The sequence below is a fragment of the Mobula hypostoma genome, unplaced genomic scaffold, assembly GCF_963921235.1.
Source record: "Mobula hypostoma unplaced genomic scaffold, sMobHyp1.1 scaffold_61, whole genome shotgun sequence".
In the NCBI taxonomy this organism is placed as follows: Eukaryota; Metazoa; Chordata; class Chondrichthyes; order Myliobatiformes; family Myliobatidae; genus Mobula; species Mobula hypostoma.
Genome location: NW_026948178.1, coordinates 539,938 through 612,026, shown reverse-complemented (window position 1 = coordinate 612,026; position 72,089 = coordinate 539,938). Strand labels below are relative to the sequence as shown.

Sequence of the window (72,089 nt, the reverse complement as noted above, 5' to 3'; positions counted from 1 at the left end):
AGATATAAACCCCGAGGGTATCAATTTTCACATTCATTGCTGCTTGGAGCAATATGGCACCATTCGCCATTCTGCGCACTGCGTGTTTCTGATTCAGTGTGAGAGAAATATATATTTTCTCTGACATCAGGAACGCTCCAAAAGACATTTAATCGTTAGTTTGTATTCAGCAATAAGGACAGCAGGATGTATATTACTAGATGAGGAACCATTCATTTTGAGAGAGAAGTCTGGGTCAGAACGTGCACTTGACAGATTGGGGATACGGACTTGTGGCCTCAGGATGCTGACCGTATTTGCTATTTCTCGTAGACCCTCACAACGTTCATTGCAGATCACGATGGTCATGTGCAGACCTGACCGTGCCTTCCCTCTGTGACTTACCCGCTTTGATAGGACTTTTACAACGTCCTTCATGAATTATATTCCAGTCAGAGTAAGATATGTTTTTGCAGAGGACAAAATCATGGATTCTGTGGAAACCGCAGATGTCTCCAGTGTAGAAGTTCTGCAGGTGCAGAGCAACGCAGAGACATTGGCGGAGGAACGCAGTGTTTCAGGTAACATGAATGTCAATTAATAAACAGTTGACGGTTTCGGCCGAGACCCTTCCACTGAACTGGAAAGATAGCAGAATAGCGGAAACAGTAGTGGACACGACGGTTTTCTAGCTGGAAGGTGATAAGTGGTCCTGGACAGTGGAGAAAGTTAAAAGGCTGAAGGGAGACTAGACCATGGCAGAAATAGAAAGAGGAGGGTCACCAGGGGAGATTGTTGGGCATGTGTGGAGAAAATATTTGATTGCAGAGTGGAGAATAGGTGGGAAGCGAACAAAATGCCGTTCGGAAAAGGTCTATGTTCATGTCATCAAATTTGGTTCTATTTTGAGGCGTTGTTCCTTGTTAAATGGAAATGAGAACCGGGATAGATCATCCTTGATCTGATTAAATGACCAATCACTGCCGAAGGGCCCGATGGACGCTACACATCACATGACTTTTGTTTCCTGTCTTCCCTTTGCAAAACAATAATTGAGATCATGAAGATAATACAAACATCCAACCTGTTCATTCCTTGGGAAATTTTCGTAGGTTCCCGATGCGTTCAGGGTGTTTATTTTCAAGGTGCCTGCGGGAACAAAACAGATATGTCACAGCAGTGAAGAGCATGAGGGGCCATTGTTAATACAGCAGATGCCAATCCGGCCACAAAAGAAAATGCCAGCGATAGCATCAATTACTTTCCTACAAACTCCAGAACCAGGTAATCCTTTGTATAGACGACCAATAATTCAGGTCAGATAGAAAAAGGAAAATATCATTCCGTCCCTCTCTGTCACAAGGAGGAGGCTGGGAATGGACCCAAGTCCAAGACACACTCACTGAAGTACTAGGGACAGGACAAGGATACAGGGTGAGGGTAAGGATACGGACAAGGAAACCGGGAACCCGGAACATGACTGGACAAGACAGCTAGGAGTCCGGGCTTGGACTCCGAACCAGAGACTGGACAGAGACCCAGTATCTGGGTCTTGCCTCTGGCTGGGACCGCAGAACCAGGCAAGGACGAGACTTGGCTGGCAGGCAGGACGAGGCTGGAGTCTTCAGGCTTGAGACCAGAGACTTGAGGCCAGGCTTGAGACTAGAGACTTGAGGTGAGGCTTGAGACCAGAGACTTGAGGCCAGGCTTGAGACTAGAGACTTGAGGCCAGGCTTGAGAGTAGAGATTTGAGGCCAGGCTTGAGACCAGAGACTTGAGGCCAGGCTTGAGACTAGAGACTTGAGGCCAGGCTTGAGACCAGAGACTTGAGGCGCGGCTTGAGACCAGAGACTTGAGGCCAGGCTTGAGACCAGAGACTTGAGGACAGGCTTGAGACTAGAGACTTGAGGCCAGGCTTGAGAGTAGAGACTTGAGGCCAGGCTTGAGACCAGAGACTTGAGGCGAGGCTTGAGACCAGAGACTTGAGGCGAGGCTTGAGACCAGAGACTTGAGGCGAGGCTTGAGAACAGAGACTTGAGGCGAGGCTTGAGACCAGAGACTTGAGGCGAGGCTTGAGACCAGAGACTTGAGGCGAGGCTTGAGACCAGAGACTAGAGGCCAGGCTTGAGAACAGAGACTTGAGGCCATGCTTGAGACTGAAGACTAGAGGCTTGAGGCGAGGCTTGAGACAGAGGCTTGAGGCTAGGCTTGAGACTGGAGACCAGAGACTTGAGGCCAGGCTTGAGACCAGAGACTTGAGGCGAGGCTTGAGACAGAGGCATGAGGCTTTGGGTCTTGAAGCCGTACTCCTGGGCAGGGCGCGGATCACCAGGGCAAGACGCTTACCTCCACCCGAAGGAGGCGTGGGACAGGAGGGGACAGAACCCACCGCAGGGTAACGACAATCTCGCTTGGCTTACCCGACGGAGGCAAAGGACAGGAAGGGAGCTAGGTTCAGGGTGGCTCCAAGACACGACTTCAGGCGAGACGAGGCGAGAGTTACCAGCAAGACAAGACAAGACTTCAGGCAGTGCAAGGCCAGACAAGAACTTCAAGCGAGGCGAGAGTTACCAGCATGACAAGGCAAGGCTTCAGGCGAGGAAACAGAAGGCAGGGGAAGGGATACAAGGAGTAAGGGCAAGAACAATCCAGCAGCCACGCCCTGGTCTCTGGAGGTATTTATGCAGCCAGCCCCAACGAGCATCAGCTGCCTCAATTAGTGCTCAACATGAACAGTAACAGGGTAGACAGGAAAACCTGGAGCAGGGGTCGGTGGACTGGACCGTGAACCGGAAAACAGACTTCACGGACTGGACCATGACAGCATACCGATTTAAAACAGGGAACACGTCCCGCAGCATCCAGCCAAACGATATTCGATAAGTATGGCCCGGCAGCGGGGTTATCAACCCCTAGAATAAGCCGCTGGGCGAAGCTAATGTTACACAGCATTATTCGTTCCTATTCCCTCGCATTTCCTCAAGCTTCTGTGCACTAGGAACTAGCATATTTAAATGAAATATTCGGATTTCCAGGTGCACAGCAGTAGAACAGTTGAAATGCAGTTCACTCACTCTTTCTTCCGGGATTGATGCTCGTGTCGCATTGGGATTGTGGTGGATCTCTGATCCTGAATAAACAGAAACATAAGTCAGAACATGAATTCGGCAGGAAGCGACTTTCTTGCACTGATACACCGAATAATATAATTCCTGTAAGTCCATTGGATACTCCCTAGTTCTTCCTTGAAACTGTACCGGTTATCAGATGCCCGATTCTAGCCCCACTCCAGCTCAAAAACAGTCACCATAACTGGTCCCACAGAGATAATGTTTTGGCCTTTCGCATCTCAGTTTTCCAGGAGAAAGTGACACATGTGTCACTGAACGAAAGCCGCTTTCAGACAAATTTTCAAATTTCAGGAAAACAACGTCGACGTGAAACCTTAATGCTTATTATGTCCACGGACTATCCCTGATCTGCGGAAAGTTTTCGGAATTGCTGATCAAATTTAGCGCCTTTTGGGAAATGAGATTTAAAAAATGCAAACATGTGGAGAACGAGCCGTTCCCTTTTTTTTTAATCACCTGACGAGACGCGAGGATTATACCCGAAGTTGAATGTTATCGACAGCGTAATATTCAGTCACATATGGCAAAGTTATTTCCCATGGTAGTGGGTTATAGGCCAAGAAGGCACGATTTCAGGATTGAAGGACGACCATTTAGAACAGAGGTGCGGAGAAATTACTTCATAGACTCTGGTACATCTGTGGACTTCGTTGCCACAAGCGGCTGTGAAGGCCAAGTCATTGGATGCATTTAAAGCAAAGATAGATAGTTTCTTCATTTTCCAGGGCATCAAAGGTTATGGGGAGAAGGCAGAGACGTGGAGAAGACAGGAAGAATTGTGGCAACCCATGACTGAATGGCGGAGCAGGTTGATGGGCTGAACGGCCTACTTCTGCTGCTACAACTCCTGGTCTTATGGTCTGATATCCGTTACCTCCCGCAGAAAGGTTATCAGTGCCAGGCGGGCATCTGCACCTATGCACCGTTCTTGTTCCATTCCTGAGACTAGCAGGTGTACCTTCACCAGATATTTATCCATGTCTCTGTGCACCTTGTGTAATTTGCTACATTCACCTGCCGCATCACAAATTCGCGAAAAGCTTCCCATATCCCACTTCTGAAAAAAAAAAATTCACCGCGACAATTAAAAGTAAAGTCGATATTCGGAGAAAACAGGCATTTACCCGCCAGTTTTCCTCGCGATCAACCATCCACTGACGCCGCCGATCAGGCCCACGCCAAGTAAAGCAAGAACAATGCCCACGATTGCGCCAGAGCCGGGGGTACAATTGTCGTCTGTTTTTGCTGATAACACACAAGGGAAATATATACATCTTACATTCCGAGAACACGTCTTTATCAGTGGCAAATTCATTTTTACAGCCATTTGACTGGGTCAGTTTTGAGTTGTATATTGTGTCACAAGGATTATTCCCGGAATGATGAGGTTAACATGCGAGGAACGTTTAATTGTTCTAGCTGCGCACTCGGTTAAATTTAGAAGGATGAGGGCGGGGGAGGGAAAATACCATTGGAACTTGCGTAATGTTGAAAGGTCTTGACAGAGTACATGTGTAAAGTATGTTTCATGCGGTGGGGGAGTCTCAGATATGCAGGCACAACTTCATGATAGAGGGACGTCAATTTAAAACAGAGATGCGCAGAAATATCTAATTTCTTCAGCCAGAAGTTGATGAATTTGTGAAATTTGTTACCACAGGAAGCTGTGGAGGCTAGTTCGTTGGGTATATTTACGGCAGATTCTGATAGATTCTTGAATAAACACGGCATCAAAGGTTACGGGGAGAATGCGGGGAAGTGGGTTAACGAGCGGGGAAAAGGATCAGCCATCTGTGAATGGCGAAGCGGACTCGATGGGCGAAATGGCCGAATTTCCGCTCCTATGACGTACCTCTTCTTGTCTGGAATAGGTCTCATCTATTAACACTTTTTGCCTCTGTCACAATTCAAGTCTGAATCTACGCAGCCACGTTTCTCTCCCCTCCTTGACTCCTGCCATTCAGAATGATCGCATTGCGGGGTACCTTGTCAAATACCTCACTGAAATCCAGATAAACCACTGTTCGGTCTTTATCGATACGTCTTCCCACCTCCGATATTGTCCTGTCACTGACAGTGTTCGCAAAACAAGAATAAAACTCGCCTGTTCTGGACTGGATTGGTGAATATGAATTAGTTGGTGCCTTTTGAATGGGGAAGTTATGTTGGATCACTCTCCAATATTCAACGTTCCTGGCATCGTTAAGGAAACCTTATCATTATGATGACACTTTTACTCTGACCCGACACTTATAAACTGGAGTGAAGGTACGGAGTGAGGAGTGAGGAGTTTCAGATTGGGGAAATGTTTGGATCTTTGACCATCGTGTTTTTGTAAACACTAGTGAGACACACATTCACTCACCTTGCGCGGTAACCTGGAGAGTCAGACTAAAGCTGCCCTTGGTTACACCGCTAGAAAACCCGACATCTGCAATAACCAACGTCAACCGAGCTCACTGACACAAGGGTGAGTTCCTGCCGATGATTGTTCACGTTGCACTTTGCATATATTCCCGAGGCGACTGACAGAGCAAAGCAAGTTAATGTCCGTTTTGACACAATTTTGGACACCCCGGTACAAATTCTGTCCTTCTCTGACCCATCTATAAAATGAGATCGCCCGTCGAGTATCGTAACATCTGATACAAATGAACGCGGTTGACTAACTGTGTACTTACAGTAAACTTGCACGTAGGTCTCTCCATCTCCACTGCTGAAAGAGTTGCTGGCGATGCACTTGTACGTCCCTGCGTCCTTTCTGCTAACACTGATTATGGTCAATTTCGTCTTGTCGGGAGATGTAAATATTCTGCCGTTTTCCCGGATGGGTTGGTTATCCTTGAACCATGTCCGTGTCTGGACAGTGCCCGACGCGACACAACTCAGTGCGATGGTCTGATTGGTCACCACAATAACTCCGGTCACTGGCTCTGTAAATACAATGGAAATAAAAATGGTTTTACGATTGGTTTTATCTGCACGTTCAGGATATTTGTGTGCCGCCAACCCAATATCGTCGCCATTCCCATCTCTTATCGCCATGTGTTTCGATATCTGGTCAGATGGCAGACCGAATGAAACTCCGGCAGAGTTTGAAGTTTTACTGTTGTTACTTAGGGGAACTAAGCAACTTGGCGAGAGTTTAATTATCCTCTGGAACAAATGGGAATAAGCTAGTCTCCCCGTATACTCTGTTTTCACAAATCTTATTAGACCTACAAGATTAGTCCTTTAATATTGTCGGCAACACTGAATCACGGCGGAAAGAATATAGCCGGGAGCTTGATGTCCAAGGATACACATTGTATCGAAAGGACAAGCAGGAAGACTAGCGGGTCCGCATTGCTCTGTTGGTAAAACATGAATTCCAATGATTAGAAAGAGGTGAAAGTGGGTCGGAATTGTATCAAACCGATGTGCACAGAGCTGTGGACCAGCAAGGGTAAAACGTCCCTGATGGGAGTTGCACAGAGACCGACAAACAGAGTAATGATGTGGCCTAAAATTACAATGTGTGATAGAAAATGCATGGCAAAAGGGCAATGTTAGAATAAGTCATGGGCATTTTAATATGAATATAGATTGGGAAAATGAAGTTGGTGCTGGATTCCAGCATGCGATCATGTAGAGTCCCTGCAAGCTGGTGTTTCAGGGCACCTCATGTATCATCTATTCTGGGTTTTGTGTTGAGCAATGAGTCAGAATTGTACAGAGACCTTAAGGGAAAATAAAACAAACAACGTCCGGACCTTGTTTATAATATGATCGAATTCACCCTGAAAATTGTGAAGGGGCAGCTGAAGTCATATGCATAAGCATTACAATGGAGCAAATTGAATTACAAACACACGAGAGGGGAGTTGGACAGAATTTTTTGGAAAGCAGTCGATTATTAAAGATGAGGTGTCAGGGTACTGGGAGGCACGTGATAAAATAGGCTGCAGTCAGCATGCTTCCCTCAGGGAGATATCTTGCCTGACAAATCTGTTGAAATCTATTGAAGAAATAACAGAGAGGATAGAGAAAGGATATCCGGTTCATGTTGTGTTCTGGAATTTTCAGAAGGCCATGACAAGGTGCTATACATGAGACTGTTTCACAGGCTACGAGTTAATGGTATTATTGGAAAGATTTAGCATGGATACGTTAGTGGTTGATTGGCGAAAGCCAAAGAGTCAGCCTTTTCTGGCTGTCTGCCAGTAACTCGTGCTGTTCCACGGTGGTCTATGTTGGGGCCGACTATTTTCCTGTTGCATGTCAATGATTTGGACGACGGAATTGATTGCACTCTTGTAAAGTTTGTAGGCGACATGAATACATGTAGATGGGGAATGTTGCTTTCAGGAATTAGAGAGGCCACATAAGTACTTAGACATATTAGGAGAATGGGCAAAGAAATGGCAGATGGAAATCAGTGCCGGTAAGTGACCGGTCATTCACTTTGGTTGAGAAATGAGAGTTGAATATTGCCTAAGTGGCGAGAAAATACAAAATATTGAAGTGCAATGGGACTTGGGAGTCCTGGTGCAAGATTCAGGAAAAGTTAATTTTCATGTTGATTTTGTGGTGAGAAAGGCAAATGCAATGTTAGCATTCATTTCATGTGGACGAGTTTAAAAAAGCAACGATGCAATATTTTAACATTTTAAGCACTAGTGAGACCTCACCTGCAGTATTATGAACAGATTTCTGTCACTTTTCTTAGGATGCATGTGTTGAAACTGACGGGACTTCAGAGGAATTTCACATTTTTGAGTGTATTATTGAATGGTTGTGATATGAAGAGCATTTGATGGCTTCGGGTCTGCATTCACTCGAATCCACAAGAATGAGGGGTCACTTCATACACAAATATCGAATGGTGAGAGGCCTTGTCTGAGTGTATGTGGAGAGGCTGTTTCCACGGCTTCCGACGCTCCGAGAATATGGTCTCAGACTAACCACCCTCCTAACTCCAAAGTCCCTCCAGAGCAGTTGCGTGTTTGTGAATCTTTTTTGCACATTTTGAGTTTCATGCAATTGCTCCCAAACCTGGTCGAAGATGAAAGATACAATGACCGTGCCGTGTGCGTCAAATCGCCTCAGCGAGGATCTTCTTAGGTGAAGCTCACAAGTGTTGCAAGTAACTATTATCGTTCCTCTTTGGAATGTATGTGGAAACCGTAGCAACCATCACCAAACCTGCCTGTGCACTCAAAGTACCTACACTCAATGTGAAGAAAATCTTACGACGAGCATCTCATTTGAACTTGCCCCTCTCGCTTTGACATCTCCGACTGGACATGTTGACCCTGGATAGAAAGTTAGTGGCTCTCCACTCCGTCTCAGAACGCCAGTATCATGTTGCCTATGCTCTCTGATTCAGGCAGCATCCTTGTCGGACTCTTCTGCGCCGTTTCTAATGTCTCCAAAATATTGAAACACTATCCAGTCACCAGCCCTCCTGGACCTCACCTCTGTCGATCGGGGACAGGGAAATATCTTCCATAGGACCCCGACTCTCTGAACAATCTTGTGTATGCCCCTTGAGATCGTGGGGGATTTATCCACTTTGTTGTTCTTCAGGAGTGCCAATACCTCCACTCCTAATTCCATTTTCGAGTTATCTCCCAGTTGTGATTGTCAACTAATCAAGGGCCATGTTTGATTTTAGCTTCCTCATAATTATATTTGCTTAATTTTATGTTCCTTGTTAACTTACTACTGTCTCGTAATCTAAAGAGCTCTGACGTTGAAATGCTGCTCCTTCTTTCGTTCATGTGACGGACGGAATTTTAAAGCTCATGGGATATAACTCCGGTCACTGAGAGAAACAAGGTATAAGAGTGAATGGGACTGGACGCATTCTCTTTCCTCTCCAGCCGCAGGTGGGCCGACAGATCACTGGCGAAAAGAGCAGAACTTTTTGAATTATCCACCACGGGCCGATAGGGAGATAGATAGATTGCTTGACTGATTAGTAGATAGAGGGATAAAGAGAGAGAGCGAGAGAGAGAGAGAGAGAGAGGGAGAGAGAGAGAGAGAGAGAGAGAGAGAGAGAGAGAGAGAGAGAGAGAGAGAGAGATTGATAGATGATGGGCGGATAGATCTAGTACGGCATTCCCCCTCGTCGGCCCGTCAAAATATTGTGACAGGAATCCGTCCTGGACACAATAATGTCACCCTTCACTCTTCTGGATTCTGGTGAATACAGACCCAGAGACATCAAAGGCTCAACACATGACAAGTCTTTTAATCCGGAATCATTTTCGTGAACCCGCTTTGAACCCTCTCCAATTTCAACACATCCTTTCTCGGATACGGGGCTAAAAACTGTTACAATACTCCAAGTGAGGCCTCTCCAGTGCTTATTAAACTTTCAATATTATATGCTTACTTTTATATTCTTGACCTTGTGAAAAGAATGCTATCATCGCATTCACCTGACTCACAACAGAGTCAACCCCTAAATTAGACTTTAGACAATCCGACAGAAAGGACTGCCTAGTCCCTTCGCACATCACTCTTTGTTGTTGCATGTTCTCCATTGAAAATATAATCAGTGTTTGACACATGGGCTAATGCAGCGACACTGGCAGTAAACATTCTGTTGATGTGCTGCTCACCGTAATCCTAACGTCAGAGCTAACTGTCTTGCTTTTCATTAACCACGAATAAGAAACATGCTCCTCTCTTGCCGTGCCCTCCAAACTAACAGTGTCATTGTGTTCTACCGGGTCAGCGTCATTTTTTGATGCAGTGTTGGGCCAGGATACGGCTTCAGTAAAAATACGACAGATCACGTATCACGTGTAACTAACTGTGCTGAAATGATGGCTCCAAGAATATATATTCTGCTTCAAGCAAATTACTACAGATGCACAGATCAGAGATAAAACTACAGAATGCTGTCAATATAGTTTCATAGACATGTGGGCGGCAGTGGGGAGGGGGACATCGTTAAACTTTCAGGTGGATGATTGAGAACTGATCATTTCCAGCTGACTTGAAAATATATTCCGTTTTAAAAAAAGTACAGTATAATACAGCAAAAAATGTTGCTTGATAGACTTAAACGCTGAACTGACATACGGCACAGACAAGTGCGAGCAACCTGCAAACAGAAACTTCGATACACAGCCACGCACAACACTGAGAACTGAGCAGTCCGAAAATAGCTCTGGCAGAGTTCACTGGAGTCCATGTTCTGCGATACCGTAATGATTATCTTGTATTCTTTCACCACATGAATAAAATGAAATTTACAGTCCGAGATCGCATGACTGTGTATAACTCTGTCTCACTTACCACTAACACGCAGAGTGATGGTCGCTGAGGATTGGGAGCCACTGACTGGAATCATATTCACACGGTATTCCCCGCTGTCCCGCACGTTCACCGATTTCAGCAGAAGCGACCCGTTAGTCGTGAATAACTCTGCCCGCGATGTGTAAACATTGTCAACAGACACGGTCTGATCGAGCCACCGGACGACTGATATCCCATTAATAGACCAGTCTCCACTTCTGCCCTTGGACGTCGGCCGCACTGAAAAAAGCGCATCACCCCCAACGGTGACATTTATCTGTCTGTGCTCAACGGTAATAGTAAACTGCTGGGACTCACCTAAGAACGAGAAAATCATATGAGGAAAAAGCGACCAACGCGGATAGTCGTGAGAACTGCACTTAACTCAGTCTGTACAGATACCAGGGATCCGTTCTTAGCTCAGTAATGCTCATCATTATAACGTCATCTTCATTCACCTAACTACCCGTCGTTCTGTTGATTATACGATCACTACTGGTTAGAGAGAGTGATCCTCACCCGCCGTTATGCAGAGACACAGAACGAGCGCTGCGAAGGGCAGTCCCGACATCCCGACAGAGAGCAGCGCCGATCTCTGTTACACTCGGAGACTGAGCCGCACTTCCGGGTTTGCGCGTCAGATAATTTGATGCTGACGTCACAAGCGGCAGCGCTGATTGGATCAGAGAATCTGGACTCTGCTCAGATCTGAATCAAACCTTGTGTGTTGTTCTACAAATATCTGCTGCTGTGTTGAATCCGATAATGATCTCAAAGTGAGTTTCTCTCACCCACCGACATAAACAGAAAGTGAGAGAGTAAAGGGAACGTCATCCACGCCACCCGGAGCGAGCAGCGCCTGTCTGTGTTACACTGGGAGAGGGAGACACATTTCCTCGTCACCACTGCAGATCTCGAGAGTCCTTATCTGAAAAACTGGAGCTGATTGGATCGCACAGCCAGAAGGCGGAGATTGAACGAACATAAAACGCTGTTGAAACAAGAGGTTATTCGGCCCTTAATATTCTTCTCTCCTCCTCTATCAGCTCACGTAGTATTTTTCACAAAACTATTTTCCTGCGAGATTCATAGACTGCTCAGGTGTTGTCGTAGCATTAATTTTTACCCACAAAGACAGCAAAACCAGGGAATTGATTGTAACTTCACGAAGGAGAATTCGGGAGAACACACTCCAGTTCTCATTGACGGGTCGGCGGTGGTAAGGGTGAGCAGCTCTAAGCTCCTTCTTAGAGGATCTCTGCTTGGCCTCTCATATTTTAGCATTCACTAAGAAAGGCTCGTCAGCGGTTGTATTCTATTAGGCCATTGAAATGATTTGGTATTGGTCCATAATTAAGGGCCATCACCGTCCCGTATATGGTCTTGCCTCATTACTTGAATTCGGGATATGCACCGCTCCCATTAGTTCGATTATGCTCTATCCCCATTGCTACTCTCCGGAATATGCTCTCGTCTCATTATTACTATCCGGGATATGCAGTTGTCTTATTACTAACAGCCGGGATATGCAGTTGTCCTATTACTAACATCCGGGATATGCAATTGTCTTATTACTAACACCCGGGAAATGCAGTTGTCTTATTACTAACATCCAGGATATGCAATTGTCTTATTACTAACACCCGGGATATGCAATTGTCTTATTACTAACAGCCGGGATATGCAGTTGTCATATTACTAACACCCGGGATATGCAGTTGTCTTGTTACTAACATCCGGGATATGCAATTGTCTTATTACTAACATCCGGGATATGCAGTTGTCTTATTACTAACATCCGGGATATGCAATTGTCCTATTACTAACATCCGGGATATGCAATTGTCTTATTACTAACACCCGGGAAATGCAGTTGTGTTATTACTAACATCCAGGATATGCAATTGTCTTATTACTAACACCCGGTATATGCAATTGTCTTATTACTAACAGCCGGGATATGCAGTTGTCATATTACTAACACCCGGGATATGCAGTTGTCTTGTTACTAACATCCGGGATATGCAATTGTCTTATTACTAACACCCGCGATATGCAATTGTCTTATTACTAACAGCCGGGATATGCAGTTGTCTTATTACTAACATCCGGGATATGCAATTGTCCTATTACTAACATCCGGGATATGCAATTGTCTTATTACTAACACCCGGGAAATGCAGTTGTCTTATTACTAACATCCGGGATATGCAATTGTCTTATTACTAACACCCGGGATATGCAATTGTCTTATTACTAACAGCCGGGATATGCAGTTGTCTTATTACTAACACCCGGGATATGCAATTGTCTCATTGCGACCATCCGGGATATGCAATTGTCTCATTGCGACCATCCGGGATATGCAATTGTCTTATTACTAACATCCGGGATATGCAATTGTCTTATTACTACTATCCGGGATATGCAATTGTCTTATTACTAACACTCGGGATATGCAATTGTCTTATTACTAACACCCGGGATATGCAGTTGTCTTATTACTAACATCCGGGATATGCAGTTGTCTTATTACTAACATCAGGGATATGCAGTTGTCTTATTACTAACATCCGGGATATGCAGTTGTCTTATTACTAACATCCGGGATATGCAGTTGTCTTATTACTAACATCCGGGATATGCAATTGTCTTATTACTAAACATCCGGGATATGCAGTTGTCTTATTACTAACATCCGGGATATGCAATTGTCTTATTACTAACACCCGGGATATGCAATTGTCTTATTACTAACAGCCGGGATATGCAGTTGTCTTATTACTAACATCCGGGATATGCAATTGTCTCATTGCGACCATCCGGGATATGCAATTGTCTCATTGCGACCATCCGGGATATGCAATTGTCTTATTACTAACACTCGGGATATGCAATTGTCTCATTACTAACATCCGGGATATGCAATTGTCTTATTACTAACATCCGGGATATGCTTTTGTCTTATTACTAACATCCGGGATATGCAGTTGTCTTATTACTAACATCCGGGATATGCAGTTGTCTTATTACTAACATCCGGGATATGCAGTTGTCTTATTACTAACATCCGGGATATGCAATTGTCTTATTACTAACAGCCGGGATATGCAGTTGTCTTATTACTAACATCCGGGATATGCAATTGTCTCATTGCGAACATCCGGGATATGCAATTGTCTCATTGGTACCATCCGGGATATGCAATTGTCTTATTACTAACACTCGGGATATGCAATTGTCTCATTACTAACATCCGGGATATGCAATTGTCTTATTACTAACATCCGGGATATGCAATTGTCTTATTACTAACATCCGGGATATGCAGTTGTCTTATTACTAACATCCGGGATATGCAGTTGTCTTATTACTAACATCAGGGATATGCAGTTGTCTTATTACTAACATCCGGGATATGCAGTTGTCTTATTACTAACATCCGGGATACGCAATTGTCTTATTACTAAACATCCGGGATATGCAGTTGTCTTATTACTAACATCCGGGATATGCAATTGTCTTATTACTAACACCCGGGATATGCAATTGTCTTATTACTAACAGCCGGGATATGCAGTTGTCTTATTACTAACATCCGGGATATGCAATTGTCTCATTGCGACCATCCGGGATATGCAATTGTCTCATTGCGACCATCCGGGATATGCAATTGTCTTATTACTAACACTCGGGATATGCAATTGTCTCATTACTAACATCCGGGATATGCAATTGTCTTATTACTAACATCCGGGATATGCTTTTGTCTTATTACTAACATCCGGGATATGCAGTTGTCTTATTACTAACATCCGGGATATGCAGTTGTCTTATTACTAACATCCGGGATATGCAGTTGTCTTATTACTAACATCCGGGATATGCAATTGTCTTATTACTAACATCCGGGATATGCAGTTGTCTTATTACTAACATCTGGGATATGCAGTTGTCTTATTACTAAACATCCGGGATATGCAGTTGTCTTATTACTAACACCCGGGATATGCAATTGTCTTATTACTAACATCCGGGATATGCAGTTGTCTTATTACTAACATCCGGGATATGCAGTTGTCTTATTACTAACATCCGGGATATGCAATTGTCTTATTACTAACATCCGGGATATGCAGTTGTCTTATTACTAACATCTGGGATATGCAGTTGTCTTATTACTAACACCCGGGATATGTTCTCCTCTCATTTTTACCTCCCTAATGATAGGACGTTGAAGTCCGACGGTCAACAATTTACATCCAGCTTCTCCAATCAGATTTCTGCACGGTCCAGGATCCCATCGAGACTACCTCACAATTCTTTTTAATTTTTGATTTGCTGATTTACATGTTTCTCTATTACTTAATTTATTTGTTCATTTGTTTGTTTACTCAACGAAAGAGTCAGTTATATTTTATCGATTTATTACCGATTTCTTCACTTACGGCGCATTACGCCGCCGGCGTTTCAGACAGCAATAAAGGTCCTCCGTCTCTGAATCGGCCACGCAGGTGTGGAAGGATTCTCCTTTGGTCGAACGGCCAGTGATGGAGTGAGTCACTTGTAGAGTCGTCCGGCTTTAGTGAAACAGGCTTTGGCGAGAACCTACTTGGACAAGCGCAGGCGAGTGTTCTGAGTAAGTAACCAAGGACGTTACAAGTAAGTTTGTTTGTTTGTTTGTTTGCTGTTCGATGAGCTTCACCTCATGCGGGAGAATGAGGAGATGACAGATAGGAGCTGCAGTGAGGTAGTCACTCCAAGGCTGACGGAGGCAATTCCACGCGTGAATGTCAGGAGACGCAGCCAGGGCAGAATTTGCCAGCGGCCGTACTCCCAATATTAAGTATAAGAAAAGATGAAGGAAAAAGAAGGGAAATAATAGGACAGTTAACTTTCGTAGTTGGGAGTGGCGGATTCTAATATTAAAGATGAGGGATACTTGGAGATTAATGATAAAATATGTCAAAGTCAGCATGGCTTTTGTACCGGAGACTCTGTCTGACAAATCTGTCAGAATTATTCGCGGAAGTTACAGGCAGGGCGGACAAAGCAGAGGCACCTGGATGACATTTACTTGGAATGTCAGAAGGCATTTGATAAGGTGCCACACACGAGGACTGCTTAACAAGACAGATTCGCATGGCATCTACAGAATTTTTCCTTTTTGTGGTCCCACAAGATTTTATTTTCCCTCCCGAATCTCATTGTTAGCTTATCGATTTGTTGTCACTGCAGTCTGACCTCTGTTTAGAGTTAAATATTAGCTTGAGGTTTCACTAAGACACACGGGGCGTCATTGAAGTTCAAAGGAAGCCCCTTTTAACCGGTATCCCTGCTAATGAATATCCAGCAGATTCGTTTGTAATCTGGACTTCATTAGCAAAGTTTCGCAAATTGTTTGGTTTTAGTTTATCGTCTCAAAGTAAACAGACCATAACCAGACTCCACACGATTAAGGAAAGGTTAGAAGGGCATGTGGAAGGGAAATGGGAGATTTCTTGTTCAGTCCGAGCTGCTGATTGAGGAGGAGCTGTATTCGAATTCAGTTTATTTTTATTTCCAGTACAAAACAATTATTTAGATGGACATACTAAAGACAATATATAGCGAATATTCCAGCTCCATTTTGTGACCTTGTAGCTTTATGGCTGATCTTATGGGCTGTGTGTTACTTATCACAAAGCACTTTAACCTGTATTTGTTTTAATGCTTACTTATAGGGAAAAGAAACTGACAGGGATTATGACACCAAAAATTCAGACAAAATATCTTCATAGTCAGTTTACCTATACAAATATTTTTTTTTTCGCTTAGAGAGAGGGGGAGGAAGAGAGTTAAGAGATTAGGGGTTAGAAACTTGAATATCGTGCCAAATATGGGATTAAGAAAGAGAGAGAGTGAGTGAGTGAGAGATAGATCGGGAGAGAGAGAGAGAGAGAGAGTGAGTGAGAGATAGATCGGGAGAGAGAGAGAGAGAGAGAGGGAGAGAGAGAGAGAGAGAGAGAGAGAGAGAGAGAGAGAGAGAGAGAGAGACAGAGAGAGAGAGTGAGTGAGAGAGAGAGAGAGAGAGAGAGAGAGAGAGAGAGAGAGGAGAGGTGGGGGTGGGTGGGAGAGGTATGTGGTTTTACATTGACGAGATCAAATCCCCGTGTGTACAGAACCCTTGTGTTCCCGATCGCCCAGTGATGACACCACTGGCAACGTCGGACATATACCGCCTGCGACTCGTCAGATGGAAGACGTTTCTATGATCCGCTGAAACCAAAATTGGGTTTTTGGACATCAGTTTAATGCTATGTTTGCCGTGAGCTAAACACCGCACATCACCAAAAACACACCACTACAGCAGACCCTGGAAGGCTTGTGAAGTTAGAGGGTGAAATGGATGCAGGAAAACACAGGGAGGTGTTGCTGCAGCGACACCCGCTGGTTGAGTGATGTCGCTGCAGCAGCCTTGCACTGAGTGTCAGGAAGACCAAAACGCTGACTGTGGACTTCAGAGAGGGTCGGATGAGGGAACACGGGCCAATTCTCACAGAGGGATCAGAAGTGGAGAAAGTGAGCAATTTCAAGTTCCTGTGCGTCAAGTTGTCTGAGCATCTGACCTCGGCCAAACACATTGGTGCAAATATATTTCATTAGGAGTTTAAGGGTATTTGGTTTGTCATATAAAACTCTGGAAAACAGATGAACCCTGGAGTACGCAAACATAGGAAATCTCCAAATGCTGGAATTTCAAGCAGCACACATAAACGTTCCTGTTCTCGGCCCGAAACGTCGACGGTACCTCTTCCTAGAGGTGCTGCCTGTACCCTGGGGTACGTTCGGACCAGCTGGGTGCCGAGGTAATGGCGGAAGGTTGGCAACTGTGGAGGATCAAAATAAGCTACAGAAAGTGTTAAAACTGCAAGTCTCCTCTCTCCACGCCACCGTTGATGTCCAAGTGAAGGGACGATACAGCTTGGCAGCGGTGTCGTCGCAGAGCAGTGTGTCGTTACGTGCTTTGCTCAAGGACACACACACGCTGAGGTTCGAACTAGCGGCCTTCAGATCACTAGACCGACGCCTTACCCACTTGTCCACGCGGAAACACAAAACTAACTTACAACGCTGAGGAAATAGAAGACTATTCGGCCCTCGATACTCTTCTGTCATGTTTTCCCAGCTCAGGTGGCATTTCCTTGAAAAGTACGCTCCTGTGAGACAGGTAGAACGGCTGAGTGTTGTCGCCGCACGTCAGATGCTAGATTCTATCAGGGGATTGAAGAGATTTGGTATTGGTATGTCAGCAAAGACTAGGAAGTGTACGGACCTGCACGGTGGAGATCATTCTGACTGTTTTCATCACCGTCTGGTGTGCAGGCTTCAATGCCTGCGACAAAAATAGCAGACAGTCACATCCATCACGGTACAAGCCTCACCATAATCCAGGACATCTTCACGCTTGGACAAATGCAGCTCGAAGTAAGGAATGAAGTGTCTCGTAAGATGATTTTTCCCCCTGTTATTACATAGAGAGTGTGCTGAGAATAGATGCGGAGCCAGTGTTATGTTCATTGTGTGATGGCTAGGGAAATTAAGATACGACCTCTATCCGCATAAGTACAACTGCACAATGTGAATCGGGTGCAGCTCCTGAGGGAGCATGTTCAAGAACAGGAGCTGCTGTTCCGTGAGCCTCGATTCACACGGGAGAATGAGGAGGAGACAGATAGAAGCTACAGGGAGGTAGTCCCCCCCGAGATGAAGGAGGCAGTATCATGGGTGACTGGTAGGAGAGGGAAACGGGATAGGGGCAGAGCAGCGCCCCCTGTGGCCGTCTGGATTAAACAGAGAACACAGGATCCCTTGTTTCCCTTCGGCCCAGCAATCTTGCCCTTAGGCCCTGTACTGTACTCTCGGATGAATGTACATTAGCCAAGAAGAGGATATGGAATAGTGATACCATCAGGCTGAGTGTTTCCGTGTTCTATCATCTGCCTATCCTTCCTCACAAACTCCCTGCAAGCTGCCGTTACTTGTGCGCCAGCCGTCCGATCCTCTGTCTCTTCTCTTGTCCCACTCCAAAAATGCAGTTTGAAATCCCCCCATTAGCATTACCCTCCAGAATATTCGATGCACATGGTAATCGTCATTTGGACGGTTTGGGATTGTCGCACCTGTTCCCAACAGATGGCGGCCAAGGAAGCATTTTCCCCATTCTCCCAGACTGAGAATCAGGGGAATTTCTCACGAAAAAGAAAGCCAAAAAAAAATGTGGTTCCTGCGTTCCCAAAGGTGAAATGAATGCGGGTGTAGCGAAATAAGCCGGATGCTTCGAGTCTAAAGACAACTGGGAGCATGGATTAGGTGGTCTGGAAAACACATAGAAAATATGGTGTTAATCTGATTTACGATTGAAACTTGTGACTGGAAATAAGAGCATCAACTACACTGGATTGCTACAGGTTTCATTCAATCGCATGAGAAAAATGTAAAACTGACTACCTGCAGTTTCTGGATAAAGCATTCATCAGCCTTGAAAGTTTCCATGTTTTATTGCGGTAAGCATTTAATCTCAGTGGATTTAATTCGGCATTTTTTTTTAACAGTGATCACAGTGATCAGCAAAAAGAACTAGCAAAAATATCCTTTCGTGTAAAAGTTAAAACAGATATCGACAAAGTGGTCTAAATTAACGGCAACGATGAACGCAAAATAACATACAGCATCAGCATTTACTTCCCCCACCCTTAATATAACACGGCAAATCATGACACACAAATTTGACAGCATCAGCAGTCACACAATTAGTTAAACGGAGGTCTGTTTTTGCAGATCTCTGTGCAGTCAAGTTGTTTCAGTTGATTGCAGTACAAATCCAGCTGTAACAGGAAGGTCCAACTGCTGTTAGTCAGGATCCAGGCAAAAACTACACCATGAATACAAAATAGCACTCCAAGCAACTGTGCGAGAAGGAAATTGAAAAACACATGTCAGGAGATGAATACAGAAAACTTCCAAGTCACTGAATACCCCTTGGGGTACAGTTAAGTCAATCATCAAGAAATGGAAAGAATATGTCACACTGTAAATCTGCCTAAAGCAGGCTATCCTCAAAAACTGAGTGACCGTGCAAGAAGGGGACCAGTGAGAGAGGCTACCCAGAGACACATGACAACTTTGGAGGTTGCAAGCTTCAGTATCTGATGGGAGAGAATGCTCAAACAACTGTGGCCGGGTGCTTCACCAGTTGAGCGTTATGTGAGAGCGGCACAGAGAAACCTGTTGCTCAAAAAAATAAATCTCGTATAAAGTTCGCCAGAAGGCATGTCGAAGATTGTAACGTCAGCTGGAAGAAGTTTTTGTGATCTGATGAAACAACAACGGGGCTTTTTGGCCATCAGACTAAATGCTATGTTTGCCGTGAGCGAAACACCGCACATCATCAAAAACACACTATCCCTACCGTGAAGCATGGTGGTGACCGCATCATGCTCGGGGGACGTTTCACTACAGCAGGCCCTGGAAGGCTTGTGAAGTTAGAGGGTAAAATGAATGCAGGAAAACACAGGGAGGTGTTGCTGCAGCGACACCTGCTGGTTGAGTGATGTCGCTGCAGCAGCCTTGCACTGAGTGTCAGGAAGACCAAAAAGCTGATTGTGGACTTCAGAGAGGGTCGGATGAGGGAACACGGGCCAATTCTCACAGAGGGATCAGAAGTGGAGAAAGTGAGCAGTTTCAAGTTCCTGTGCGTCAGGACGTCTGAGGATATGACCTGGTCCCAACACATTGATGCGGCAGTATTTCATGAGGAGTTTGAGGATATTTGGTTTGTCAACTAAAACACTTCACAACGTCTGCAGATGTACAGTGGAGAGCATTCGGACTGGCTGCAGGGCTATGGCGGGGCTGCTAGGGGGAAAGTTCGGAACTCCCGAGGATCGAAAGAAGCTGCAGAATGTTGTATAATCACCATGGATACTCGCCTCCTTTGTATTCAAGACACCTTCAAGGAGAAGTGCCGCAGAAAGGCGGCGTCTATCAAAAAGGAACCCCGCCACCCGGGACATCCCCTCCTCTCAATGTCATCACCGATCGGGAAGGAGGTACAGAAGCCTGAAGACACACGCTTAGGGATCCAGGAACAGATTTTCCCCTCTGCCGTTCCAATATAAATGGGCATTGGACCCATAAACCTTGCCTCACTTTTCCATATTATTTCCATTTTGCGCTATTTAATTTCAGTATTTAATATAACGCACATTGTATTGCAGTAATTAATTTCCTGATTTATTTATTTTCTATATCTTCATGCATTGCATTGTACTGCTTGCGCAAAGCTAACAGATTTCCCGACATGTGTCGGTGATATTAAACCTGATTCTCATTCAGTGCCACTCAGAGTGCGCTGAGATAGTGAAATGAGCTGACAGCACAAGCGGTCCATGCGAGCTCGGTTTCGACGCTGAAGCGTAGTTTCGGATATGGACCTGAACGGTCGGGAATCTGCAGCCGCAGGTCATTGGGAGCAGGCAGATGAATTTGTTTCTCCATGTGCCCGATGGCTGAAGACCCTGTTTCTTTGGTGTAAATCTCAAAGCAAAACAGGTGAGTTCCACCTGCAGTCTGCTTCTGAGATACCTGGAACCTCCTGCACACAGCAATGTGACGAAATCCTAAGGTTTATTCATTATGGACTGTGCCTTTAAAAAGAGAGAGAGGAGTGTACGGCTGATTCCGGGAGAGAGAGAGGCACCGAGCAGCTCGTGAGTCGCTATGGTGATGGAGGGGCGGAGCTATATGACGGACAGCTGATGTCCAGCATGTTTGGATATATATGGAAGGTCCGCTGGCTTTCTGGTAGACACACAGACACACAGTCGGAAAGGAGACTGGATGAGCTTTGACTGTATATATAGATTTTTTCTTTGAGTAAGTGTGTATATATGTGTATGTATATATATATATATATATATATATATATGTGTGTGTGTGTATTTATGTATACACCTCTGTCACCTGTCAGCTCCCATCGCACCCTCCTCTTTATATAAATATCTCCCTCTTTATCATTCAGAAAATGACAGGCCATGATAGTGGCGAATTCTTTGATAATTTTTCGAACACCATTTTGACTTTCTGCCCACAGCAACTGCCCATCAAATCCTCTCACCTGGATCACTTATCACCCACAAGATCATGCACCAGCTGACTTTGTTAACTATCTTACTGCCCTCGTGTTGTTCAGTATCGCTACAGGGTCTCGACACGACCCGTGACACTTCACTATCCTCCACAGAAACTGGCTCACCCCTGCTCTCTCAGCATGTTTGTGAATTGATACAAACGTCAAGAATTTTCACACTCTCTCTCCTGTCCTTTCCATTAATACATTTTGTACGTGACCTGCTGTGTTCTTAATTTCTCAGCTGCATAATCGATTTCCTCAATAATAGACCGCTGCAAATTCCCCAATCTGGATTTTAAGCTGACCTCGCCTCAGTTCTACGTTTCTCCTTCTTCCGCTTTCATGAAATGGCGAAGTATCCTTCACCGCGCTCTGTAGTAACTTCGCTAAAACATAAGGAATTCGAGAAGAGGAGAGCCAAAGGTTCAACACACTCCATCGCCATAACCTGTAAAGCCTCTTGTTGCATATGGTCTGTTCCAAGAGTCGTGCTTATAAACATATGTCAATTCCCTTTAGACTCTGCTTTGTCTCCGCACCTGTTCTCCCACAAAGTTCCGCCTTCCCACAAGTACAAAAAACAACATTCTCCAACTGCCTCAGCTATTAGCTTTCTTCCTCAATTTACTTCTGTGCGCTCTTTTGCAAAGAACCGAATTTTAACCCTTGACAATCTCTTCTGAATATTCGCAATTGCAAAGCTGGCTTTTGTTGAAGGCAAGCACACATTATACAGATTGGGAATCCTTAGAACTTCAGCTGTAGTGAGATTTTTTTTTTCAGTGCGGTGTCTCTCAAACTGGAACATGGAAACTCTCGAAGTAAACAAGTTCTGGTTCACGCCTCCAATTCCCATTAGCGGTGCCGAAAATATGACAATTACGTTATCAGTTATCACAAAGTGCAGTCGGGTCCGTCTGTTCCTGACGACCACCAACTCTAAGTCTGAGGTGGCAGTCAGATCGGGCGAGATCTACTGAAATAGGTGGTCGGGCTCCATCTGGCGATTGGCCGACCTAAGCTCATGTTTGAAATGTAAGTGCTTTCAATTCAGCAGATTGTCAGATACACTTTACAGATTAAAGTTGGTGTCTAAATAAATTGAAACTCGTAAAAACGTGTTTTTGTGATCAGTTTACAAAGGAGCATTTGTGAGCTGCAGTGAGGATTGGCCAATAGTGACGTCACCACAGTGAACCACGTGGGAACTTGCGGGGACCTGATTGGACAAGAGCACAGATGTACAGATCCTGATTTCACTGCAGACAGGGTTCACGGCCCTCAATATAGGGAGTCAGTCAGAAAGAAAGAATAAATTCTTTACACTGTCTTTTACCATTTTCTTCTCTTTTAATTCCCGACCAAGAGATAGAGGATTTGAAATTTGAAGATACTTAGGACAGATAGTTTGAAATTATGATGTAGTGGCCATTACAGAGATTTGGCTGGTAGCAGGGTAGGAATGGATTCTCAATATTACTGGAGTTTATTTGCTTTAAAAGGGATAGAGGTGGGTAAAGAGGGGTGGAAGTGTAGCATTACCGGTCAGGGATACTATTACAGCTACATAAAGTTTGGGGAATGGAGCAGGAATCTCTTTTGAGTCAGTATAGGTTGAAGTCAGGAAAGGAAGGAACAGGTACTCTATTAGAGGTATTCTATAGGCCCCCTGGTAGCAGCAGAGATACCGATGAACATATGGGAAGGCAGATTTTGGAGAGGTGCAAAATAACAGGGTTGTTATCTAAATATTGATTGGCACCTGATAAGTTCCAAGGGTTTAGATGGTGCAGAATTTGCTAAGTGTGTCCAGGACAGATTCCTGTAACAGTATGTTGACAGCCCGACTAGGGGACTGCCATACTATGTCTAGTACTAGGTAAGGAACCGTGTCAGGCCACAGATCTCTCAGTGGGTGAGCATCTGGGGAACAGTGACCACCACTCCCCGTCATTTACCATTATCATGGAAAAGGATAGAATCAGATACGACAGGAATTTATTAATGTGGGAAGGGCAAGTTATGAGGCTATCAGTCTATACCTTGCGGGTGTGAAGTGGGATGATGTTTTTTTCAGGGAGATGTACTATGGACATGTAATCGATCTTGGTGGTGTTGTAGATAGTGTGGGGGATTGTCGAAGAATGCAGAGAGACATTGATTAATGCAGAAGTGGGCTGAGAAGTAGTGGCAACTCTAGTTTAAGCTGGAGAAGTGTGAGTTAGTACACTTTGGAAGGACGAACTACAAGGCAGAGTACAAAATAAATGGCAGGATACTTGGTAGTGTTGTGGAACAGAGGGATCTGAGGGTACATGTGCCCCGATCCCTGAAAGTTGCCTCACAGGCAGACAGGGTAGTTAAGAGAGCTTATGAAGCTGTTGGCTTTCATGAGTCAAGGGATAGAGTTTAAAAGTCGCGATGTAACGATGCAGCTCTATAATTTCCAGTTCGGGCACACTTGGAGTATTGTGTCTAGTTCTGGTCGCGTCACTTTAGGAAGGGTGCGGAAGCATTGGAAAGGGTACAGAGGAGATTTACCAGGATGCTGCCTGGTTTAGAGAGTATGCACTATGATGAGAGATTAAGGGAGCTAGGGCTTTACTCTTTGGTGAGAAGGAGGAGGAGAGGAGACATGATAGAGGTGTACAAGATAATAAGAGGAATAGATAGAGTGGATAGCCAGCGCCTCTTCCCCAGGGCACCACTGCGCAATACAAGAGGACATGGCTTTAAGGTAAGGGGTGGGAAGTTCAAGGGGGATATTAGAGGAAGGTTTTTTACTCAGAGAGTTGTTGGTGTGTGGAATGCACTGCCTGAGTCAGTGGTGCAGGCAGATACACCAGTGAAGTATAAGAGACAACGAGACAGTTATATGGAGGAATTTAAGATGGGACGTCATATAGGAGGCAGTGTTTGAGGGACGGGGCTACATTGTGGGCCGAAGGGCCTGCAATGTGCTGTGCTAATCTCTGTTCTATGCTCTATGTTCTATCAGCGCTTCTGGATGATCAGCCGCGATATTATTGATTGATGTTTTAGTCAGCGTGAGGGCGGGATATGGTCATCTGTAGTGTCCATTTAATATGATCTGATAATGACCAATTGACCTGCTGCCCCAGCGACCCGCGACCAGCTGCGCCATGGTGGCGCACCTGAGTGGAATAGGCTTTAAAATGTTTTCTGATACAAATCGTATAATCCAGGACATAGTCAATTGGTCAAATATTACCCACGGAGGCGCAAAGGAATAGGAAGTCGAACTGGGAGCCATTTTACCTGAGCGCCCATGACGGATCCATGCACCAGCCGCTCATAATGCATGAGAATAACAGAGTTGAAGAGAAACGTGTTCAACAATATAGGATGTATCTTCTGCAATCCCCACCAGACATCCGCGTGTTTATTCAATCACCGATCGAGTGTTGCATTTTTTAAATATTTCAGACACCAGAAAATCGTTATCGCGGTATTAATGTTCTATTCGCAGTCATGGTTTTGATAATTCTCTGTATTATCATTCCTTTCAAGACTCCTTGTCTACGTAATATTGCTGTTTATTTTCCAAACCCGACTGCCGCCTCTGTATTTCCCAGTGCTGTCCAACCCACCTCCCAACGCTGTCCAAATGTACTTGTACCTCTGTGACAGCGGTGTGCGGCGGAAGGCGGAGGTGTGATTCCTGGCAACTGTTGAATGTATAAACAGGCATCAAGGTGTCTATTGCGGTCGGGAATGATCACACAACAAGTGTCAGAGGGAAATAGGGCTGGGTGTTAGATGGAAATCCGGTTGTTCGACAAGACTATACTCACATCATATCGCACAGTATTTAGTGAGAGAATACTTATACCTTGCTTATAGGAATTCCCGCTATGGGAAGGGTGAAATCGTTGGAATTATTGTCATGTGACCATTTCAGCTGCTGCTCCAGGCTCTTTGTTTATTGTTATTTAGAAATTTTATTGTTATTTAGAAATACATGCATGCATTAAGAAATGATACAATGTTCTCCAGTGTGATACCACAGAAAAAACAGGACAAATCAAAGACTAACACTGACAGAACCACATCATAATAACATATAGTTAGTACAGTGCTAAGCAATACCATGATTTGATAAAGAGCAGACCATGGTCACGGTAAAAAATAAGAAAGTCTCAAAGTCCCGATCGACTCCCGATATTCCCCGATAGCAGACGGCAAAACGTAGAAACTCCCAGCCGTAAAACTTCAGGCACCGGCAACTGCCATAAAGTAAATCGAGGCTAGTCTGAAGGCTAAGAGTCACACACTGCTATGTTCCAGCTCTGAGCGAAACAAGTCGTCAGAAACGGAACCGCTTATGATGTGGGGAATGAGATTATAGAGATTATATCGCAGAGCGAAGTTGAGAGGGCAAATGTTGGTGGAAGCATGAGGGTGCCTATCACGGGATGTCGATGCCTGGGGTCAGGTGAGACAACTAAGCAGCTACGATAAAAAAAGAGTCACAACCTTCATTGATGTCTCGGAGAGAAGATGTCACAGTCGGGAGACATATGACAGATACACAGATAACGGTTGTATATAAAAAGTGAGAGCCGTTTTGAACGGTGGTTTCTTCCACGGTGGTTGTCCTTCTGATGTGTGAACTCCCGGCCAACCGTCCTCTTCCGTTCACAGGTGACGTTATCTGAAGAAATAAATAAACAATTCATGTTGACTATCTCAGCAACCGGAAGGAAATAATGTTGATGAGACCAAATTCGGGCGAGATTTCCTTATTCTCCGTCAAACATTGTGTTAATGAGAATTTTCAGACAATCTATCTACTTTGGAAGGCCACAGACACACGGCAATTATTCCTCTGAATGCCAACGACTTGCTGCGCGTCGCCACCAGACACCAGTTCTACAGTGTGACATGTCTCTCATCTGTTAATCACCGGGTAACTTGAAAGCAGGGAGAGCCATGGCTCTGTACAACTCATCGGCTTGACAATAATGGACACGTTCCCTTTGCAAGTCACATTCTGCATCGACAGCCCAATGTTCTGCTCGCTTACCTCTTCAGATCACTGTAAACAGATCGATCACCCAGAATCAGTCCCTGTTAAACGGAAGTAAATCATTGTGATTCGCAAAAGTTAATCACAAACTCAGTCTCTGATAGAGGAGAATAGAAAGAACACCGAAATGGACTGGACGAAAATAATTCGCTCACCGTGTAAGTGGTGTTTCCATCTCGTTCATTATATCTTGCGCCCTGAAAAGAGAAATTGAAGATTTCTATTTTGACGTCTAAGCAACTGCTCAACGATTGTATTCCGTCTCTCCACATATAAACCCCGAGGGTATCAATTTTCAAATTCATTGCTGCTTGGAGCAATATGGCACCATTCGCCATTCTACGCACTGCGTGTTTCTGATTCAGTGTGAGAGAAATATATATTTTCTCTGACATCAGGAACGCTCCAGAATAACGTTAAATGATTAGTTTACATTCAGCAATAAGGACAGCAGGATGCATGTTACTAGACTAGACGAGGAACTCGGCTTCAGAACCAATCCTCTGGATAGATTAGTCTGGATCAGAACCGGGGGATATGGATTTATGGCCCCAGGATATATATCGCATTTGCTGTTTCTCGTAAATGCACACATAGATCATCGCTGATCACAGTCCGGCAGGTGCACACCTGAACATGCATTCCCTCTGTGCCTTAGTCGCATTGACCGGATATTTAAAAAAGGATCCTTCATGAAATATATTCCAGAGTAAGATAGGCTTTCGCATCGTACTGTGGAAACCGAAAATAACTCCAATGAAGAAATCCTGCAGGAGCTGGAAATCCGGAACAACGCACACAACATACCGGAGGAACCCAGCATTTCAGGTTGCATCAATAAAAATTAAGAAACAGTGGACATTTCGGGCCGAGACCCTTCTGTTGGACTGGATAGGAAGCAGAAAGGTGCCAGAATTAAAAAAAAAATGGGGGAGAGGAAGGTTGTCTATGTGGAAGGTGATAGGTGGGCCTGGAGAGTGGGGACGGTAGAGCGCTGAAGGAAAATGAATCCGATTACAGAGGAGACTGGACCATGGTAGAAATCGAAGATGGAGAGTCTCCGGGGAAGTTCATGGACATGTGAAGATAAGAGATAAGAGTCGAGGGCGAAGAATAGAAGAAGAGGGAAGTGAACAAAAACACAGGTAGGAAAAGGTCGATGTTTGTTGCTATCTGGTTTGGGTCTACTTTGAGGGGTTGTTCCTGAGTTAACTGGAAATGTGAACCGGTGGTCTATATAACTGGCCAATCAGTGCCCAAGGGCCCGATGGACGCTACCGATCACATTACCGATGCTCTTATCTCTCCTTCGCAAAACAATGGCTGAGACCATGAACATAATACAAACATCCAACCTGCTCATTCCTTGGGAAATTTTCGTAGTTTTGCGATGCGTCCGCAGTGTTTGTATCCACGGTGCCTGTGGGAGCAAAACAGATATGTCACAACCGTGAAGAGCAGTCGGGACCGTTGTTAGTACTGCAGACGTCAATCCGGGCCCCAAACAAAATGCAAGCGTGTGGCACGTCCCATCCAGTTGTCAGAAACACGTAATCTCTTGTACAGAGGACCAGTAACTGAGGGCCTATATTGATCAATATGAAGGGAAATTAAGTCCACTAAACTACAATTCCATCTTTCCCAGATATTGTAATGTTCAGTGCAAAATATAAACTTTTTTAACTGGGATACCAAACGATAGGCAAGATAAAACGACCTCCAGCTTGCGTGAGCTATGAGCTTCCATATTTAAATGCAATGTTTAGATTTCCGTGGGCTCAGTAATAGAACAGTTCAAACGGGGTTCACTCACCCTTTCTTCCGGAAGTGGTGCTCGTGTCGTGTTTGGATTGCGCTGGATCTTTGATCCTGAGTAAACAGAAACAAAGGTCAAAACATGAATTCGGCGGGAAGTCACTTTCCTGCACTGATACACCGAATGAGAACGCCTCCTATCATTGTATTGGATACTCTCTTGTTATTCGTTGATACTGTTCCGGTTATTGCATGCGTGATTCCAACTCTGTTCGATCTTAACCACAGTGACCATCATAGGCAAACTAGAGAAAATTGCTTTGGCCTTTTTGACATGTAATGCTGTTCACAGAAATATTACTGAACGCAGGCCTCTTCAGACAGATGTTCAAATTTCAGAGATTAAGGGAGCTACGGCTTTACTCTTTCGAGAGAAGGAGGATGAGAGGAGACATGATAGAGGTGTACAAGATAATAAGAGGAATAGATAGAGTGGATAGCCAGCGCCTCTTCCCCAGGGCACCACTGCTCAATACAAGAGGACATGGCTTTAAGGTAAGGGGTGGGAAGTTCAAGGGGGACATAAGAGGAAGGTGTTTTACTCAGAGAGTGGTTGGTGCGTGGAATGCACTGCCTGAGTCAGTGGTGGAGGCAGATACACTAGTGAAATTTAAGAAACTACTAGACAGGTATATGGAGGAATCTAAGGTGGGGGCTTATATGGGAGGCAGGGTTTGAGGGTCGGCACAACATTGTGGGCCGAAGGGCCTGTACTGTGCTGTACTATTCTATGTTCTATGAACAACATTGCCGTGAAGGCGGAATGCCTATTTTATCCACAGATGATCCTGATCCGAGCAACATTAGCTTTTTGCCGAAATTCTCAAACAGAATTCTGGTTTTGATAGGTGAAATATGATGACAGAATATAATATTAATGGTAAGGCTCTTGGCAGTGTGGTGGATCAGAGGGATCTTGGCGTCCGAGTCCATAGGACATGCAAAACAGCTGCGCAGGTTGACAGTGTGGTTAAGAAGGCATGCGGTGTATTGGCCTTCATTCATCGTGGAATTGAATTTAGGAGTCGAGAGGTAAAGTTGCAGCTATATAGGACCCTGGTCAGATCCCACCTGCAGTACTGTGCGCATTTCTGAGGAAGGATGTGGAAGCAACAGAAAAGGTGCAGAAGAGGTTTACAAGGATGTTGGCTGGATTGGTGAGCATGTCTTATAAAAACGGGTTGAGTGAACTTGGCCTTTTCTCCGTTTAGCGACGGAGGGTGAGAGTTGACCTGATTGTGGTGTATAAGATGATGAGAAGAATTGATCGTGGGGGTAGTCAGAGGCTTTCTTCCTGGGCTGAAATGGTTGAAATAAGAGGTCACAGGTTTAAGGTGTTGGGGAGTAGATATTACAGGTACAGGTACAGAGGAGATATTACAGGTAAGTTTTTAACACAGAATGTGTTGAGTGTGTGGAAGGGGTTGCCGGCTACGGTGGTGGAGGCGGGTACGATCAGGTCGAATAAGAGATTTTTAGATAGGTACATGAAGCTTAGAAATATAGAGGGATATGGGGATGTCTAGTAATTTCTAAGGTAGGGACATGTTCGGCACAACTTTGTGGGCCGAAAGGCCTGTTTTGTGCTGGAGGTTTCTATGTTTCTATGTAATAATTAGAGGTAGAAACGAGATTTGGAGAGAAATGAGTTTACCAGCCCGCTTTCCTTGCGATGAACCATCCACTGACTCCTCCGATCAGGCCCATGCCAAGTAAACCAAGTACAATGCCCACGATCCCGCCGGCGGTGAGGGTGATACGGTCATCTCCTTTTGGTGCTAACACAGAAAACATGCATATATTGTACATAGCGAACATATATATTGTACGTCATCTTATTTTAGAAATGATAATTGATCCACACTCCTGAAAGTTCTGGTCGCTGATCTTGATATTGAATAAATTTAAATCAATTATTATTTCATTCTAATAAGCTATTTAGAAGGAAGTGTGAAGGTACGGCGTGAGGAGGGCGTGAGAGGGAAATGGTTATGGTCTTTGATCAGCGGGTTTACATGGATGAATGGGAGACACGTTCACTCAGCTTCTGCGGTAACGTGGACAGTGAGATTACTGTTCCTGTTGGTTACGCCGTTAGTAACCCGACATGTATAACTCCCAACGCCAACCGAGCTCACCGACACAAGGGTGTATACCTGCCCTGTCTGCAGGTGAATGCTCCCGTTGTACCATTCATATATACCGCAAGGGACGGACAGAGAAAAGCAAATTAATGACAGGTGTGACCCAATATTGGACACAACAGGACTCTTCGGTAGAGTTTCCATCTGCTCAGGTCCATCTATAAATATATAAAAAAAAATAGCGAGAGTAATATCCTGGTGGATCCGGGATATTCTAACCTTCTCTGGTCCTTCTCTACAATGAGAACATGTGTTGATGAATATAATATCCGATACAAATGAACGCGGTTGATTAACCGAGTACTTACAGTAAACTTGCACGTAGGTCTCTCCAGCTCCACTGCTGAAAGAGTTGCTGGCGATGCACTTGTACGTCCCTGCGTCGTTTCTGTTAACACTGACTATAGTCAGTTTCGCCTTGTCGGGAGATGTAAATATTCTTCCGTTTTCCTGGATGGGTTGGTTATCCTTGAACCATGTCCGTGTCTGAACAGTGCCCGACGCGTCACAACTCAGTACGATGGTATCGAGGTTTTCCAGGGGAGTGGAATCATTGCTCACCACAGTAACTCCAGTCACTGGCTCTGTAAATGCTATTAAAATGCAAATAGTTTTAAGCTTGGTTTTAACTACAGCATGTACATAACATTTGGATGCCGCCAATTCAACATCGTCGCCATTCCTAGCTCTCATCCCTATGTGTTTCGATATCGGGTAAGATTCTAGCTTGAACGAAACGCCGGCACTGACTTCAAAGTTTTACTGCTGTTACCTAAGGGGACGGTGAGCAACATATTCCCCTTTCAGAGGATACCCACTGCTTGGTTTTACTTCCCTGCAGTAAATATCAAAGCAGATTAAACGGAATTGCACTTGGTTATAGCATAATTGTTCCGTGGAACATGTGAACATAAGCCACTCGGCAGAGGGGGTGCTCCCGGCTCGGTGTCGGAGCCTCGAAGTTTCCTTTGAAAATATAATCAGTGGTTGACACATGGGCTAATACAGCGACACTGGCAGTAAACGTTCAGTCGATGTGCTGCTCACCGTAATCCTAACGGCAGAGCTAACTGTCTTGCTTTTCATTAAACACGAATAAGGAGCATGTCCCCCTCTTGCCGAGCAAGCGACACTGACCGTGTCATTGTGTTCTACAGAGCCAGCGGCATTTGATGTGGTGCTGGGCCAGGATACGGCTTCTGTCAAAATACTAATACCATGTATCACGTGTATCGTACTGTGCTGAAATGATGGCTCCAAGAATATACATTCCGCTTAAAGTAAATTACTACCGATACACAGATGAGAGATAAAACTACAGAATGCTGTCAATATACTTTCATAGACATGTGGGCGGCACCGGGGAGGGGCGCATCGTTAAACTTTCAGGTGGATGATTCAGAACTGATCGTATCCAGCTGACTTGAAAAACTTTCCGTTTAAAAAAAAATACAGTATAATACAGCAAAAAATGTTATTTGGTAGACTTAAACGCTGAACTGACATTTGGCAAAGACAAGTGCGGACAACATGCAAACAGAAACGGCGATACACAGCCACGCACAACAGTGAGAACTGAGCAGTCCGAAAATAGGTCTGGCAGAGTTCACTGGAGTCCAGGTTCTGCGATACCGTAATGGTTATATTGTATTCTTTCACCACAGGAATAAAATGAAATTTACAGTCCGAGATCGCATGACTGTGTATAACTCTGTCTCACTTACCAATAACACGCAGAGTGATGGTCGCTGAGGTTTGGGAGCCACTGACTGGAACCATATTCACACGGTATTCCCCGCTGTCCCGCACTTTCACCGATTTCAGCAGAAGCGACCCATTGGAGGTGAATAACTCTGCCCGCGATGTGTAATCATTGCCAACAGACACGGTCTGATCGATCCACCGGACGACTAAACTCCCATTAACAGACCAGTCTCCACTTCTGACCTTGGACGACGGCCGCACTGAAAAAAGCGCATCACCCCCAACGGGGACATTTATCTGGCTGTTCTCAACGGTAATAGTAAACTGCTGGGACTCACCTAAGAACGAGAAAATCATATGAGGAAAAAGCGACCGACGCGGATAGTCGTGAGAAACTGCACTTAACTCAGTCTGTACAGATACTAGGGATCGGTTCTTAGCTCAGTACGGTCGATAATTATAAAGTCACCTTCATTCACCTAACTACCCGTCGTTCTGTTGATGATACGATCACTACTGGTTAGAGAGAGTGATCCTCACCGGCTGTTATGCAGAGACACAGAACGAGCGCTGCGAAGGGCAGTCCCGACATCCCGACAGAGAGCAGCGCCGATCTCTGTTACACTCGGAGACTGAGCCGCACTTCCGGGTTTGCGCGTCAGATAACTGGATGCTGACGTCATCAGTGACAGCGCTGATTGGATCTCATCTTCTTCCCGACAACCACCCGCTGCTCTGTTGATGACCCGAACACTAACGGTTGGAGGGAGTGATCCTCACCCGCCGTAATGGCGAGACACAGAATGAGAGCCGGCATCACGGGAGAGCAGCGCCGATCTCTGTTACACTCGCAGACCGAGCCACATTTCCTGGGAACCACGGCAAATCTCGGGAGCCCGTTATCTGAAAAGCCGGAGCTGATTCTATCGCACAGCGTGAAGGCAGAGACTGAACGATATAAAACGCTGAAGAAATTGAGGGATATTCGGCCCTTAATATTCTTCTGTCGTCCGCTATCAGCTCACGTGGCAATTTTCTCAAAGCTATTTTCCTGCGAGATTGATAGACTGGTCGGGTGCCGTCGCCCAATAAACTCGCACACAAAGACAGCAACACCAAGGAATTGATAGTTAACTCCACGAAGGAGAGGTGGGGAGAACTCACACCAGTCCTCATTAAAGGGACGGTGGAGGTTAAGTGTGAGCAGTTTTAAGCTCCTTCTCTGTTTGGCCTTACATATTCATAGATTAATAACGAAAGGCACGTCAGCGGCTTGTTCTATTCAGTGATTGAAGAGATTTGGTATTGGTATGTCACCAAAGACTGGGAAATGTACGCATATGGAAGGTGGAGAGCATTCTGACAGTTTGATCACGGTATGATATGCAGGTTCCAATGCACAGGATCGGCAAAGATCGCAGAGCGTTGTATACACCATCATATCCGTAACGGTACAAGCCTCGTCATAATCCAGGACATCTTCAAAAGGTGGTTCCACAGGAATACCAGGTCCATAATTAAGGGCCATCACCTTCCGGTATATGATCTTGTCTCATTACTACCTCGATGGATATGCACCCTTCCCATTAGTACGATCCGGAATATGCTCTCTTCCCATTGATACTCTCCAGGATATGCTCTTGTCTCATTACTACCATCCGGGATTTCCTCTTTGCTGATCACTACCATCCGGGATTTGCTCTCTTCTGATCAGTACCATCCGGGATATGCTCTCTTCCCGTTACTACCATCCGGGATATGCACTCTTCCCGTTACTACCATCCGGGATATGCACTCGTCTCATATCGACCATCCGGGAAATGTAAATGACCCTGAAGTCCCACGCTCAGCGATTTACCCACAGCTGCTGCAGTCAGATTTCTGAATGATCGATTGACCCATGCAATTACTCTCTTATTTGTTTGCTCATTTGCTTTTTCTGCTCATTTCTTTATTTATTCGGTCATTCGGTTGTTTACTTATTTCAATACTCTGTACATTTTATGCATGCATTACCTATTTATGCACTGACGGCGCGTTACGCCACCTGGCGTTTATGACAGCAATGATGGTATTTGTCACCCAGATGTAGAAAGATTCTCCATTGTTGGACCGGCCATGCTGGAGTGGGGAATTGTTAGAGTGGTCCGGCTTTAATGAAAAAGGCTTAGGCGAGAACACGCTTCTACAAACGCAGCCGCATGCTCGAAATAAGGAAGGAAACTCTAGACATTTGTTTTTCATCCTCTGTTATTACATAGCTCGTGCGCTGATGAAAGATCTGGAGTCAGTGTTAAGTTTCTTGTGTGAGATTTAAGGAAATTGAGATACCACCACTACCCTTCATAAATACATCAGCACAATGTGCATCGGCTGCAGCTACTGAGGGACCATATTAAGGAACGGGAGTTGTTGTTACATGAACTTGGACGCACACGGGAGAATCAGGAGGGGAGAGATAGACACTACAGCGAGGTCGTCACTCTGAGATGGACTTTCGAGGCAGTATCATGGGTGACTGACAGGAGAGGGGAAGGGAATAGGCAGCTCGAGCAGCGTCCCCTGTGGCCTTAACCCTCAATAACAGGTATACCGCTTTAGATGCTGTTTGTGCGTCGCTGGGGCGTGGAAATTACCAGGAGGAAGATACTGAGAGTGGCTTTGTGGGCCAGAAGGGAATGGTGAAAGGGAAGTGTAATAACTATTGGGGATCTACTAGAACCTATTTCCTGTGGGCGTGGAAAAAAAATCCGGATCCGTTTCGAGCCATATGTCCGGGTAACATAATTTACTTGAGCAATGTGTCGGTAGTGTTCATGAGGCGCTCGTATGATCGTTGGTGCATGTAGACAACTCGTGTTTTTTTTTGTGCTTAATTGGCTGAAGACGGCTGTGATAACAGCTCAGAAGACGTACATCTTCTAGATTTGTGAGCTGCTGGATATTGTCTGCCCAGATCGCCAGGGGTATTTCAGTTATTATACGCGCTCGGTGCAATGTTTTCGAATCGGTCAGGGCGATGTTAAGGAAACAGAAAAGATGCTGGAGACAGAAGGAGACGAAGGTGCGAGGCCAGACTGCAAGGTGGAGCGGCTCGGGAACGCGAGTGACCATTGCTCACATTCTGACCTGGAGTCCGCGTGTTCCACACTGCCCCCTTGTGGTGACACCGTCCCGTCTGTTTTCCGTGTTGTTGCTCTTTCAACTTTGCCAATGAAAGTCCTGCTATTTCTGTCATGCTACCGGAGTCATTATTCACAGTGTGCAATTGTGTCTCTTCCTCTGTCAGGATCACCCACTGAAGTTCTTGGAAGTGAAGCTGCCTAATACAGAAATACCCTTCCTTGATGTAGGAAATTATATTTGAATTATAAATGAGAGACACCTCAGCATTATCGCTCCACTACATTTAAACTTCAACTCACTGATCTTCCATCTGGGTTTATTTATATCTGCGGGACAGAGAAACTCCCTTGTTTTGTGCGATCGATATTGGAATTTAAGTAAGCTGCCTGAGAGATGCAACCAGGTGTTTTGAGTATGAGTGGAAACTCTTCCCAATGGCGGTATTTGAGGGACCAGGGGACTGTCCGAAAGTTTGGACTTTTCAGTCAAAGCAAATGAATAGAGAAAGTGTTTTAAGCAGATTCGTCGCCGTCGTGCAAAACGTATTTCACAGCACAAACCTGCTGTTCCGTGATAAAGCCCGTGGGTTTTGGGACCGCCTGCTAACGTAGACCATTGAAACATAGCAAGAGAAAAATAATTTTAACGAAGACAAGTCTTGCTCTAAGTAACATCTGGAATTCGATTGTACAAAAAGCGGGACAGTGGAAAACTGATTGGATCAGGAATAACCAAGAAGAAGTAAAAGTTCTATTGTGCTTTCTCGCAATTATATTCGCACGATAGGACCAGAACTGTCCTCTGAGATAGTGACACACAGGAATTTAAAGTTACTGACCTTCTGCACCTCTGATCCTCCGATGAGTATTGGCCTATGGACCTCCGGCTTCTCTCTCCTGAAGTCAACAGCACGTTTCCAGATTTTATTGATATTGAGTGACAGGTTGCTATTTTTAAAGCACTCAATCAAATTTCCAACTACTCTCCTGGATGCTAATTTATCTCCACGTTGGATACAGTCTACAACAGTGGTCTCAACAGCAAACCTGTATATGATGTTAGAGCTGTCCGTATCCACACAGCCATACGTACACGGTAAGTAGAGCAGGGGGATGAGATGCCCATCCCTGAAGTGATCCTGTGCTGGTGGAGATAACAATAATCGCCTTGAGGTCGTCCATTACTTTACAGGATGAATATGCTGAAAAGTGAAGGAAACTTGACCCACTTTTATTCACACTGATTCACAGGTGTCTCCAAACGAAATTATAACCCCTGCCTGTTCCCGGGTACTGGGGTAATAGGGTAAGCAAAGGATGCTGGGATAGTGAGTGACGTCCACATACGATGAATGAAGGAAGAAGCTGCTTCTTTCCAACTCCGTACCTGAAACTTGGCAAATGATTTAACATGGATATCTGGAGTATTCTCAATCCCTTATCTGCTCTTAGTTTATCAGAATGCCAAACCACAATTTTAATGCATCTTTCATCGAAAACGAGCCCTTCTTTCGCCAGAGTCACTTCTCCAATTCTTCTGCACTAACCACTCGCCTGTGTTCTGATTAAACCAATTTCCAATATCTAAACTTTTAATTTGTTTTTTTTTGATCGGACGACATCTGTTATTCATACTTTTCTATCAGTTGAAATTTAATCATTACACTGATGGCTTTCTTGATCATAAACTTAACCGTTTCTCAGGGGTCACTGCCACGATGGGGGGCGTTGATGGCGCACTCAGATGTATTACACAGACACTGAAGTACTAGGAACAGGACTTGACTCGAGCAGGGACGTGACAGGATACAGACAAAGAGCAGGGGCAAGACCGCAGACTTGGGCTAGGACATGGACAAGACAGGGAACCAGGGCAAGGAACTACGCACAAGGATCCTAGGCTTGGGCTCCAAGCCAGAGACTGGACAAGGACCCAGAACTTGGGTCTTGCCTCGGGTGCGGGCCCCCAGAACCAGGCAAGGACATGACGTCACTACAGGACAGGTCGTGGCTGGGGTCTAGAGGTTTGGGGCGGCAGACTGGGGTCTTGGTCTTGAAGCCGGAGTCTTGGTCTTCAGGCTTGAGTCTGGGGTCTAGGTCTTCAGGTTTGACGCTGTGGTTTTGGTCTTGAGGCTTGAGACTTGCGTCTTGGTTTTCAGGCTTCAGGCTGGGGTCTTGGTCTACAGGCTTGAGGCTGGGGCTTTGGTCTGCAGACTTGAGGCTGGGATCTTGGACTTCAGGCTTGAGGTTGGGATATTGGTCTGCAGGCTTCAGGCTGGGGTTTGGTCTTCAGGCTTGAGGCTGGGGTCTTGTTCTTCAGGCTAGAGGCTGGGGTCCTGGGGCTTGAACTTGGAGACGGGGTAGGGTTTTGACACTTGAGCTTGGAGATAGACTGGGGTCTTGGGTCTTGAGGCCGCAGGCTGGGGTCTTGGGTCTTGAGACCTCACACTGGGGTCTTGTGTCTTGGGGCCACAGGCTCTGGTCTTGGGTCTTAAGAGCGGAACATGTATTTGACAACAATAACGCTCTGTTTTTGACACTCCCTCTAGTAGAAGCAATTTAGCATCGCACATAGGGCAGTGGAGTGCATAATCAGAATCAGAATCGGGTGTATGATCACCTGCATGTGATGTGAAATGTGTTAACTTAGCAGCAGAGACTTTGTTCATCGAAAAACGTAACACCCCCCCCCCCCCCGTGACGTAGCAGAATGAAGCCGCGCGCCCTCCTGTTCGGAAGCTGAAATTCATTTGCCATTAAGACCAATATGTCGGTCACTATATCTGCAGACTTGAGGCTGGGATCTTGGACTTCAGGCTTGAGGTTGGGATATTGGTCTGCAGGCTTCAGGCTGGGGTTTGGTCTTCAGGCTTGAGGCTGGGGTCTTGTTTGGTCCAGAGAGCGCCAACTGGTATGACAGGAATGCAGTAAAATGGATTAATTCCATTCCTCTTTCACGTCTATTTACAGAGCCCGTGTCTTGTGTCCGTGTAACCAGCAAGAATTTAAGTCACGTGGAAAGCAACAGTAAGGTTGAATTTACTAGTGACAAACAAGGGAACATTTCAAAGAAGGACATGAACAAACTCAGCCAGGATAAGGACAGAATATCTCAGTCTTCAGAAAAAGTTAATCTGAACATAGCCCGTCTTCACAGAACTGAAACAAGAAGGAATAAATGTCCCGTTAGCGATGATTATACCAGCGACATCGCAGGGATCTACCTGCAGGTAAACTGTAAGTTTTCATGTAGCTGATTACATCAAATTAAATTCGGTATAACTGATAACAGAAACAACATGCTATCTCGATTTCTGTTGAAGATGGGCGAGACAACATCATCATTCAGCCTTAGGGTCCAATTGCGGCAGATATCGTTACAAGTCTGAAATTAGTTTGTTCCGCCCAGTCAATTCCCAGTGCTGACTATAGATGGCGCAATGGGACACATCATGTGCAGACGGGACAGGGCGACACCACCGATTTAGAAAACAACGTTGATTATGGAAAGTATACTTATCAGGTTGACAAAAAATTAACCGGGAAACACAACAGCATTTCTGTAAAGATCACTGTACAGGGCAAGTAAAAGTTTCTGTCGATATTACACTTCAATCGGCCGGTTCAACTTCAGAGCAATTTTATTTTGCAAATTTCACGCTGTTCTATTCTGTCTACTTTAGTCATCAAGGAGAAAAAAAAAATGTTTGTCAGGGACAGGCAAGATGGAGCAGAGTTATAGATATACTCGAGGTCCGGAAGGATTTACGAGGGGTTATTGATAAGTTCGTGGCCTAATGAAGAAGGGGTCTATTTTAGAAAACCTAGCACATTTACTTTTCAACATAATCCCCTCCGACAGTTACACACATAGTCCAGCCGTCGTGGTGCACACGGATCTTAGACCTCCAGGAGGTGCCCACAGAATGGGTAATTGATAAGATCGTGGCCTATGGTAGAAGGAGATAAGTTATACAGCTCTCGTTACATGTACAGGCAGGTCAACTCTTTGAGTGATTGTGCAGGAAGTTTGAAGCTAATATCTCCTTCTACCTTCAGTCACGAACTTATCTATCACCCCTCGGATTTATGTCCAACTGCTGGATTTATTTATAAGTCAAATTTTCGGAGATGCTCATTTGACGCTACAGCGAATAATGACCAGGGCTTGCCAGAGCAATTTTACCTCTTCATTTAAAATAATGGAGGACGGTGGAAATACGGCTGTATTCACTTTTGAGGCAAGGGCAGGATTCAGGGAAGAACGTGGTTAGAGGATAACACACCGATCCATGATAATGAGAGAATATCTCTGTCTTCAGGTAAAGCTAATCAAATCAAGATATCCGGGGAGATATAGTGTGAAGTTCTACTCCCCCCCCCCCCCCCCCACTCCTTTGCTGCTTGTGGATGGGACAGAATTGCAAGATTGAATCGGATGTGTTTGGCAAATTAAGTTCGTATTTTCAGAATCATTATTCAGGATGGAAATTGAGGGGGGATCACTGGGAGGGAATTAAAGAGGAGATGAATACTGCTCGAAAGGTCGGGGTGGTGAGTTGGGGCGGGATCGGCAGTGATGGGGAACCGGGACAGAAGTGTCTGGGGTAGATCCTTGTGAATGGCTGGGGAGTTTCGAGGAACAGAGTGGTTCCTTGCGTTGTTGTCTCCGTGTGTACATCCGGCATCAGATTTTGTGGACACTGAGGGTATAAAACAAGGCTTGGGACAGGGTCTCTGATCTGACAAAAGAGGATTAAGCGCGCCAAAGCTTGACATTCGCGGGATGCTTTTCCATTGTATTTTTTTTTTCTTATAATTAAGTGTTCGTTGAATTGAACTCGGGAAGAGTTTGTTACACAATACCAGTTTGCTCAGAAACAATGTTATTTACAACAAAGGATGGAGCCCGAATGCGTCTGCAGAAATCAGATCCACAGCAATCGTATTAACCCGTTATAAGCGCCCAGAGAGATAGAGAGAGGGCGGAGAGCGAGATTGAACACGGGACTCTGCAGCTGCGCCACTGCAGAACACATTGATCTCTGATCTCCTGTCAGTGCTTTGTTTCCGAGTGTCATTTCTTCCTCGACTGGGCACAAATTACTGTAAGGGCACGCCGGTTCAGGTAGCAGCTGCGGAGAGAGATGCGGTCTGCGTTTCGGGTCCGAAATCCCGGATGAAGGTACCGGGATCCAAACCATCAACTTGTTCTCCCAGCCAGACGTTGGGCAGTGCTCTACGTGTACTTTAACACAGCCAAACTGGGCAGTCCCTTTTCCCAGCCGCCTTCTGGAACATCTGCAATGTCTTTGATGCTCGTTTGGCTGCTGAGTCCTGTATTGGGGACCCTGTTGATCGGCGGAGGAGAAACTAGTTTTGACACTCGGCACTAGACACTGGAAAACTTCAGCACAAAACAGGCCCTTCGGCCCTCGATGTTCTGTCGACCCATATATTACTTTTAAAAAGTGCTAAACCCGGGGTACCCCGTAACCCTCTATTTTTCTTTCATCCATGTTCCTGTCCAAAAGGCTCTTAAATACCCACAATGTTTCAGCATCCAACACCATCCCTGGCAAGTCATTCCAGGCACCCACAACCCTCTGTGTAAGATCTTTCCCCTAAACCTCCCTGCCTTAACTTTGTACATATGCCCTCTGCTGTTTGCTATTCGTCCCCTGGGAAACAGGTACTGAGTATCCACTCTATCTATCCCTCTCATAATCTTTTAGACATTTATCAAGTCATCTCTCATCCTTCTACGCTCCAAAGAGACAAGTCCCAGCTCTGCTAACCTTGCCTCATAAGACTTGTTTTCCAATCCAGCAAATATCCTGGTAAATCTTCTCTGCACCCTCTCCATAGCTTCCACATCCTTCCTATAATGAGGTGACCACAACCTAACACAATACTCTAAGTTTGGTCTCACTCGAGATTTGCAGAGTTGCAACGTGACCTCTCCACTCTTGAACTCAATCCCCCTATTAATGAAGCTAGCATCCCATAGGCCTTCTTAACTGTCCTATCAACCTGTGCAGCGAACTTGAGGAATGTATGAGTTTGAACCCCAAGTTCCCTCTGATCATCCACACTCTTAAGTGACCGACAATTAATCCCCTTCTCAGGGTTCCGGTTTGTCCTTCCAAAATACATCACCTCACAGTTACCCGGACTGAACTCCATCTGCCACTTTTCTGCCCAACTCTTCATCCTGTCTATATCCACTTGTAACCTCCGACAACCGACAGCTCCGTCCAAAACTCCTCCAATCTTTGTGTCGCCCGCAAACTTACTCACTCATCCCTCAACCTCTTCATCCAGGTCATTTATATTTTTTAAAAAATCACAAAGAGGAAAGATAAACTGCTCTTCAGCTAGATTTGAACAAGGGTTTAGTTACAGATGAAGGCACTGTCACTGGGGTGTGAGTTTGACCTGCTTTCCCTCCCCCAATATTCTTGTTCTGGTTTCCTGCCTTTACGTTTCTAGTCTCGGTGAAGGGCTCTGATCTGCAACATTGTCCTTCCATATATGCTGCAAATCTTGTTGAGTCCCTCGAGTATTGTGTGCTTGAAACTGCTGCAGAGCGCTGGGCGTTTGGAAAGAACTCTCAGATAATTTAGAGAGATGTGTTCGACAATTTACAACGATCGCGGAGGAGTTTGAACTCGCATCACTCAATGGCTGCAACCCACCCAGGTCCCTGACAGTGTTCAACCTTTCAGAGGCAACAGCATGTTGGAGTTTGTCGCTCTGAAACTTTGGTCACAGTGCACCCATGTGTGGGGCCGATGCCGTACAGTTCCCGAGTTCCCGAGTACACCCCGAGATGTGTGTGTGTGTGTGTGTGTGTGTGTGTGTCTGTGTGGAATGAATGTGTGTGGAGAAGAGCGGGTTAGAGGGATCTGCTGGGGGATGGGTTGTGAGGTCTGTGGTTTGAATTTTCATTACAGTCCCATGGAACAGATTCAACGCTTAAGACTGGTTTGAGAAGGCTTGGAAGTGCTGTGAACGCTATAATTAGTAAAACCTCAGGTCTTGATATAAAAATAAGCTGCTATTTACTTCGATGTTTAAATCACCCTGTATTTTGTCCGCCATGACCTATCCTGTGCAGTAGAGGGAGAGAAGCATCAGAAAGTGGGTTCTGTTCTGTATTATTTATTGTTTAATTGAACCGTTGAAGAACTATGAGGAAGTCATTCCCACAGTTTCCCTTTTCTCTCTTATCTATTGTTAACAGACAGTGTGGAGTTGGTCACCGCTGCAGAACAAACTGCTGCAGTTGCCGTTCTTCACCAGCGACACCTAGTGGTCGATGTGTGCAACGTTTACAGAATTGCGCCATCTTTACTCACCAGGGTGATTTCGCTCGCCCCTCCTGAACTCTCACTCCCCACCCGGCATCTCCTACTCTCTGAAGCCGAAGGGCAAAAAATGAAAACGAAGAGCCGCACCACCCTCTGGTGCTTGCTCTCGGAAATCTGTCCACTGTGCCTTCACACTGGTGGGGTCCGAAGCCGGGAACTCCCCACCTGACAGTACTTTAGGAGCAACTTTCCCAAACGAAGTGTGACAGTTTAATGAGGACTCCCACCACTAATTTCTCCGTGAGGGGTCGGGCAACGGAGGGGTGATTAATACCAGCCTTGTCAACAAAGCCCAGACCCATCCCTTAAAGAAATAAGGGACAATAATCACGACGCTTTGCTGAAAATATTCTGGTGTAACTGGTTTTCTTGGCGACGCTTTCTTGCTGAAATATATCCCACAGGAGATCAAAGACTCTCTGTGTGTAATCAACTAGGTGTATAAATCAATTAAGTGTATCAGATGATCAGATGCGTTAATCGCTTGGATAGTCGGAGGTTTTTTCCCATCGCTGAAACGGTTGACACAAGAGGACACAGGTTTAAGGTGCTGTGGAGTAGGTACAGAGGAGAGGCCAGGGGTATTATTTTTTTTCTTTTACGCAGAGAGTAGTGAGTGCGTGGAATTGGCTGCCGGCAACGGTGCTGGGGGCGGACACGATAGGATCTTTTATGAGACTTATGGATAGGTACATGGAGCTTAGAAAACTAGAGGGCTATGGTTAAGTCTAGTAGTTTCTAAGGTAGGGACGTGTTCGGCACAACATGTCTTTCCAATGCAGCGCCTCCTTAAGAATGGATGCTGCCTTCTTGAGGCGTTGCCCTATGACCCCCTCACTTGTCAACCATGGTTTCTTTATCATCCTCAGGGACAAATTTATCCCGAACACCCTGCAAGCGATCCCTAAACATCGACCACATGTCCATAGTATATTTCCCTGCGAATACATAATCCCAATTCACCCACGCGAGTTCCAGCCTTATCGCCTCATAGTTGGCCGTTGCCCAATTAAACGTTTTCCTCTGCTCTCTGATTCTATCCGTTGCCATGATACTGTTAAAGGTCTGGGCTCGGTGGTTACTGTCCCCCAGATGCTCACCTAGTGAGAGATCTGTGACCTGACCCGGATCGTTAACTGGTACTAGATCTAGTATGGCATTCCCCCTAGTCGGCCTGTCAAAATATTGTGACAGGAATCGGTCCTGGATACACATAACAAACGCTGCCCCGTCAAAACCATTGGAACTAATCAGATGCCATTCAACATTCGGGTAGTTAAAGTCACCCATGATAACATCCCAGTTAGTATTGCACCTTTCCAAAATCTGATTCCCAATCTGCTCCTCGGTATCTCTGCTGCTACCAGGAGACCTATAGAATACTCCCAGGAGAGTAACTGCTCTCTTCCTGTTCCTGACTTCTTCCCATACTGACTCAAAAGAGGATCCTGCTACATTATCCACCCTTTCTGTAGCTGTAATAGTATTCCTGACCAATCATGCCAGCACTGTTCCTCCCCCCGCCCCCATCCCTTTTAAATCACTGAAATCCAGGAGGGTTGAGACTCCATTCTTGTCCTGGAGCCTGGCAAGTATCTCTATTGGCCACTACATCATAATTTCATGTATGTATCCAAGCTCACAGTTCATCACGTTTGTTCCTGATGCTTCTTGTATTGAAGTACACGCACTTGAGCCGTTCCACTTTCCTACCTTTACACCCTTTTTTACTGCTTCTCTTTCCTCAGAGCCTCTTCATATGTGTAAGCGGGTTTCGTCTTTTATGTTGCTGCGACGGCTAATTAAAATGGCTTCCTTGCTATGTTATAATCGGGAATGCTTCTTTGTTATGTTAAACGCTGAGAAAGCTTTGCACTGGCAGCTTGTTTTGGGTTAGGGGGTGATAAGCGGATTTACGAACCAATTGGGATAGCTGTTATAACTTTGGTGCATCTGGAAGATTGTATGTGCGAGGTTTTCAGGGAGAAGGAGGGAGAGAGAGACAGAGGATGGACAAGGTGCTGTGATGTCCGCGAACCGGGTCGGACCCCGAAGAGGGCGCTCGGCGAGGAGGGGAGACGGAGACGGACTCGTGTGGAGCGTCTGGTCGACCACCGTTGTTGGTCCCAGGCGGCCGGTCGAGCTGGCCCGAGGGGACGCAGGGTGAAGGAGAAGGGTCCCGAGCTCCAACTGTTTGTGCACGAAGAGATTGAACTTTGATAAGTGTGGCGCCTTTTATTTTCCTTTTATATTTTATTCTCTATTAATTATATAGTCCAGTAATTTCTATAAACTGTAATGCATTTAATTATATCTGATGTATTGTCTGTTATTTGGGAGGAGTGGGGTACATCACAAGCATCCACACAAACTAATTACCCAGTCTGGCGGGGCCGAGGGCTGTTTCCCTAGACGACAGCGAGGCGAGCGACCCTGAGGCTGGCCGGGGGGCGCGACATATGTTAGAACTTGCTTTACTCCATGCACTGCACTTGCTGTTCTCGCATAACCTTTATCCTCCTCCAGCTCAGTATCTGCTCTAACACTCTGCTTCCCTCCCTCTGAACATCTAGTTTAAACCCTGCAGAGAAACACGAGCAATCCTTCCCGCAAGGATGTTAGTCCCCCTCCTATTCTGCGAAGTTACCTGTGGAAAGGGAATTATGAAGCGAGGCTTCGGACAGGATCTGTAATCTGACAAAACAGGACTAAGCACATCAAAGGCTGACATTTCTGAGACGAGATCCACTTCCTTTTTTGGAATGAACCGGTGGGTTGTACTGAGCTCGGGAATTGCTCGTTACACTTGCAGGACGAGTGGAAAGATATTGGTGAATTAGTTTTCATGGATTCATTGTGCAATCTGAAATCATATGGCGGAGGGGAAGCAGCTGTTCATGACTTGCTCACGGCCTGCCTGCTGCCTTCATGCCCCCGCACCTCCCCCAATTGTAGCAATTGGAAGGTAGGGAGGTGATAAATGATTGAATGTTCGGTGATTGGGGGTCAGGCAAAATGAGACAGAAGATGCGATCTGCAGTTGATTCGCTGACTGGTGGGTCAAGCGGCCATTTCATCCTCTTCCTATTTACAGACCGTCGCCAAGTCGTCCTCAGTTAATTACAATTTAATATCGTTTATTCAGATGCTGTGGTTTATCGTTACAAATTAGGCTCTGGTCCTCCATCATGTCGGGTTCACACACAATGGAAGAAAGAAAGAAGCAGTGGTAATCAGGACTGAGGAAGAAGAAGAAGATCGGCGGTGGTGGGGGGAGGGAGAACAAGGTTAATATATGCAGCACCAGAGGTCTCTCCAAGCTGCTGCTCAGGTTGACTCTGTGGTTAAGAAGACATATGATGTGCTGGCCCTCATCAACCGTGGGATTGAGTTTGAGAGCGGACAGGTAGTGTTGCAGCTATATAGGATCCCGGTCAGACCCCACTTGGAGTACTGTGCTCAGTTGTGGTCGCCTCACTACAGGAGAGATGTGGAAACTATTGAAAGGGTGCAGAGGAGATTTACGAGGACGTTGCCTGGATTGGAGAGCATGCCTTATGAGAATAGGTTGAGTGAACTCGGACTTTACTCCTCGGAGTGACAGAGGATGAGGGGTGACCTGATAGGGGTGTACAAGATGGTGAGAGGCATTGATCGTGTGGATAGTCGGAGGACTTTTCCCAGGGATGAAATGGCTAACACGAGAGGGCAGAGTTTTAAGGTGATTGGAAGTTGGTACAGAGCAGATGTCCGGGGTAAATTATGTTTACGATGAGCGTGGTGAGTGCGTGGAATGGACTGTAGGTCGAGGCAGATAAGGTAGAGACCCCTGGACAGGTACCCATGGAGATTAGGAAAATGGGTAATCCTAGTTTGTTTCTAGAATAAGCACATGATCGGCACAGCTTTGTGCGCAGACGGGCCTGTATTGTGCTGTAGGATTTTTCAGGCTCTACAAGATCGGCGGTGCTGGAGGGAGGGAGGGAAAGCTAGATTCGTATCTGTTGCACAAGGAGCCTAAAGAGTGAAAGATCCAGCAAATGATGCGATTAATCATTCAACCACAGCATGTCACCTCCCAGAATTCACAGAGTCTGAGAAATGTAAGGAACGAGGCGATTAAAACCACTTTTGCCCCCAAGTCAATGTCTGGACTCTGCCGAGAGACGGTAGTCTTCACCGCCACCCATTGCCTTCTTGAAGGATGAAAGAGAGATGACACCGTTTACTTTTCAAAACATTGTCAAGCTGAATGAAGCTTCACCCCATTCCCAGTCTGCCTCCCGGAATCACTGCCGTTGCCAAGTGGCCACATTGTTGGTGACCCTGCTGCTTCACGGCGGTCGGACTGGATTCAGTCACTGCTCGGCAGATGGGTTTGATCAACAATCCGGTCAGCACTGAAGTCCCCATCACTGGCCTTACAGTTTGACCGACTGGCCCTCCTCTCGCATTCTTGTTCCAGCTTCTTGGCTCCTTCCATTGAAACCATGGAAACCATGGAAAATCTACAGCACAGAAACAGGCCTTTTGGCCCTTCTTGGCTGTGCGGAACCATTTTCTGCCTAGTCCCACTGACCTGCACACGAACCATATCCCTCCATACACCTCCCATCCATGTATCTGTCCAATTGATTCTTAAATGTTAAAAAAAACCCCGCATTTACCACCTCGCCCGGCAGCTCATTCCTTACTCCCACCACTCTCTGTGTGAAGAAGCCCTCCTAATGTTCCTTTAAACTTTTCCCCCCTCACCCTTAACCCATGTCCTCTGTTTTATTTTCTCCCCTTGCCTCAGAGGAGAAAGCCTGCTTGCATTCACTCTATCTATACCCATCATAATTTTATATACCTCTTCCTTTTCACTCCTGGTGAAGGGTCTCGACCTACAACGTCGATCTTCTACAGGTGTTGTTGAACCTACTCAGCTCCTCCAGTATTGAGTGTTTGCTCCCCCTGCGATGCCCTGGAAACTTGTTGGGGGGTGGGATGTGTGGCTCGAGGTTTATTTATTTTTTTACAGTCCCTTGGAACTGACTTAATGCTTTGAGTGGGTGAAGAAGGGTTTGGCGAGGTGTGAATACCATACGTACTACAGCCTTCGGTCCTGAAGGGGGAGAAAAAAACAAGCTATAACTAACATCGATCTGTAAAACTGTTTGCATGTTTTTCAGCATGAACTGGCCTGTGGGGTGAGGGGTTCGATGGAGGGGGAACTGAGTTGTTTTGACAGCATTTCTGTTTGACTTGAACGGCTGAAGAAATATAGGAAGTGATTACCACAGTTCCCCATTTCTCTCTTATCTATTGCTAGCAGACAGTGTAGCGTTAGACACTGCAACAGAACTAACGGATACAATCACAACATTAAAGTTCCCTGCCTCCACCACCGGCACTTAACAGCCGATGTGTGCACAGTCTATAGAATGCAGTGCAGTTACTCACCAGGACTATTATACGTGAACCTACGACCACCACTCCCACCACTACACCCAGCGCCGCACCCCACCTCCCACCTCCTCCCTCGCACCCTCTCTATCGCTCTCGCCGTGAGGGCGAATGGCAGCAATAAGATGAACGAATAGCGCCACCCGCTTATCCCGCCACTCGGAAATCAGCCTGTCCTGCCTACATCACAGTGCGGGGTCCGATTCCCGGAACCCGCTACCTGACAGCACTTTGGAACCACCTTCCCCAGACAGGGTCTGAACGTTCAAGGAGGGAACCCACCAGTAACACCTCAGTGAGGGGTTTTGGTAAAGGGAGGAGTGATAAATTCCAGCCTTGCCAACAGCACCCAGATTCATCCCTTAAAATATTAATGAACAATCCCCACAACGCTCCGGTGAAAATATTCCCCTGGAAATTGTTTTCCATACAACCATTTTACCATATAGCAATTACAGCACGGAAACGGGCCATCTCGGGCCTTCTAGTTCGTGCCGAACTCTTATTCTCACCTAGTCCTACTGACCTGCACTCAGCCCATAACCCTCCATTCCTTTCCTGTCCATATAGCTGTCTATTTTTACTTTAAATGACAATATCCAAACTGCCTCTACCTCTTCTACTGGAAGCTCGTTCCACACAACTACCACTCTCTGAGTAAAGAAGTTCCCCCACGTGTTACCCCTCTACTTTTGCACCCTAAAACTCAATTCATGTCCTCTTGTTTGAATCTCTCCCACTCTCAATGGAAAAAGCCTATCCACGTCAACTCTATCTATCCACCTGATCAATTTAGATACCTCTATCAAGTCCCCCCTCAACTTTCTCGGCTCTAAAGAATAAATACCCAACTTGCTCAATCTTTCTCTGTAAATTAGGTGCTGAAATCCAGGTAACATCTAGTAAATCTTCTCTGTACTCTCTCTATTTTGTTGACATCTTTCCTGGATTTCGGTGACCAGAACAGTACACAGTACTCCAAATTTGGCCTTTCCAATGCCTTGTACAATTTTAACATTACATTCCTGGTGAGCATATCTCGCTGAGGTATGTCTCAGTGGAGAGACTATGTTCATTCTGTAATCTATCAACATACATTGATATTGGGCAAATCAACCAACCTCCCTTACCACCCGATCCCGAGAAGCTCAGTCCTTCCTGCTGAATCTGTCTGCTCCTTGTTTTTAAAATGCTCTCCCTGGTACATCTATAGATTTCTCTCTACAATCATTGGTGACGTACCACGTACTCTGATAGTTTAAGGAGAGAGCCCACCAGAAACACCTCAGTGAGGGTTTTGGTAAGAGAGCGGTGATAAATTCCAGCCTTGCCAACAACACACAGATTCATCCCTTAAAATATTAAGGAATAATCCCAACCACTATTTCCTAACACCCGGTTAAATATCTCAATTGCTATGTTTTTATTTTCTGTCATCCTCTGTAATTACATTAATGTGCTGGACACAGATTAGATACTCTGAAATGTTGACAGCCAACAGCATGAAGCTGATCACGTTTGCATTGCTGACCCATCATTAAGGGCTGATGCATTCCACCACCAACCACTCTCTGAGTAAAAAACCTTCCTCTAATATCACCGTTCAACTTCCCACCCCTTACCTTAAAGCCATGTTCTCTTGTATAGAGCAGTGGTGCCCTGGGGAAGAGGCGCTGGCTATCCACTGTGTCTATTCCTCTTATTATCTTGTACACCTCTATCATGTCTCCTCTCATCCTCCTTCTCTCCAAACAGTAAATCCCTAGCTCCCTTGATCTCTGATCATAATGCATGCTTTCTAAACCAGGCAGCATCTGGTAAATATCCTCTGTACCCTTTCCAGTGCTTCGACATCCTTCCCATAGTGAGGTGACCAGAATTGGGAACAGTACTCCAAGAGTCTTCCTAGTCTGGAAGATGAATAATGGAATGGTCGGGGAGGGGTGAGTTGGCAGGGGATAGAGGGTGATAGGGAATTGGGAGTGAAGTGTTTGGGACATATTGTACTGAACGGTTCGGCATGTTAGAGGACCGGAGAATTGTTTAATGTTGTTTTCCCCTGTGCTCATCAGATAACAAGTGGTGCGGACGGTATAAGGATGAAACAAAGTTTCAGACAGGATCTCTAACCTGACAACATAGGTTAAGCTCGTCAAAGGCTGACATTCGTGAGATGTTTTTTTTTCTCCTGTTTTTCTTAGAATTGAGCTCGGGAAGTATGTGTTACACAACGCCAGTTTGTTCGGAACCAACTTTGTTTACAACAAAGGAAGCAGCCGATTGCAATCTGCAGAAAGTAGATCGACAGAAAGTTAACTCTTTATAAACAGCAACAGAGAGACAGAGAAGGTGGGGAGCGTGATTGAACATGGGTCACCGCTGGTGCGTCAGAACAGACCACGTCCATCTCAGATCTCCTATCGCCTCTTTTTTTTTTTGGAGTGTCATCTTCTTCTTATAAGTACGCCTTCTAATCCTGAGGGTGTGTCTTCTGGTCTTAGATTCCCCGACCATAAGAAACAGCCTCTCCACATCAACTCTCTCTGTGTCCTCTGGTCCTGGATTCCCCCACTATAGGAAACATCCTCTCCACATCCACTCTCTATGTGTCAACTGGTCCTGGATTCCCCCACTATGGAAAACATCCTCTCCACATCCAATCTCTCAAGACCGTTCACCATTCGACAGGTTTTATTGAGGTCACCCCTCATTCTCCTGAACTCTCTGTATACAGGGCCAGAGCCATTGAAAGCTCTTCATCGGACAAGCCATTCTATCCTGGAATGACTTCCACACAGCTGCTTTGAACTCTTCATCAGTTTCAGCTCATCGTTTGTCAGACAAACGGCACAGACCTGCTTACAATGCCGCAATTTAGCTGTCACCAGAGCATTGTCCTCTTGAAATGAATTCCAACACCTCATTTACCTTCGTAATCAGAGATTGATCCTGCAAGTCAACCTTCAGCGAACCCTGCACAGGGAATCTCAAGTCCCTTTGTAACCCAGTTTTTGTCTTTTCTTTTAAATTAGAAAATGGTCAACCTTCCATTTCATCCCCCAAAGCGCATTTTCAACACTTCCGAAAGTACATTAAATGTGCCTTTTTTACCCAAACTCCCAATCTGTCTGAGTCCTTCTTTAGCCTCTCTAATTTGATGTCTCTTCATCTCTCTTCAAATCGTCTGCAAACCTTACAACAAAGCCATCACTACCACCATCCCACTCACTGACATCTGACGGAAAGAGCCTTTCCCAACACAGACCCTATGAAACACCACTCGTCACCGTTTGCCAGTCCGAAAAGGTGTCCTGTATTCCCACCCTTCGTCTCCTTCCCGGGCTACGTGTTCCCGTTCTGGGAAACTGCCAAGCGGCCTGCATTATTTCCGGATTTCCTGGAGCTGCTTCGGCGACGTGTGCTTTCGGGGTGAGGCTGTGGGTGTGACCCGATTCCTCGCCGATTTCGCCGACTGAAGCATCTGGGGAGACCGAACGTCGAGTCAGCAGGCGCTGTGCGAGCTACCGGAGGCCTCTCTCTCTCCCGATGGTGACAGAGAGTCCACTGGTCCCGGAGTCAGGGCAGCTCGAATAGACTCAGGTTATCAAATCATCTTAATGTAACTGACTGGAATTCAAAGCGATCTGCGTGGGACTCAGGGGTACGCGCAAAAAGAAAATTATATTCAGGTGGAGAGCGGCAAGGTGAATTGTTGAATTCCATCAGTGAATTCCATCAGTGAGTCCATCAGTCAATTTGAATACTATGGGTTATTGACTGCAGGAGCCCATACTGATATAATTTGATTCATGTTATCCAAATGAAAGAAAAAAAAATACGGAAAGCACAAATTCGGGGGCGGGTGGTAAATACGAGAGGAACTGGTGAGCAGGCGAGAGAAGGAAAAGTGAAATCCAGATTTGTGTGAAATACTGAGAGTGGTCGGTGCCTTGAACGCACTGTCAGGGGAAGCAGTGGATCGCAGCTTAAGTGTCATTTGGGCATTTACGCGGGGAATGGAGGGGTGCTGATCTCATATTGGCACATGTATTGTTCTCATCTCACATGATGGTTTTCGTTGGCCGAGGTGCCAGTTCCTATTCACGTCTGTTCCCCCTAACCCCCCGCCACCCTCCAGCCACCTTGACCTGTACGAACCAAAGAGCAAAGAAAGAAGTTTGAATCCATAATACCCAACAAAAAATCACGTAATTGCGTTACAGTGAAACATAGACACCAGGGAGACTGGTGGAAGAACCAGGGGATGTGAACGGGTTATGGGGTAAATCAGGATTTTTCAAACAGGAAGTGACGTCATAATCTCGGGGTACAGGAACATTGGTGACGGGGGTGAAACAGTGACTCGGATTGATAATCATTTACTGAGCTAATTCACGCAGAAATCAGGAGGCAACTCAGGGTTTCAGCAAAGGTTTCTATTTTATTACATTTATTATTCAGCCATAAAGCGCGGAATAGACTTTCAGCAACCGACGACAAACCCCACGAACAGAGTAAATTTACGAGGGCAATGCCTGGGTTGGGGAGCATGGCCTATGAGAATAGGTTGCGTGACCTCGGCCTTTTCTCCTTGGAGCGACGGAGGATGAGAGGTGACTGAGAGAGGTGTACAAGACGATGACGGTGATTGATCGTGCGGATATCTAGAGGCTTTTCCCCAGGGCTGAAATGACTAACGCCAGAGCGCGTAGCTTTATGGAATTTGGGGGTAGGTACAAGGGGAAGGTCAGGGGTAAGATTTTCACACAGAGAGCGCAGGGTGCGTGGAATGCACTCCCAGCGAAGGCGGATGCAATGCATCTTTGAAGTGCAAACACAAAATAATCTGCAGATGCTGGGGTCAAAGCAACACTCACAGCACGCTGGAGGAACTCAGCAGGTCGGGCAGCATCCGTGTGAAAAATCGGTCGACGTTTCGGGCCGGAACTTCCTGACGAAGGGTTCCGGCCCGAAACGTAGACCAATCTTTTCCACGGATGCTGCCCGACCTGCTGAGTTCCTCCAGCGTGTTGTGGGGATCTTTTAAGAGTCTCTGTGATCTGCGCATGGAGCTTAGAAACATACAGGGCGATGTGGCAGGGTAATTCAAGGCAGTTTCCAGAGTAGGTGACATGGTCGGCACAACATTGTAGGCCGAAGAGCCTGTAATTTGCTGTAGATGTCTATGTTCTGTGTTCGATGTTCTGACACTAACTTAACCACGGGACCCTTTACAATGACCAATTAACCTTCCCGGACTCTGGATAGGGAGATCTACAGATTTATTACACGTGACGCCGGACTTCATCTCCGAACTCGCAATGCTAACAGCACCAGAGTAGAATAGCTTTAATCGAAGCTAAGAGCACAGAGACTATGTTATTTGCTGCTTTGATTGGAACACTAAAGCTCATTAGGTATTTTCTAATCCCTGGAAAAGCACTTCTGCCTTCCATTCTCGTATCCCCACCGCTCTGTCCAAATGGGTTTGTGGCTCTGAGACACTAACGGAAGCTGAATACGAGGAGACTGACACAGTATTCAGTGCGCGAATACGTATCCCTTGCTCACAGCCAGCTCCGTGACGCTGAGGGTGAAATTAATGGAATTATTCCCACTTGGCCGCTTGTGCCGCTGAACCGGCCTCACGCCAAGTGAATAACGGAGCGACGCTGAGGGTTGAGAGCGACACGCTACGATATTTCATGTTTCTGAGCGTACCAAGTGGTCAGAAACCTATCGGCCCATGATGTGGGTCAGGACGGTACAGAGATTGTATCACACAGCAACGTTGAGAGGGTATATGTTGGTGGCAGTGTGGAGGTGACACATTATGGGATGTAAAGTCTGGGTTGAGCTGAGCGAACTAAGCTGCTATGGTACAAACGAGTCACAACCGTCAGCGATGTCTTCGTCGTGAGGATGTTAACCGCAGAAGCTATGTAGCGGAGACATGGAGAACAATTATAAAGAAATAACGAAAGACATTGTGAACGATGGCTTTTTCCTCGATGGTTGTCCTTCCTCTGTGTCAATTCACCTGCCAACCATCCTCTTCCGTTCCCCAGTGACGTCATCTGAGGAAACAACACACCATTTACGTTGACTACGTCAGCAACCCGGAAGTGATGCTGCTGGTGAGTTTTAATTACGGGATGATGATTTTAGACTCTGTGCCAAACATCATGACAATGCAACTTTGCATACAACTTGTATCTTTCATATCGCCACGGGCCCAGGAAATTTGTTCCTTTCAATATCAATATAACGCTGTATGATACCGCCTAACTCGCATCTTGCCCTGTTAAGTGTCTCGAAACTGCTAATCACAGTGTAATATATACATGGGCACAAACACGGCACTGCATAACTCACAGACCTGAAATTAGTAGATACGTTTCCTTTACAAGCGACACTGTGTATCGCCAGCCCAATATTCCATTCACATACCTCTTCAGATCACTGTAAACAGATCGGTCCTCCAGCACAAGTCCCTGTCAATGTAACGTAATCAGCATGATTAGCAGAATTTTTTTGAATCAAAAGCAACTTGTGACAGAAGGGAACAGCTAGAATATTGAAGATGACTTCCGCTTATTTAATAAATTATGTCTGAAAGTAACACGGAATAGTCAGACCATGATGAAAAGAGGATCCAAGACAGACAGTCATGATCCCCAAACGAAAGGGAGCATAATCCCTTGTCAATTCGCCTCCCTTCCTTCAAGAATATCAGAGTGATATTTGCAACTTTCCGGTCCTCAAAAACAATTCCATAGCAATCTGTAGATTGGAATATCAGTACTAATCCGTCTAATACCTCTTCAGCGGCCCATTTCAGAATGTTGTGGTGTAGTTCATCTCGTCCATTTAGTCCATGTGACTTATCTACCTTCGGCCCTTCCAGCTTGCCTGGCAAATTCTCCTTATTATAGTGACTGCAAACACTCCCTTGTACTGACACTGTTACACTGATGATTTGCTCCACTGTGAAGACTGACACATCATACTTCATGAGATGATCCGCCATTTCTCTATCCCCTTCTGTTGCATCTTCTACTTTATTTTCGCTATCGAATGTCTCACTTCAGGTTCTGTTTCTTATTGTGTGAAGTTAAAACAATTACTTCAAAAAGAGACTGACGCAAATATAGTCCTTACCATATAAGTAGAGCTTCCATCGTCTGCATTGTCCCTTGTGCCCTGGAAAGAGAAGACGAGGATTTCTATTGAGACGTTTAACCAAGCGCACAACAATTGCAGTCTGACTCTCCACATTAAACTCCCGACAGCATCAATTTTCATATTCTATGCTGCTTGAGCAATATGACACCATTCTCGGTCGATGCACTGTGTCTGTCTGATTCAGTGTCAGAGCAATATATATTTTCTCTGACACCAGGAACGCTTCCGAACAGCATGGAATCATTCGTAAGCATTCAGCGATAAGGACAGCAGGATGCATGTTGCTTGACGAGGAGCTCGCATGCAGAACCAATCCTCTTGAGAGATTAGTCTGGATCAGAACGTGCACGTGACAGAGTGGGGATCTGGGCTTGTGGCCCCAGGATGCTGAGCGTATTTGTTACTTCTCTAAACGCTACCGGGATCATCGCTGATCACAGTCCGGCAGGTGCAGACCTGACCCTGCTTTTCCTCTGTGACTCGCCCGCATTGACCGCACATTTAAAACGGATCTTTCATGACATATATTCCAGAGTAAGACATGCTTTCGCATAGTACTAGCATTATGGATTCTGTGGAAACCGGAAATAACTCCAGTGAGTAAACTCTGCAGGCGCTTGAAATCCGGTGCAAAGCACACAAAATGCCGGAGGAACCCAGCATTTCTGGTAGCATCACTGGAAATAGAAACATAGAAACATAGAAAATAGGTGCAGGAGTAGGCCATTCGGCCCTTCGAGCCTGCACCGCCATTTATTATGATCATGGCTGATCATCCAACTCAGAACCCCGCCCCAGCCTTCCCTCCATACCCCCTGATCCCCGTAGCCACAAGGGCCATATCTAACTCCCTCTTAAACATAGCCAATGAACTGGCCTCAACTGTTTCCTGTGGCAGAGAATTCCACAGATTCACCACTCTCGGTGTGAAGAAGTTTTTCCCAATCTCGGTCCTAAAAGGCTCCCCCTTTATCCTCAAACAGTGACCCCTTGTTCTGGACTTCCCCAACATCGGGAACAATCTTCCTGCATCTAGCCTGTCCAATCCCTTTAGGATTTTATACGTTTCAATCAGATCCCCCCTCAATCTTCTAAATTCCAACGAGTACAAGCCCAGTTCATCCAGTCTTTCTTCATATGAAAAGCCTGCCATCCCAGGAATCAAATTGGTGAACCTTCTTTGTAGCCCCTCTATGGCAAGGATGTCTTTCCTCAGATTAGGGGACCAAAACTGCACACAATACTCCAGGTGTGGTCTCACCAAGGCCTTGTACAACTGCAGTAGTACCTCCCTGCTCCTGTACTCGAATCCTCTCGCTATAAATGCCAGCATACCATTCGCCTTTTTCACCGCCTGCTGTACCTGCATGCCCACTTTCAATGACTGGTGTATAATGACACCCAGGTCTCGTTGCACCTCCCCTTTTCCTAATCGGCCACCATTCAGATAATAATTTGTTTTCCTATTTTTGCTACCAAAGTGGATAACCTCACATTTATCCACATTATATTGCATCTGCCATGAATTTGCCCACTCACCCAACCTATCCAAGTCACTCTGCATTCTCTTAACACCCCCCTCACAGCGAACACTGCCACCCAGCTTCGTGTCATCCGCAAACTTGGAGATGTTGCATTTAATTCCCTCATCCAAGTCATTAATATATATTGTAAACAACTAGGGTCCCAGCACTGAGCCTTGTGGTACCCCACTCGTCACCGCCTGCCATTCTGAAAAGGTCCCGTTTATTCTGCTAACCATTCTCCATCCACATCAATACCTTACCCCCAATACCGTGTGCTTTAAGTTTGCACACTAATCTCCTGTGTGTGACCTTGTCAAAACCCTTTTGAAAATCCAAATATACCACATCCACTAGTTCTCCCCTATCCACTCTACTAGTAACATCCTCAAAAAATTGTATGAAATTCGCCAGACATGATTTTCCATTCACAAATCCATGCTGACTTCTGTCCGATGATTTCACCGCTTTCCAAATGTGCTGTTATCACATCTTTGATAACTGACTCCAGCAGTTTCCCCACCACCGACTGGAAATGCATCAACAGCCCACGTTTTGGGCCGAGACCATTCCGCTGGACTGAAAAGGAAGCAGAAAGGCGCCAGAATAAATAAGTCGGGGAGAGGAAGGTTGTCTATGTGGAAGGAGATAGGTCGGCCTGGAGAGTGGGGAAAGTAAAGCGCTGAAGGAAAATGAATCCGATTACAGAGCAGACTGGACCATGGCAGAAATGAAAGATGGAAAGGGACCAGGGGAAGTTGATGGGCATCTGAAGTGAAGAGAAATGGGTCCAGAGAGTAGAATACAAAAGGAGGGAAGTGAACAGGTACCATCTGTTTTGGGTCTACTTTGAGTTGTTGTTCCTCAGTTAACTGGAAATGAGAACCGGGGAGATCGTCCCTGATCTTATTAAATGACCAATCAGTGCCGAAAGGTCCGTTGGACGCTACCGATCTCATTACCTATTGTAGACCCCCCGCCAGCCCCCGGTAAGCCGCAGCGTCGCTGAGCTCGCTTTCGTTTAGCGGCCTTACTACCCCCTAAGTCCTGCTGAAATCTGGAAGGAAGAAAAGTCTGAGGCTCAACATAATAATTTAAACCTCGGGTCTTGCTATCATGGGCCTCAACAGGCTTCGTAAACATACTTCGAGTATCTGTGCCTGTGGGATAACTATCAGTCGTTCTGTGTGAATTCTCAGCAGCAACTTGGCTCATCAATTGAACAGCTATTCAACATTATCTTGGAGAGGTGTCAACGTTCCTCCATTGTTTACGAAACTTAGCACCATCACCAGGCTTATGAGAACCATGTATACAGTGTGGAAGAGACCAAACAATCCATTCATCTGATTACAACCTTCACTCCGACTTGTCTCCATAGCAACGTCCACCCCAGAACCATAACCATTCTTCTTCTTCACAACATCAAACAAAATTCAACAGAGTTCCACATCGTTCCTCAGCAGGCCTTCGTCCTGCAAGCAGGATCAAAGGTCGCGCAACCAATCCAAACTTTCGCAGTACTTTATCCAAAAGTCCAGGAGCAACACTTTCCCCTTATTTCCATTAACACCTAGCTTACGAATTTTCACCATATCACACTTTTAGCTCGCTGTCTAATGCAAGTGACTGAAAATCCTCACATCCCACTGGTACCAAGGTTAACCTCTTATTCACTGAACCAAGATCATCTGACACAGAAATGTGCATTCCTTTTCAACTAAGTCAGACACCTCAGAATTTAACTGAGCTTCAACACAAGGTTCAGAAACCTGTGAATTCACAGGTACTTCAGCAACCTGAACACAGGCAATCTGGACAGCTGCCTCTTCTGGGCTGTCAACACTTGTCCCAGTTTCAAATTCATGGTCACCCCGAATCTCCCAGCTACACTCTGGGTAACTCTCATCTGGAGTAAACTCAACCCCGTGGGTTAAAACAACGTCGTCTGCTTTCTGAGCAGACCCCGCAGGGTGGCGACATCCTCTGCATCCGGGTATGCCCTTACAGCATAGGGGACACAACTTTTAAATTCATCAAACAAGACGAGCCCTTCCAAGCTGTAAAATGATCAGGGTCCGACACTAAACCTCTCAGCTGCGACATCTCCCTTTTAAACTGTCTCTGTCTTTCTGCCCACTTTTTCTTTGGGCACAATAAAGCTCATTCAGTGTTTAGAAACATCTGCCTGAGGTCTATCATCTGACCTCCTATTTCCCTCAACGTACTGAATATCAACTGTCATTCAAATAACTCCTCCTTGCTTTGTCTGTGTGAGAAATGTACAAGCAGGCAAATGTCCTTGAGGGAAGTATAAACATACTCCAGAGAAACTATAAACTGGTAGTCCATCAAATAACGCCGCCCTCAGTCACCATAGCGACTTACGAGTTGATTGGTGCTCTCTCTGTCTCTCCTTAACTCAGCAGAAATCCTGAAGTTATTCTCGTGCCTTAGAGTGACAGTCCAAAAGTTAGTGTTCGTTTGTCTCTGTTTATTTCTCTCTCTCTCTCTCTCTCTCTCTCTTTCTTTTCAAAACGAGATATCGGTGTTAAATAACTCTCTCTCTCTCTTTTCAAAAGCACAGTTCATAGGGGTAATTCAGGACCCCGTCACACAACAAAGAAGCCACTTTAATTATCCTACGCAGCAACATAAAAGAAGAAACCCCTTTCACCTATGTTCTTAACATCCATTTGAAAAACAACGGCTGGGACCGTGAACATAATACAAACATCCAACCTGTTCAATCCCCATGAAATTTTCATAGATTTGCGATGGGTTCACGGTGTTTGTATCCGGCGTGCCTGTCGGAACAAAACGGACATGTCACAATGTTGAAGAGCAGTAGGGACCGTTGTTAGTACTGCAGACGTCAGTCCGGGCCCCAAACAAAATGCCAGCGATCGCGTCAGCTACATCCCCTCCAGTTGCCAGAAACATGTACCCCCTTGTATAGAGTACCTGTAACTGAGGGCCGATATTGATCAATATGAAGGCAAATGAAGTTGACTAAACAACCATTCCATCTCTCCACTGATATTCTAATCTTTAAGAAAACCTCCAGCTTCCGTGCACTGTGAGATCCTATATTTAAATGCAATGTTTAGATTTCCATGGGCTCAGTCACAGAACAGTTGAAACGGAGTTCACTCACTCTTTCTTCCGGAATTGATGCTCCTGTCGTGCTTGGATTGTGGTATATCTTTGATCCTGAATAATCAGAAGCAAAGTTCAAAACATGAATTCGGCAGGACGTCACTTTTCTGCACTGATAAACCGAATGAGAACATCTCCTATAATTCCGTTTGTCTCTAGTTATTCCTTGATACTGAGCCGGTTATCAGATATCCGATTCCAGCCCTACTCGATCTGAACAACAGTGATCATAATGGTTTCAGCAGAGTAAAAATGTTTTGCTCGTTCGGATATCCGTTTTCCAGCAGAAATTGACACATGTATCACTGAACGCAACCCGAATTCAGACAAGTGTTCAAATTTGAGGAAAACATCGTCTACATGAAAGATCAATGCTGATTCTGACCACTGCTGACCCTGATAATTCCAGAATTGATAATTAATTTTAGCACCTCCCTGGGAAACGAGACTTTAAAACAAATGCAAACAGGTGGAGACCGACCGGTGCGGATTGACCAACTGCTCCACAGTGACTGAAACTGATTGTTATCGACAGGGTAATATTCAGTCATAGATCCGTTATCTCACGGAGGGACAGCAGTGTCTGGTGGGGATCTCCACCCATGCACGGTTATTTTTCCATTCCTGAGCCTTGCACATTGGCACCAGATATTTATCCAATTCCCTCTTCATTGCCACAGCTGATCCGCTGTCAGGAGATCTGCAAACGAAGCCTTCCATATTCCACCAGCGCGCTGCTCGAAAACAAACCATTCTCCTTGACGTGTAATGCCTGCCTGTTCATCTTGTATCTGTTACCTTTAATCTTGGACTCACTGATGTGGCAGAGCAACTTCAAACTCACATACGAACTCTGATGTGTACGTGTTTCAGTATAAACTCCTCTCAGCATTCCTTCCAGGAAACAGTGGACTCCCAAAAGCACATTCGATCCCTGAACCAATTTTCTGCTTTTCTACATTTCTACTGGACCATTCCTGAATCCTTCGCTTGCCTCCGGTCACAGAGTGACGAGAAATGAAAATTAAACTTTCAGCACCGCCCATGTTTCTGTTCCTGTTATGTACGCATTCCTGACTCCAATAATTGTTGCCTCTGTAATAAATCCCAGAACTTGTTGTGCCGTGTGAAACACCTATTCATCCTGCATCCCCGCATCCAAAAGGGTCTGTTCATGTCCCCAAGCAAATAATGTCTGTCACGCCAATTCCATATAATCCTATAACAATTTCAACACCGAAACAGGCCATCTCGGCCCTTCTAGACCGTGCCGAACGCTTTCTCTCACACAGTCCCACCGACCTGCACTCAGCCCATAACCCTCCATTCCTTTCCTGTCCATATACCTATCACATTTTTCTTTAACTGACAATATCGAGCCTGCCTCTACCACTCTCTCAGTAAAGAGGTTCGCCCTCGTGTTACCCCTATACTTTTGCCCCTTAACTCTCAACTCATGTCCTCCTGTTTGAATCTCCCCTACCATCAATGGAAAAAACCTATCCACGTCAATTCTATCTATCACCCTCATAATTTTAAACACCTCTATCAAGTCCCACCTCAACCTTCTACGCTCCAAAGAATAACCACCGAACTTGTTCAACCTTTCTCTGTAACTCAGGTGCTGAAACCAAGGTAACACTCTGGTAAATCTTCTCTGTACTCTGTTATTTTGTTGACATCTTTCCTATAATTCGCTGACCAGAACTATACACAATACTCCAAATTTGGCCTCACCAATGCCTTGTACAGTATTAACATTACATCAGAACTCCGAAACTCAATGCTCTGATGTATAAAGGTCAGCACGCCAGAAGATTTCTTCACCACCCTATCAATATGAGATTCTACCTTCAGGGAACTATGCACAATTATTCATGGATCTCTCTGTTCTACAACATTCTTCAATGCCCTACCATTTACCATGTATGTCCTATATGATTAGTCCTGCTAAAATGTATCATCTCACACTTACCAGCATTACACTCCATTTGCCATCTTTCAACTCACTCTTCTAACTGGCTTAAATCTCTCTTTGAAAACCTGCTTCATTTTCCAGAACGGAACTTACCTTAGTATCATCTGCATACCTACTGATCTAATTTACCACCCCATCATTCAGATATTAATGTATATGACAAACAACATTGGACCCAGTACAGATCCCTGAGGCACACCGCTACACACCGTCTTCCAATCTGACAAACTGTTATCCACCACTACTCTCTGGCGTCTCCCATCTAGCCACTGTTGAATACATTATACTACTTCAATATTAATACCTAACGATTGAATCTTCCTAACAGACCTTCTGTGTGGAACTTTCTCAAAGGCCTTACTGAAGTCCATATGTAGAGCATCCACTGTTTTACACTCGTCAACTTCCCTAATAACCTCTCCAAAAATTCGATAAGGTTTGTCAAATATGACCTTCCATGCACAAATCCATGTTGACTTTTTCTAATCAGACCCTGTCTATCCAGATAATTATATATACCATCTCTAAGAATACGTGCCATTAATTTACCCACCTCTGACGTCAGACTCACAGGCCGATAATTGCGAGGTTTACTCTTAGAACCCTTTTTAAACGAAGGGCAAGAAAAACAAATAGCCAATCCCCCGGCCCCTGCTATTTCTATACTAACATCACTCATGGTCCGAGGGAATATCTGGTCAGGACCCGGAGTCATATCCATTTTTATATTCCTTAAAAGCGCCAGTACGTCCTCTCTTTAATCATCATAGTTTCCATAACCTCCCTAACTGCGCCCCTTACCTGACACAATTCAATATCCTTCTTCCGAGTGAATACCGAAGAAAAGAAATTGTTCAAAATCTCTCCCATCTCTTTTGGCTTCACACGAAACTGTTCACTCTGATTCTCTAAGGGACAAATTTTATCCCTCACGACCCTTTTGCTATTAAAATAACTGTAGAAACCCTTTGGATTTATTTTCAGCTTACTTGGCAAAGGAACCTCGTATCTTTATTTGCTTTTCTAATTTCTTTGTTAAGATTCTTTTTACATTATTTATATTCCTCCAGCGCCTCATTTACTCGATGCTGCCTATATTTATTGCAGATATCTCTTTTTTTTTCCTAACCAAGTTTCCAATACCCCTTTAAAACCATGGCTCTCTCAAACTTTTAACCTTGCCTTTCAACTTACCAGCAACATAAAGATTCTGTACTCTCAAAATTTCACCTTAAAATTTCCTCTATTTCTCAATTACACTATTCCAATAAAACAAACTGCCCCAATCCACTACTTCTAAATTCTTTCGCATCTCCTCAGAATTAACCTTTCTGCAATCAAAAATCTCAACCCTGGGTCCAAACCTATCCTTCTCCATAATTATATTGAAACTAATGTCATTGTGATCACTGGACACGAAGTGCTCCCCAATACATACCTCCGTCACCTGACCTATCTCATTCCCTAACAGGAGATCCAACACTGCCCCTTCTCTAGTTGGTATCTCTATGAATTGCTGCAAAAAACTATCCTGCGCTCATTTTACAAACTCCAAACCATCCAGACATTTACAGAAGGTGTGTGGAAAATTAAAATCTCGCACAATCACACACTTGCGCTTACTACAAATATCTGCTATCTCCTTACAAATTAGCTCTTTCAGTTCTCGCTCCCCATTCGGTAATCTATAATACACCCCTGTAAGTGTTACAACAGCTTACCCATTCCTCAATTCCACACAAATATTCTCCCTAGACGAGCCCTCTATCTATCCTGCCAGAGAACAGCTGTAATATTTTCTCTGACAATCAGTGCAACACTTTCCCCTTTTGTCCCTCCGAGTCTGGAGTTCCCTCCAGCTCCATTTTGTGTATCTTCCTTCATCACCCTGTCGAATCGCAAATTCGTGTAAAAGCTTCCAATATATACAATTTCTGCCAAAAATAATAATAAAAAAGAAATCTACCGCACCAATTAAAAGTCGATGCGATTTTCGGAGAAAACATGCATTTACCCGCCAATTTTCCTCGCGATCAACAATCCACTGACTCCGCCAATCAGTCCCACGATAAGTAAACCAAGCACAATGCCCACGATTGCGCCAGAGCCGAGGGTATAATTGTCATCTGTTTTTGCTGTTAACACAGAAAGCAAATGAATATTTAACATTCCGGGAACACACCTTTATCAGTGGCAAATTTATTTTCACAGCAATCTGACTGGGTCAGGTTCGAGTTCGAAATTGTGTCACAAGGATTATTCCCGGAAGGAGAGGGTTACCATACGAGCAACGTACGTTTAATTGCTCTGGGTGTGCACTCGTTTGCATTTAGAAGGATGGCGACGGGGCATCCCATTGAAACTTTCCGAATGTTGAAAGGTCGAGACAGAGTAGATGTGGAAAGTGTGTTTCCTACGGTGGATGGGTCTCAGATATGGAGACACAAACTCAGGATAGAGGGGCTTGAATTAAAAAAAAAGAGATACGCAGAAATTTCGTCTGCCAGAAGTTGTCGAATTAAAAAAAATGCTCCCACAGGAAGCTGTGGAGTCCGCCTCGTTGGCTGAATTTAAAGCAGAGTTTGATAGGTTCTTGAGTGAACACGGCTTCAAAGGTTAAGGGGAGAAGGCCAAGAAGTGGGGTTGAGGATCCCCCATTGGTGATGGCGAAGGAGTCTCGATGGGCGTAATGGCCGGATATCCGCTCCTGTGACGTATGCTGTTATTGTCTGGAATAAGTGCCATCTACTGCGCAAACTCGAGGCAATCTACTATACCCTCTACTGGACCTACTCTCTTGCTTATTATTTATTATTATGATTTATTGTAGAGCCTGCACTGTTTTGTGCGCTTATGCAGTCCTGGATGGATCTGTAGTCTAGGGTAATTTATGTGTTTTATTCATACGTGGTTCAGTGTAGTTGATGTATTGTTTCATGCAGCGCCAATGTACTGGAAAACATTGTCTCATTTTTACTTTGTTCTGTACCAGCATTTCCGGTTGAAATTACAATAAAAAAGTGACTTCACTTGAGATGCTGGAAATTCGAGCAACACACCCAAAAATGCTGGTGGAACGCAGCAGGGCGGGAGGCATATGTAGGAAGGGGGACCGTCGACGTTTTCGGGCCGAGCCCAATCGTGCGGACGAACTGAGAGAAGAGATAGTAGGAGATCTGAAAGTGGGAGTGGGAGGGGGAGATTCGAAATGACAGAAAAAGACAGGAGAGGAAGGAGTGGGTCCGTGGAAGGGTCCGTGTTTGGGCCGCTTCTTTTTATATTGCACATCAACGATTTGGATTATGGAATAGATTGCTTTGTGGCTCAGTTTGCTGACGATACGAAGATAGGTGGAGGGGCCGGTAGTGCTGAGGAAATGGAGAGTCTGCAGAGAGACTTGGATAGATTGGAAGAATGGGCAGAGAAGTGGCAAATGAAATACAATGTTGGAAAGTGTATGGTTATGCACTTTAACAGAAGAAATAAACGGGCAGACTATTATTTAAATGGAGAAAGAATTCAAAGTTCTGAGGTGCAACAGGACCTGGGAGTCCTCCTGCCGGATACACTGAAGGTTAACCTCCTGGTTGAGTCGGTGATGAAGAAGGCGAATGCAATGTTGGCATTCATTTCTGGAGGAATAGAGTATAGGAGCAGGTAGAATATAGAATCACTTTCAGATTAAACGGAATTGCACTTGGTTATAGCATAATTGTTCGGTGGAACAGGTTAACATAAGCCACTCGGCAGAGGGGGAGCTCCCGGCTCGGTGTCGGAGCCTCGAAGTTTCCTTTGAAAATATAATCAGTGTTTGACACATGGTCGAATACAGCGACACTGGCAGTAAACGTTCAGTCGATGTGCTGCTCACCGTAATCCTAACGGCAGAGCTAACTGTCTTGCTTTTCATTAACCACGAATAAGGAGCATGTCCCCCTCTTGCCGAGCAAGCGACACTGACCGTGTCATTGTGTTCTACAGAGCCAGCGGCATTTGATGTGGTGTTGGGCCAGGATACGGCTTCTGTCAAAATACTAATATCATGTATCACGTGTATCGTACTGTGCTGAAATGATGGCTCCAAGAATATACATTCCGCTTAAAGTAAAATACTACCGATGCACAGATGAGAGATAAAACTACAGAATGCTGTCAGTATACTTTCATAGACATGTGGGCGGCACCGGGGAGGGGCGCATCGTTAAACTTTCAGGTGGATGATTTAGAACTGATCGTTTCCAGCTGACTTGAAAAACAGTCCGTTTAAAAAAAATACAGTATAATACAGCAAAAAATGTTATTTGGTAGACTTAAACGCTGAACTGACATTCGGCAAAGACAAGTGCGGACAACCTGCAAACAGAAACTTCGATACACAGCCAGGCACAACAGTGAGAACTGAGCAGTCCGAAAATAGGTCTGGCAGAGTTCACTGGAGTCCAGGTTCTGCGATACCGTAATGATTATCTTGTATTCTTTCACCACATGAATAAAATGAAATTTACAGTCCGAGATCGCATGACTGTGTATAACTCTGTCTCACTTACCACTAACACGCAGAGTGATGGTCGCTGAGGATTGGGAGCCACTGACTGGAACCATATTCACACGGTATTCCCCGCTGTCCCGCACGTTCACCGATTTCAGCAGAAGCGACCCGTTAGTCATGAATAACTCTGCCCGCGATCTGTACTCATTGTCAATAGACCCGGTCTGATCGATCCACCGGACGACTAAAATCCCATTAATAGACCAGTCTCCACTTCTGACCTTGGACGACGGCCGCACTGAAAAAAGCGCATCACCCCCAACGGGGACATTTATCTGGCTGTTCTCAACGGTAATAGTAAACTGCTGGGACTCACCTAAGAACGAGAAAATCATATGAGGAAAAAGCGACCGACGCAGATAGTCGTGAGAAACTGCACTTAACTCAATCTGCACAGATACCAGGGATCGGTTCTCAGCTCAGTACGGTTGATAATTATAAAGTCACGTTCATTCACCTAACTACCCGGCGTTCTGTTGATTATATGATCACCAGTGGTTTGAGAGAGTGATCCTCACCCGCCGTTATGCAGAGACACAGAAGGAGCGCTGCGAAGGGCAGTCCCGACATCCCGACAGAGAGCAGCGCCGATCTCTGTTACACTCGGAGACTGAGCCGCACTTCCGGGTTTGCGCGTCAGATAATTGGATGCTGACGTCACAAGCGGCAGCGCTGATTGGATCAGAGAATCTGGACTCTGCTCAGATCTGAATCAAACCTTGTGTGCTGTTAAACCATAGAAACCATAGAAACTACAGCACAGAAACAAGCTTTTTGGCCCTTCTTGGCTGTGCCGAACCATTGTCTGCCTAGTCCCACTGACCTGCACACGGACCATATCACTCCATAAACATCCCATCCATGTGTTTGTCCAATATATTCTTAAATGTTAAAAAAGAACCCGCATTTACCACCTCGTCTGGCAGCTCATTCCATACTCCCACCACTCTCTGTGTGAAGAAGCCCCCCTAATGTTCCCTTTAAACTTTTCCCCCCTTACCCTTAACACATGTCCTCTGTTCCCCACCCCCGCCCCCTTGCCTCAGTGGAAAAAGCCTGCTTGCATTCACTCTATCTGTACACAGCATAATTTTATATACCTCTATCAAATCTCCCCTCATTCTTCTACGCTCCAGGGAATAAAGTCCTAACCTGTTCAACCTTTCTCTGTAACTGAGCGAGAGACACGTATAAAACCGAGTACTGCACTTAACTCGATTTCTACAAACACCGGGGGTCTTTACAGAGCTCAGTAACGTCCACCCTTATAACCTGAACTTCATGCCTCCAACCACCCGCCACCCTCTTGATTATCCGACAACTGAGAGTTCGAGAGACTGATCCAAGGACCTGTTCTTAGCTCAGTAATGCTCATCATTATAACCTCATCTTCATTCACCTAACTACCCGTCGTTCTGTTGATTATACGATCACTACTGGTTAGAGAGAGTGATTCTCACCCGCCGTTATGCAGAGACACAGAAGGAGCGCTGCGAAGGGCAGTCCCGACATCCCGACAGAGAGCAGCGCCGATCTCTGTTACACTCGGAGACTGAGCCGCACTTCCGGGTTTGCGCGTCAGATAATTGGATGCTGACGTCACAAGCGGCAGCGCTGATTGGATCAGAGAATCTGGACTCTGCTCAGATCTGAATCAAACCTTGTGTGCTGTTAAACCATAGAAACCATAGAAACTACAGCACAGAAACAAGCTTTTTGGCCCTTCTTGGCTGTGCCGAACCATTGTCTGCCTAGTCCCACTGACCTGCACACGGACCATATCACTGCATAAACATCCCGTCCATGTATCTGTCCAATATATTCTTAAATGTTAAAAAAGAACCCGCATTTACCACCTCGTCTGGCAGCTCATTCCATACTCCCACCACTCTCTGTGTGAAGAAGCCCCCCTAATAAACCCCCCTTTAAACTTTTCCCCCCTCACCCTTAACCCATGTCCTCTGTTTTTTTTTTCTCCCCTTGCCTCAGTGGAAAAAGCCTGCTTGCATTCACTCTATCAATACCTATCATAATTTTATATACCTCTATCAAATCTCCCCTCATTCTTCTACGCTCCAGGGAATAAAGTCCTAACCTATTCAACCTTTCTCTGTAACTGAGTTTCTCAAGTCCCGGCAACATCCTTGTAAACCTTCTCTGCACTCTTTCACCCTTATTTATATCCTTCCTGTGGTTTGGTGAGCAAAACTGAACACAATACTCCAGATTCGGCCTCACCAGTGCCTTATACAACCTCATCATAACAATCCAGCTCTTATACTCAATACTTTAATTAATAAAGGCCAATGTACTAAAAGCTCTCTTTACGACCCTATCTACCTGTAACGCCACTTTTAGGGAATTTTGTATCTGTTTTCCCAGAACCCTCTGTTCCAATACACTCCTCAGTGCCTTACCATTAACCCTGTATGTTCTACCTTGGTTTGTCCTTCCAACGTGTAATACCTCACACTTGTCTGTATTATACTCCATCTGCCATTTTTCAGCACATTTTTCCAGCTGGTCCAAGTCCTTCTGCAGGCTCTGAAAACTTTCCTCACTGTCTACTACACCTCAAATCTTAGTAACATCTGCAAATTTGCTGATCCAATTTACCACATTATTATCCAAATCATTGATATAGATGACAAATAACAATGGACCCAGCACTGATCCCTGTGGCACACCACTAGTCACAGGCCTCCACTCGGAGAAGCAATTCTCTACCACCACTCTCTGGCTTCTTCCATCGAGCCAATGTCTAATCCAATTTACCACCTCTCCATGTATACCTAGCGACTGAATTTTCCTTAAGAACCTCCCATGCGGGACCTTGTCAAAGGCCTTACTGAAGTCCATGTAGACAATATCCACTGCCTTCCCTTCATCCACTTTCCTGGTAGCCTCCTCGAAAAACTCCAATTCATTGTTCAAACATGACCTACCACGCACAAAGTCATGTTGACTCTCCCTAATTAGTCCCTGTCTATCCAAATGCTTGTAGATTCTGTCTTTTGGTACTCTCTCCAATAACTTACCTACTATCGACGTTAAATTTACTGGCCTATAATTTCCCGGATTACTTTTCGATCCTTTTTTAAACAACGGAACAACAGGAGCCACTCTCCAATCCTCCTGCACCTCACCTGTAGAAGGCGACTTTTAAATATTTCTGCCAGGGACCCTGCAATTTCAAAACTAGTCTCCTGCAAGGTCCGAGGGAACACCCAGTCAGGACCCTGGGATTTATCCACTTTAATTTTCCTCAAGACAGCAAGGACCTCCTCCTTTTCGATCTGTACAGTTTTCATGATCTGACTACTTGTTTCCCTTAATTTCATAGACTTCATGCCAGTTTCCTTAGTAAATGCAGACGCAAAAGACCTATTTAAGATCTCCCCCATTTCCTTTGGTTCCCCACATAGCCGACCACTCTGATCTTCAAGAGGACCAATTGTATCCCTTACAATCCTTTTGCTCTTAATATACCTGTAAAAGCTCTTTGGATTATCCTTAATTTTGACTGCCAAGGCAACCTCATGTCTTCCTTTATCCCTCCTGAATTATTTCTTAAGTATTTTCTTGCACTTCTTATACTCCTCAAGCACCTTATTTACTCCCTGCTTCCGATACACGTCATGCAACTCCCTCTTCTTCTTTATCAGAGTTGCAATATCCCTTGAGAACCAAGGTTCCTTATTCCTATTCACCTTACCTTTAATCCTGACAGGAACATACAAATTCTGCGCTCTCAAAATTTCTTCTTTGAAGGCTTCCCACCTACCGGTCACATCCATGCCAGAGAACAACCTGTCCCAATCCACGCTTTTTAGATCCTTTCTCATTCCTTCAATTTTGGCTTTCGTCCAGTTAAGAACCTCAACCCTAGGACCAGATCTATCCTTGTCCATGATCAAGTTGAAACTAATGGTGTTATGATCATTGGAACCAAAGTGCTCCCCTACACAGACTTCTGTCACTTGTCCTAACTCGTTTCCTAACAGGAGATTCAATATTGCATCCCCTGTAGTTGGTCCCTCTATATATTGATTTCGAAAAATTTCCTGAACACATTTTACAAACTCTAAACCATCTAGACCCCTAACTGTATGGGAGACCCAATCAATATATGGAAACTTAAAATCCCCTACCACCACAACTTTATGTTTCCTGCAGTTGCCTGCTATCTCTCTGCAGATTTCAACTTCAAATTCTCTTTGACTGTTGGGTGGTCTGTAATACAATCGCAAGGGAGAATGAGGAGGAGACAGATAGAAGCTACAGGGAGGTAGTCCCCCCGAGATGAAGGAGGCAGTATCATGGGTGACTGGCTGGAGAGGGAAATGGGATGGGGCAGAGCAGCGCCCCCTGTGGCCGTCTCGATAAAGCAGAGAACACAGGATCCCTTGTTTCCCTTAGGACCAGCAATCTTGCCCTTAGGCCCTGTACTGTACTCTCGGATGAATGTACATTAGCCAAGAAGAGGATATGGAACAGTGATACCATCAGGCTGAGTGTTTCTGTGTTCTATCATCTGCCTATCCTTCCTCACAAACTCCCTGCAAGCTGCCGGTACTTGTGCGCCAACCGCCCGATCCTCTGTCTCTTCTCTTGTCCCACTCCAAAAATGCAGTTTGAAATCTCCCCATTAGCATTACCCTCCAGAATATTCGATGCACATGGTAATCGTCATTTGGACGGTTTGGGATTGTAGCAACCTGTTCCCAACAGATGGCGGCCAAGGAAGCATTTTCCCCATTCTCCCAGACTGAGAATCGGGGGAATTTCTCACGAAACCGCCCCCCCAAAAAAAAGAAAAAAAGTGGTTCCTGCGTTCCCAAAGGTGAAATGAATGCGGGTGTAGCGAAATAAGCTGGATGCTTCGATTCTAAAGACAACTGGGAGCATGGATTAGGTGGTCTGGAAAACACATAGAAAATATGATGTTAATCTGATTTACGATTGAAACTTGTGACTGGAAATAAGAGCATCAACTACACTGGATTGCTACAGGTTTCATTCAATCGCATGAGAAAAATGTAAAACTGACTACCTGCAGTTTCTGGATAAAGCATTCATCAGCCTTGAAAGTTTCCATGTTTTATTGCGGTAAGCATTTAATCTCAGTGGATTTAATTCGGCATTTTTTTTAACAGTGATCACAGTGATCATCAAAAAGAACTAGCAAAAATATCCCTTCGTGTAAATGTTAAAACAGATATCGAGAAAGTGGTCTAAATTAACGGCAACGATGAACGCAAAATAACATACAGCATCAGCATTTACTTCCCCCACGCTTAATATAACACGGCAAATCATGACACACAAATTTGACAGCATCAGCAGTCACACAATTAGTTAAACGGAGGTCTGTTTTTGCAGATCTCTGTGCAGTCAAGTTGCTTCAATTGATTGCAGTACAAATTCAGCTGTAACAGGAAGGTCCAAATCCTGTTCGTCAGG

General features: G+C 45.3%; 2 protein-coding genes across 4 annotated transcripts; both read right to left on the bottom strand.

Annotated features, from left to right (window-relative positions):
• Positions 1-25,572: 25,572 nt before the first annotated feature.
• LOC134341465 (carcinoembryonic antigen-related cell adhesion molecule 5-like) lies at positions 25,573-32,894 on the bottom strand. 2 transcript variants are annotated; one of them, XM_063039322.1, is made up of 9 exons: positions 32,827-32,894; positions 32,307-32,624; positions 30,891-31,175; positions 30,093-30,216; positions 28,437-28,492; positions 27,979-28,043; positions 26,779-26,820; positions 26,621-26,664; positions 26,133-26,248 (listed from the first exon to the last, which is right to left on the bottom strand). In XM_063039322.1, exons 1-9 carry the CDS (start codon positions 32,876-32,878, stop codon positions 26,245-26,247), a joined length of 990 nt encoding a protein of 329 aa, XP_062895392.1. In that variant the 5' UTR covers positions 32,879-32,894; the 3' UTR covers positions 26,133-26,244. The 2 variants fall into 2 exon arrangements, with proteins under 2 accessions (XP_062895390.1, XP_062895392.1); XM_063039320.1 differs by lacking the exon at positions 26,621-26,664 and having other exon boundaries at positions 25,573-26,248.
• A 20,336-nt stretch (positions 32,895-53,230) lies between these two features.
• On the bottom strand, positions 53,231-67,404 carry LOC134341456 (uncharacterized). Of its 2 annotated transcripts, XM_063039313.1 has the most exons (8): positions 67,145-67,404; positions 66,625-66,942; positions 64,092-64,212; positions 60,098-60,153; positions 59,683-59,747; positions 55,394-55,435; positions 54,683-54,726; positions 54,180-54,309 (listed from the first exon to the last, which is right to left on the bottom strand). In XM_063039313.1, exons 1-8 carry the CDS (start codon positions 67,194-67,196, stop codon positions 54,306-54,308), a joined length of 702 nt encoding a protein of 233 aa, XP_062895383.1. In that variant the 5' UTR covers positions 67,197-67,404; the 3' UTR covers positions 54,180-54,305. The 2 variants fall into 2 exon arrangements, with proteins under 2 accessions (XP_062895382.1, XP_062895383.1); XM_063039312.1 differs by lacking the exon at positions 54,683-54,726 and having other exon boundaries at positions 53,231-54,309.
• Positions 67,405-72,089: the final 4,685 nt, after the last annotated feature.

Coding starts and splice junctions, on each gene's coding strand:
- LOC134341465 (XM_063039320.1), bottom strand. CDS start 32,878: ATGTCGGGACTGCCCTTCGCAGCGCTCGTTCTGTGTCTCTGCATAACA. Junction 32,625..32,826: donor GTGTCTCTGCATAACAGCCG/GTGAGGATCACT, acceptor TCTCGTTCTTAG/GTGAGTCCCAGCAGTTTACT. Junction 28,493..30,092: donor ATCGCAAGGAAAGCGGGCTG/GTAAACTCATTT, acceptor CTGTTTACTCAG/GATCAAAGATCCAGCGCAAT.
- LOC134341456 (XM_063039312.1), bottom strand. CDS start 67,196: ATGTCGGGACTGCCCTTCGCAGCGCTCCTTCTGTGTCTCTGCATAACG. Junction 66,943..67,144: donor GTGTCTCTGCATAACGGCGG/GTGAGGATCACT, acceptor TCTCGTTCTTAG/GTGAGTCCCAGCAGTTTACT. Junction 59,748..60,097: donor CATCAATTCCGGAAGAAAGA/GTGAGTGAACTC, acceptor TTGTTCCGACAG/GCACGCCGGATACAAACACC.